This window comes from Culex pipiens, chromosome 1, assembly GCF_016801865.2.
Source record: "Culex pipiens pallens isolate TS chromosome 1, TS_CPP_V2, whole genome shotgun sequence".
NCBI lineage: Eukaryota > Metazoa > Arthropoda > Insecta > Diptera > Culicidae > Culex > Culex pipiens.
This window is the reverse complement of record NC_068937.1, coordinates 46,271,656-46,331,481: the sequence shown is the minus strand read 5'-3', so window position 1 is coordinate 46,331,481 and position 59,826 is coordinate 46,271,656. Positions and strand designations below refer to the sequence as shown.

At 39.5% G+C, this 59,826-nt stretch overlaps 1 protein-coding gene across 2 annotated transcripts; it reads left to right on the top strand.

The window, feature by feature from the left end:
* The first annotated feature begins 35,761 nt into the window (after nt 1-35,761).
* LOC120417034 (proton channel OtopLc-like) lies at nt 35,762-59,558 on the top strand. Of its 2 annotated transcripts, none has more exons than XM_039578978.2 (6): nt 35,762-36,054; nt 49,301-49,654; nt 49,718-49,938; nt 57,395-57,538; nt 57,695-57,970; nt 58,439-59,558. In XM_039578978.2, the coding sequence occupies exons 1-6, from the start codon at nt 35,810-35,812 to the stop codon at nt 59,419-59,421; spliced, it is 2,223 nt and encodes a 740-aa protein (XP_039434912.1). In that variant the 5' UTR covers nt 35,762-35,809; the 3' UTR covers nt 59,422-59,558. The 2 variants fall into 2 exon arrangements, with proteins under 2 accessions (XP_039434912.1, XP_039434913.1); XM_039578979.2 differs by lacking the exon at nt 35,762-36,054 and adding an exon at nt 48,872-49,080.
* Nucleotides 59,559-59,826: the final 268 nt, after the last annotated feature.

Sequence of the window (59,826 nt, the reverse complement as noted above, 5' to 3'; positions counted from 1 at the left end):
GGAACATCCTCTACCACCTGGTGCTAATATCTCGTTTTTGCCAAAAGTGGATATTAGCCTTTTTTTCAATGGTGGGCAGATTATTTGTCATGAATAAAGCAAAATATAACACTGAATATCAAACTATTTATTATTAAAAATCTCAAAATAAATACATAAGAAATAGCAATATTTAGTGTGTATTATTAATTGTTAAATAACACTGTGCAGTATGAGTCCCAACAGGACCTAGAAATGAACTTGCATTTGATTTGAAGGAGGGGGGCAAAAAAAATCTTAAAGTTGAAATAACAAGCCATCATTTTAACATTTCAATGCAAAAAAAAAAAGGAATTTTACAGTTCAGTAGTGCTACAGTATGTAAAAAAAGGTATTTACACCCCTTGGGCACTATGCACATTTTGTGATGAAACATTTAAAAAATTTAAAGTTTGACAGGAACCTAGTACTACGTTTTGTTCAGAAACTCATGCCAAACATTTTGCTACAAAAAGCTCATGAAAAGATGATTTCTATAAAAAAGTTATATAACAAATACTATTACGAAAATAAAAAAGGTGCAAAAAAAGTTTGTACACCCACAGAGTAACCCAGAGGGAGCACTGGCATTTAATTTATGGTTGCGTTACGCGGTACATCGCGGTACATCCCCCCTTTAGCAACACTTTTGATTGTCGTGAGCCTCTGAGTAAACTGACGTTTAAAGCGTTACTTTTTTTTCGCAGCAACCAGGTGCAATCTTCAGTTGTCAAAAAATTTCCAAATGCTCTAAATCAACAATGTGAATTTACTGACGGCTATCGCGGATAGTGTCCCCATGTCCGGTACGTCCGAAGTTTGCTGAAAAAGGATAAACTTGGAGCAGAACCACCGCCTTTTACCGGGTGGGTCAAGTTCCGCCAAAGAATTTAACTGTTTTGGATGCTGGCAACGCTGGGTTTTCTGTACCAGCTGTGGCTCGTACAGAAGTTCTCACTAGAGATGTGGCTTCGCGTAATTAGTTCCAAATTCCAATTCCAACAGAATTCCACTGAAATTTTCAGAAAACTAAACTTTTTTCAATTAAATTTTTGTGCGAAATTGTTTGGGACATTTTCCGTGGCTTTAACATTTGTGACCGAAGTAAAAAGTAAATCTTTCCCAGTTCCTGAGGGGAACACCCTTGAAGAGTATCGGGGCCGGCATTTACAAAGCGGATTCAGTGGCAATTTCATTCTCAACTTAATGTTAACATGTTAAGGTTAATGTTAACATTCCATAGGTCGCCTCCCTAAGGTGTCATGATAAGGTCCAGTTTGTGACGATACACTACCTTCCCTTTACGGAGCAATCGATTCCAGAAGGGAAAAGATCACCAGTTGTGTTGGTCCGAGCCGGGATTTGAACCCCGATCTACCGCTTACAAGGCGGAAGCGTTACCACTGGGCTACGTGGCTCGGTCTCCGAAGGTACAAGTACAATTTCTCTGGTCAGTTTTTGGGGGAACGACGAAACATATCATTAGGAAAATATGTTAAGCAGATGGAATCTTTTTGTTTATATGTTTAATTTTCATTTATAATCCTAATGCTGGTCTGATTTGATGAACAGACTTTTCGACTTTTTGGGACCCTATCTTTCATTGTTGACAATAGCTCACACAGACATCTATTTGTATGGAGCGTGGATAATCGCCAATTACTCATAAAATCGCCAATTACTCATAAAACAAACTGCCTTGGTAAGACAATAAGATCTTGCCTAATCCACGAGCAGCAATTTTGACACGGCAGCATATTTATTATCCATTTGAGAGCGAAATAAAAACCTGGAAGGAAACAAACCCCAACGAATGCTTTTGTCCCACCGCCAAATCTATGTATTCGGGTGGTCCTGATGGACACTGCAGGCTTAGATTGGATTTTAACTGCTTCCCAAGGTCTTTTAAATTACAAAAAAATCATAGAACTTGAACTGAAAGAAATACAAATCAAATCCATCAAAACATGACACTTGTCAAACCAAACAAATCTGAAAAATCCTGAGTTTACTATGATGAAAAATGTTCTTCATCAAAATCGTAACGCTCAAAACATAACGTCGAGAGCCGCTACCTTTCCAAAGGGTATACTCGTAACGGAGCCACAAAATTTTCTGACAACTGTTCGGACTGTTCTCTCTGGATTACTCTGTGGTACACCTTTCGAAAAATTAACATAAATAATGTTATTTGTTGACAAATCACCATAAATCCAGTCTCTCAACTCCAAATAGGCATCCTTGACTGATTAAAAAAATAATTTGGATTGAATATAAAGTTTACTAACTACTTAGTATAAAAGTTTATATAACTCTGGAAATTCTATATAAAACTTATCTAAACTTAATTTTGCAAAATTTTAATTCAACTAAATGTCAATATATTACCATAGAATTGCTAAATAAACATTTTGGAGTGGGTATAACACCATTTTGGGGGTATTTGTATCGATAGAATAGATTTTTCGTTGGAATTTCGTACCAACCCGGAATTACGTCGTAGGAAAATCCGCCGGCATCCGAACCGGTCCACGATTCACAAGTCAACCTATGTGGAATCGGAAAGGGCATAAAATTTCCGATCTTTTGATACCCATACATCTAGGTTTTCTTTAAAACCTACGTTTTTAAATACCTGGGCAAAAAGTAAGTTTGATCCACGAGAACAAAAATTACGAAATTCCATACATTTTTGGCAGGTTGCTCAAACGAAACCATAACAACGTTTTTGCTTAAGTATTTAAAAACGTGGGTTTTATAGAAAACCTGGATGTATGGGTATCAAAAGATCGGAAATTTTATGCCCTTTCCGATTCCACATAGGTTGACTTGTGAATCGTGGACCGGTTCGGATGCCGGCGGATTTTCCTACGACGTAATTCCGGGTTGGTACGAAATTCCAACGAAAAATCTATTCTATCGATACAAATACCCCCAAAACGGTGTTATACCCACTCCAAAATGTTTATTTAGCAATTCTTTAGTAATATATTGACATTTATTTGAATTAAAAGTTTGCAAAATTAAGTTTAGATAAGTTTTATATATAATTTCCAGAGTTATATAAACTTTTATACTAAGTAGTTAGTAAACTTTATATTCAATCCAAATTATTTTTTTAATCAGTCAAGGATGCCTATTTGGAGTTGGGAGACTGGATTTATGGTGATTTGTCAACAAATAACATTATTTATGTTAATTTTTCGAAAGATGTACAAACTTTTTTTGCATCTTTTTTATTTTCGTAATAGTATTTGTTATATAACTTTTTATAGAAATCATCTTTTCATGAGCTTTTTGTAGCAAAATGTTTGGCATGAGTTTCTGAACAAAACGTAGTACTAGGTTCCTGTCAAACTTTAATTTTTTTAAATGTTTCATCACAAAATGTGCATAGTGCCCAAGGGGTGTAAATTCATTTTTTTACATACTGTACAGTCGGTTGGCAATCATTATTTTTAAAGTAATCTAAGTATTGAAGAAAGCATTTTTTTTTTTGCTGAATGAAGCTTTTTGCGTTCTTGTACAACGAAAAATCACGAAAACTCAAAATAGTTTTGAATTTAGTCAAACATGTTAAACATGATTATAGATTCAGGGGAATACACTTTAAATCGCTTCAGAAATTTAGATTTTTTTAAGAAAAAACATTTCTTGCCAAAGGGGGGGGGGGAAGGAAAAAAAATCCTTGATAAATATTTACAACAGCCAAACCTCTAAATTTCCAGCACCCGAAAATTTCCTGGAAATAGCAAAACTCAAATTTCGATTACCAGTCAAACTTCATTGGACACTAGTAGTAGGCGACTCTGTTGAAATCACGACGTTTGAAATGCAACATGCCAAAATTACTGGACATCCTGGTCAATCTTCCACCGGGGTCCCGGAACATGGTTCCTGTGGCCAATTCTGTTCTGTCTTATATTGGGGGATCTTCATACGTAAGCGACATTTTTCGTTGATATTTGGCCAAAGGGGATTTATTAAAATCGCCGAAATAAAAGTTCCGGTGAAAATCCGGCTATATCACGGTTCCCCGTGGTCCACCCAGGATGAAACCCCCTTCAATCGATTCCCAAGACTTTTTAAATAAGAAAAGTCTTGGCAGGACTTGGGGCCACGTTCCGAGATGTGGACGTAATCGTCCTTTTCCCAATTTTATCCCACTGTGCATCGCTATACAGCAATTCCCCACGAAAACAGCATCATTCGAAAAAAAAAGTTCTCCGATCGGGCTCAAAATTTTTCTGGGGTTCCTTGGCCGAAATAATTAGACCCGTATTTTTTGGTTTGGCCATTAGGGTGACCTACGCCGTGTTAGGGTGGTCCGAAAATGGTAATTTTCGTCGATTTTTGCAAAAACCACATTGAGCGCAAACGAAAGGGTATAGACTTTTATGGAAAAATAGTTAAAAGTTTCAAATATCTAGCCTAACCTTTGAAAAGGTCAAATGAAAACTTAAAATGCTCTTTTGAAGATACATGTTAGGGTACCAAAAGTTGCGTATTTCAATTATGAAAATTTTGATACCCTAACATGTATAGGTCATCGCTGAAATTTTTAAGTTATCGCAGTTTTAGTGAAAAAAGTCGACTTTTTGCCGTTTTCAACATTTTCTAGTTTTTGCGCGCGGCGCGTCGAAAAACCCAGTTTTTATTTTCAAAAAATCGTATCTCGGAATATTGAAAACATAACTTCACCATTTTTTGATATGTTATGTAAAATTTTCCGAGGAATCTTATAAAAATATTTTCAGACATAGGCTCTTTGGTCCCGAGACCTTCAAAAGAGCATTTTAAGTTTTCATTTGACCTTTTCAAATGTTAGGCTAGATATTTGAAACTTTTAACTATTTTCCTTAAAAGCCTGTCTAATACCCTTTCGTTTGCGCTCAAGACAGCTAAAATCGGTTGAAATGGTGCGGAGTTATGATTTTTTTTAAAAATGTGGTTTTTGCAAAAATCGACGAAAATTTCCCTTTTTCAGACCACCCTAACATGGCGTAGGTCACCCTAACACGGCGTAGGTCTCCGTAATGGCCAAAAAAAATACGAGTCTAATTATTTCGACCAAGGAAACCCCCAGACAAATTTTGAGCCAGATCGGAAAACTTTTTTTTCGAATCATGCTGTTTTCGTGGGGAATTGCTGTATAAAGGTACCTATTCGACAAACCTTTAAAACATTGTTATGCTTAAAACCCGATTTAATATCACCAGAGGTGAAATATAGCCTTTCTTACAAAATGATGAAACTTCGACAAATATATTGGTGCAATTATTTTTCAGAAACATAATGATACCACCCAGTGAAAATTTGACCTAAAGCTTCGAATCTTTTTAGACTAAACCTCGAATGCCATTTTTTTTAAAATTCAAAGGTACATTATGGGTCACAAGATAATTATATTTAACAAGAAAAACATATTGGAGTGACATTATTAGCAAAAAATAAGGGGTACTCAGTCTTTAATGTTAGTCTATGATTAACTTCAAAAAATATGTATCGATATTACACTTTGTCGATCTATTATTAGAAGCAAGAAAGAAAACTTTCACGCGCAAGCGTAAATGTACTGGCGTTTATGCTTCGACTTGACGACTTGTAGATCTTTCGAGCGAGAACGAGCCGGGACTTCGTATTTGATGTTCAGTATATGATTCTGTATAAATAGGGTAAAAAAATAGGGTAAAAATAAGACGGAAAACACTAATATGGCTATATCTCTGGAAATAAATTTTAGAAAAGCTTCAAATTTTGGGCCCAAGTAGTTTATGGCGCATGTTTTTGAATGGCTTTTTGTTTGAAACTGAATTCTTTTAATTTGATAGTGTTATCTGTAAAATAGTCCAAAAAATACCTCTAAAAATGGCTTTGACCACATTTACTGGTCGAAAATTGTGAATCGAAAAATAAAATGTTCGTCTCCGACCCCACGGCTACAAATCTGAAATATAAAAATTGTGGGTTTTACGAGCGGTTTTCCAATGATGGAAGATACAAATTTTTAAGAGCGGATGCAGACATCGCTCAGGTATTTCAGAAAAAGAACTCTCAAAAATCAGACTTTGAGTTCCGGGTTTCGAGCCAAAATTCAATCGAAAGAGCGCATCTAAACCTTCAATTTAGTAATAGGATTTTTTCCTGGGACGATTCCTCGCTATGCACGAATTTTTTAAGAGTTCTGAGAAAAGCGTTTTTTCCAAAAGCAAACCTTAAACCTCTTTTGTAAGAAAGGCAAAAAATACAAAAATATCAGACTTGATCGGCTGCGGCAAAGCTAAGTAAATGGAAACTATTTAATTACGGACTATATTTATTCATATACTATTGTAAGTACAATCCAGACTCGATTTTCTGATGCCTCGATCGCCATATTGGCCGCCATCTTGGATTGCGATTTTGCTACTGCAGAAATGATTATGGTAGTATTACAAATTCTGTAACATTCTTAATAGTTGACGAATCTTTTCACACTCGGCAAAGTTGTTCCCTAGAACACGACAATGAGTTCTTGAGATTTTTCATAAATGTAAAAATCGTTAAGATGCTCAATACAGTCAAAAACCAAAACGCACCGATTTTAAGGGTTAGATCTGTCACGTTTTTAAGCTTTTCTTTGATACTTATGAACTTATGATAAACAATTGATGAGATTTTAATGATAAAAAAACGACTTGCACTCTCAACATTTCAGCACCGCTAGCTTCTGTAGACTTGTAATTCTGCAAAGATTATCGTTGCATTCTAAAAGATTACAACTCAACACTGATTTCAAGCGAAATTGCATGCAAATGTTTCGCTCGCAACACCCGACACTCACCGAACTTAACTAGCTACCGCGCGCGTTGACGTCCACATGGCATCGCAGGTCCTCCCACGCTCAGCTGAAAAGTGCCTCGGCTAACCAGCGCACTCTTTCGCGTGGTCAAGGCACCGTGATGGCCACTTCCGAAACTCCATCCAACTCGCCTCACCACCACTGTTTATAATTATTTGATATAATTATCATAAATTTATTAGCAATTTATTCAATTTACTACCACTCCCCCCTTTGCTCCAGCGTGGTCCAGCATTCCACGGATCGCGAGTAGCATAATGTCCGTCAAAACCGTAATTGGGTTCGGTCAAAACTCCCCCGGACTCGGGGGGTTCTTTTTTTGTTGCGTTCCTGACATGGCAGTTACGATGCTGATGATGATGATGAAGGATGGACCTAACCGCACAAACTGGCCAGTTCTGTTGAAAGTGCCGAGCGCCGCCATCTGATTACTGTCTGTTTTGTGTGTGTGTGTTTGGACTCCCGACTGATGTGGTCGCACACGGACCGGTCCACGTGTATGTTTCGTGGCCAGTTCTGCATTTTCCCTTACCCCCGCCAAAGTGCATTTCAATTATGGCGATTTTCGAGATGGGATTTTGCTGGGAAATTTGAGCATTACTTGAATTGATGTTTTATAGCAATAAATGAGCAACTTTACCCAAGAATTTCCCCCAATTTGACCTATTTCACTTTTTTATAAACGGAGACTTTTAGTAACTGTCAAAACAAGCTATTTTGCTTTATTGGTTTGTTTATACAAGTCCTCCTAGTTGTGCTATAGAAACTCCCGGGCAGACGGTAATAACAAAATTCATGCCATTTAAATAACAAATTTTGTTAAAATAACAGAAAGTGTTATGGGATCTTCTTGAAAAATTCATTTTTGCATAAGGATTTAATAACAGTTTATGTTATCATAACAAAATTTGTTATTGGTCTGACATTGGTTGAAAGCCAAAACAACTTTGGAATAACATTTTTTGTTATGGAAGAATACCTCCAACTGTTATTGGGATGATCGGATTAGTTGTTAAAATAACGAAAAATAACAACAAAGAATTGTTCGAAGAATAACTAAAATTGTTATAAGTCTGTCATTACAATAACAATCCAATAACAAAAATGTCATAACGACGAATAACAAATCTTGTTATAAATAACATAAAATGTTATTGGCCTAGTTATTGGCCTCGGGTTACAAAAAAAACTGAAAAGATAAGAGTGGTAAAAAAGTAGTTCAAATGAAATTTCAATTGGACAGCAGAAAGTTACATTTTTTTTGTTTTTGATTGGTAAATGAAATGAAATTGCTTTACTAAAAGCCTATAAAATTGATGACGTAAACAAAATCCTCCACTAAACTAGCAATAGCGGTTCTAACTGCCAAGTCAATTTCATACCAAGTAAACTTTGTACTTCTCAGCTCATAAATTGATTCAATTTCAATCGAATCTTGCGCTACGTCCTCTTCAAATGGCTGAATGCTCTTGCTTCCTCATTACGTCCATAAAGTTGCCCGATGAAAGCATCCATCACCAGACGCAACGGAAACGGAAGTTTAGTATGACGACAAGGACTGTGAGATGCTGCTTCACAGTGCAATTTAACGCTGTGTAGTCTACTGGTAGGCGTAGCATGTTGCTCCTGTGAGTCGTTTGAAGTGAATACCGGAGCAGACGGAAATAACTTTGGAATAACATTTTTTGATATCTGAAAATACTAGGCCAATAACAATTTATGTTATTTATAACAATTTTTTTTAATCCCGGTTATGATTTTTTTGTTATTGGATTGTTATTGTAATAACAGACTAATAACATTTTAAGTTATTCTTCGAATAAATCTTTGTTATTTTAACAACTAATCCGATCATCCCAACAACATTTGGAGGTATTCTTCCATCACGAAAAATGTTATTCCAAAGTTGTTTTTGCTTTCAATCAATATCAGACCAATAACAAATTTTGTTATGATAACATAAACTGTTATTAAACTCTAATGCAAAAATAGATTTTTCAAGAAAAATCCATAACACTTTTTGTTATTTTAACAGTATTTGTTATTGAAATTACATGAATTTTGTTATTACCGTCTGCCCGGGTACTATTAAAGTTTAACTGTTTAAAAAACATTGAATCATGATTTCAAAGCAAATCTCATTCAACCCTTGATAAATTCTCATACGAAAGGTTTGTTTCGGATGAGTAATCTTCTTTTTTAAGAGGTGACGTCCATCTTCACATCCTGCCATTTTTTTCACGGAGCAGCAGGTTGGGTGCCAATGAACCATGAGGCATGAAGCATCCGAGCATCCTGAACCGTACTGTTGCTAAAAGTGATTATGAAAGAGTGAAACGATGTCGACGAGCAGCATAAAATAACTCGCCGTTTGATAATCATTTACCTGTAGCAAATTCGATCATCGTCACTCAACCCCACCGCTTGGGTCGGAGTTCTGCTGCTGCCGTCGTGGTACCGTTTTGTGAAATGCTGGATGTTCAATCGGTGACTCCGGATGATAGTGTTGGGGTGTTTTGCATAAAATTGAATCATTTTATCAATTTAGTTACTAATAAATTGCTAATTATTCCTAAAATTAGTATGTTTAAAACAAATACTATAGTTGAAAAAATATTTGGAAATAAAAAAAACAACACATAGTTTTGAATGCTGCTACAAAATAGTAAGAAGAGAATCTAACTTTTACCCAATTCACAGCTAAAAAAGTAGTAATCCAGCTGCGTGTAAAAGGCCTGGGTGTAAAATAAATATTGTATTATTTTATGCAATTTTATGTGATTTTACACCCTGAAATATGTAGCCCATCAGTATGGGAAACCTACTTGACCGAAATGTCAAGCTCATATTTGCGTTTATCCTTTCAGCTTTACATCGGTCTGATGGCCGAGTGGGCTAAGGCGCCAGCCCTTACTGTTCGTGCTGGGTTTGAATCCCGTCGGTTGCAACTTTTTTTTTGGGTTTGCAAAAAATGTACATGCAGTGTGTAATATTAAGTGTTTATTTTGACGAAGGTGATGTGCATGCTTTTGCATGCGATTTTACCATCGAATTTTTTGCTGTGTTGAGAATAGATTTTCATAAAATCTTTTATTGCCGGGACCCATGATGTAGGGGTAAGCGTGGTTGCCTCTAACCCAGTCGGCCTAGGTTCGATCCCAGACGGTCCAGGTGGCATTTTCTGAGACGAGATTTGTCTGATCACGCCTTCCGTCGGACGGGGTATAACCTAGAGGTTAGCTCAGTACAGGTGTAGGAGTCGTCTCCCAGGGTCCTGCCTCGGTGGAGTCGCTGGTGTAGGCAGTTGGACTCACAATCCAAAGGTCGTCAATTCGAATCCCGGGGTGGATGGAAGTTTGGATGTAAAAAGAGGTTTGCAATTGCCTCAACAATCAAGCCTTCAGACACCTCGTTTCGAGTAGGAATCTCGCAATCGAGAACGCCAAGGCAATGCTGTACACAGCAAAAAATCCGATGGTAAAATCGCATACAAAAACATGCACATCACCTTCGTCAAAAAAGACACTTAATATTACACACTGCATGTACATTTTTTGTAAACACAAAAAAAAGTTGCAACTGACGGGATTCAAACCCAGCACCAACAGTAAGGACTGGCGCCTTAGCCAGCTCGGCCGATGAACAAATATGAGTTTGACATTTCACTCAAGTAGATTTCCCATACAGATGGGTTACATATTTCAGGGTGTAATATAACATAGAATTTCATAAAATAATGCAAAATTTATTTTACACCCAGGCCTTTTACACGCAGCTGGATTACTACTTTATTTGCTGTGTAATTTGAACAATTTGTGTAATTTGAACAATTTTTTTTTCAATCTATTGTTATCTTAAAAATTATTTAAAGTGAAGAACGCTGTGATGTTTGTTTAATTAAATATTACCAATCAAACAAAACAATGCAAAAGGGCCAATGTCAAAGTGTAAACAAGGAATCTATCCTGTTCATGTCAGTTGATTAATACATTAGTAACGCGCAAGATTGACTATTCAATAACTCTTCGGCATTGAACCAATTACGTTGTTTTTGAAGAAATGAAATAATTAATTCAAATAACATTTTTTCGAAAGTTTAATTTTTAACCATTCAAGTATCCATCCTCGTCCACCTCTGAAATAAAAATGGGTAAATAGCTGAAAATATTCTCCACATTTTTTAACATTCTTGATCCGATCTTTGTTTGCTGAGATAAAAATAAAATTAAGAAAGATCCAGATGCTACCCAATTAGCCCTCATTTTTCAATAGTCGATATCTTGGAACCACGTCTAACAATTCAAAAGCGCCTAAAACTTATTACATTTTTTTCTGTATACTTTTTTTGTTAGCATATTTTAGCGTGACACAGTAATGCACAGTAAAAAGTCAAAGTAGTTATGTCACAGACATAACCGGAATGGCGTGGACTACGTAAAGTTTTGATATGTGAACACAGAATTTTCCATTTCTTAATTTTGATGAATTAGCTAGACGCTTGAAATACATTAACGGAATAAGATTGTGAATGCGATCGGTAAATTCAATCGGACCGTGTACGTACCGGTTGTTGAAACGGAATTTATATACGATTCAAATTGACTTTTACTAGAAAGAGATGGCAAATCTAATGCGAACAAAACCGCAGCTACCATGTAAACATACTTTGAATGTGTTGATAAATCTTTGTCTAGACAACATCGAATGGAGGAAGGAAAGAGAAGAACGAAAAAAGATTTTTTCGCGAACCGAATGAATGTTTGGTAGCAGAATGAGGGGGAGGGAGAAGGGTTGGGGGCGAGAACAGCCTCAGAAAGCTGTGCAGTCCGTCGCCCCCGAAAACCAAAATTTGTTCCTGAAATTGAAACTGTAATTATTCATTGCGCTGCCTCGCCCCGGGTGGGACGAGGGACGGGAAGTGAGGCAACTCCGAAGAGTTGGGAAGTTTAACAACTAGAATTTGGAAGTTTCACAACCACGGCTTGACCCACGAGAGGCAACTTTTCGGCGAGAAGGCAGCAGGCGCGCGCCTCATCTTGTTGCTGCCTCGTCCCGGGTGGGACGATCCCAACGGTCCGGCCATCGAGAGGCAACTGGCTGACTGTGACGACGAGAAGGCGATGCGCGCTTCTTTTCCAGTTCTGGTCCCTCTCTCTCCTGCTGCTGCTGCTGCTCTGGTCTCTCTCCTGCTGCTGCTGCTCTGGGCTGAGCTTTCCTGCTGCTGCTGCCGGTCCGACGTCTGAGACGTGAATGATAGAATGGGCTGAGCGCGCGTTCTTATAAATGATTTCGGCCCGCTACTTCCCCTTCTTTTTCGCGACCGACACTCGGTTGCGTTGCTCGGATGATTTTCCCCTCAAAATAGGTACTTGACATTCCCGTCCGTGAGTGGGAAGCGCTCATTTTGCTTGCAAAATCTCTGCATTTTGAAAACATTTTAAAACATTTAATTGTTTCAATAGTTAAACTATTTCGCCAACAATGAAAGTTTTATAGCAAATTGCTGAATAATTTTCGAATCGAATGGAACCAAAATCGTGCTGATTCGATTTGAGGGAAGGAAGATATAAGCGATTGACGGATGACGCAATATTCCAGGGCCTTCGGCCCGGTTTTTTTGGAATGACACCCCAGTACCTTCGACAAAGACGTAAGTCTACGTCAAAAAATGGAATTTGTTATTTGGAAGGTCGAATATTATCGCTTTTATGATGTTATTTTACTTCAATTCAGACTGAAAAAGTGACCGTACCCCAGAAAAGTTGTAAAAATACATATTGCCAGAGGAGCAAATCACACATTTTTCTGAAATAAAAGATGTACCCATTCCCAGGTGCAATATTACCATGATTTTTTTAACTGTGTGGATGACGCCTTAATTAATTGCAAATTTTCTTGAAAGGCTTTTTTCGTGTTTTGTTCACCTTACTGAGGAAAGGCTATAAAATCACTCAGAAAACGAACTTCTTAGTTTTACCTCCTAGACCCACCTTCATGTAAACATATCGACTCAAAATCAAATTCTGAGCAAATGTCTGTGTGTGTGGTGGGATGTTGATCAACAAAATTTGCACTGGATTATCTCGGCACTGGCTGAACCGATTTGGATCGTTTTGGTCTCATTCGATCCGTCTTGGGGTCCCATAAGTCACTATTGAAAATTATAAAGTTTAGTTAAGTACTTCAAAAGTTATGCTAAAAAAACGATTTTAACAAAAGTCCGGAAGATTGTAAAAAGGGTGGTTTTTGTAAGAAAACCTGTCATGCTATACATTTTTAGAAAGGTAATAAAAAAACCTTTCCAATGCCTCAAAAACATTTAAGATCTGACAACCCTATCAAAAGTTATAAGCATTTAAGTGTTATTTATGAAACTTTTAGAGGCCGGATCTGATATATTTCGATGAAAACGTTGTCCGGATCTTTCATGCGACCGGTCGTTTAATAGGTAATCGAAAGACCTTTCCAACGAGTTCAATAGATTGCAGATCTGACAATCCTATCATAAGTTATGTGTTATTTATGAACTTTTTAGAGGCCGGATCTCAGATATTTTGATGAAAACGTTGTCCGGATCTATCATGCGACTTGTCGTTGGATAGGTAATCAAAAGACCTTTTTAATGAGTTCATTGCAGATCTGACAACCCAATCAAAAGTTATAAGCACATAAGAGCCCTGAATTATGAAGATCTGACTACCCAATCTGACGGTATGAATCAAGGTATGAATAATGATTCAAGTTGATAGAACACTGAAAGGTCCGCCCTTTTGTATCTATTTTGGATAGCATTACCCTCTAAATGTGAGGAAGGCACCAACCACCTAAGGGTGGATTAAGTAACGTTTTTTTTATTCAAAAATGTTCCAATGCATGCAAAAAAAGTTTTTGCTTTTCTAGTCATATTGAAAAATAAACAAATACATTATAAGAAACTTACTTTTTGTAAATTGTATAAAGAATTGTGGTTGATTTTAATCCAAAGTATAGCAAAGTAGGGTAGGGTACGCTGTAAAAAATAAAGTTAATTTGTAATTTTACCTCAATTCGCAGATGTAATATTACCATGATTTTTTGTACTGTGTAGTCATCTATGAAACACGTTTTACATGTTTTAATGAGCTTTTTGTTGCATTTTCTTTCTTTTAATGTGTTCTAACATTGACCAAAATTTGAGATCGATCTGACGTCTACAGTCAGAGTTATTCAACTGTCTCATTGTAGACGCACTTGGCAGGTACAATGAGACAGCTGGGGAACAATGAGACACTCTACGAAAATCAATGCTTTTCTAGTGAAACATCATGTTTTTATATTGTTCCATTGCAGGTGATTTACTATGTACATTTTCAAGCAATTTTGTCATCTTGAAACTTCAATTAACGAAAGTTATACTAAAAATAATTGAAATTTTGTAAAATCCATACATTTATAACAAATATCTTCATATTTTTGGTTAAATGAAGTTAAAACTAAATAAATATGCCAAAAATCACTTCCAATTCATGTTTTGAAAGATTTCCATAGATTATGAAAAGTTTAACGAACAAAAATCACAGTGTCTTATTGTTACCTATGGGCTGAACATAGTGGGGGACAATGAGACAGTCTTGGGTTCTGGGTATATTCTTGGTCAAACCTAATAAAAGGACATTGTAGCTCGACCGATGTCCTATGAAATGACGAAAGAAATTTGGAGAATTATTAGTTTTTGTGTTATTGGCAGCCTATGAGCGAAAGTATAATTTTTAGTCATAGTTTACTTTTAAACCCCAGGATCAAACATGTATGAATAACTTGGCAAGGGAGCGTCCATAACCAAAGCCACTATTGTGGCAGAAGCGTATCTAGTAAACACACCTTTCCTTAAAATATGAGCCCAGTTGGTTGAAACTACGACTTGTGAGAGCCATTTTATCATTGTTCCCCGTGTCTCATTGATGACTACTCTACCCTACCTTAAAATTTAAACCCATCTATTCGTTAAGCTATCTATCTTACTTACTTTACTTACTTTTACTGCTCAGACAACCCCCGGGTCATGAGCTGTCTCCAGATGCGCTGCCACTGAACTCGGTCTTGGGCTGCTACTCTCCAATTCCGACTCGGAACTCCCACACTTCGAAGATCTTCCTCCACTTGGTCTAACCACCTTGCACGTTGCGCCCCCCTCCGCCGCGTTCCAGACGGCTCCGAATTGAACACCAACTTCACCGGATTGATAGTCTGGTTCGGTTGGCGCGCATCCAGCGCGTCCGGCATTCTCGCGACGTGTCCGGCCCACCTGATCCGGCCAGCCTTGGCGACTTTCCGAATGCTTGGCTTGCCGTAGAGTTGCGCCAGCTCGTGGTTCATCCTTCTCCGCCACACAGTGTTCTCACGCACGCCGCCAAAGATCGTCCTAAGCACTCGCCGTTCGAAAACTTCAAGTGCTTGCAGGTCCTCCTCGAGCATCGTCCACGTCTCGTGCCCGTAGAGAACGACCGGTCTTATCAGCGTTTCGTACATGGTGCACTTTGTACGCCGGGAAAGATGACCAGACCGTAGGGTCTTGTGGAGTCCATAGTAGGCACGACTACCGGTGATGATGCGCCTCCGAATTTCTCTGCTGCAGTTGTTGTCAGACGTTACCAACGAACCGAGGTACACAAACTCCTCCACGACCTCGAACTCGTCGCCGTCGATCGTCACGCTCGGTCCTATGCGAGCCCTAAGGGACTCGGTTCCTCCTGCCAGCAGATATTTCGTCTTCGCCACATTCACCTTCAATCCAACCTTTTCTGCTTCCCGCTTCAATTCGGTGTACCGCCTGGCCACCTCCTCGAACGTCCTGCCGACAATGTCCATGTCGTCGGCATAGCAGATGAATTGGCTGGATCGGTTGATAATCGTGCCCCGCATGTTGAAGCCCGCCCGCCTCATTACACCTTCAAGCCCAATGTTGAAACAGAGGCCGGAGATACCGTCGCCTTGTCGCAGTCCCTTGCGCGATTCGATCGGGTCGGACATCGCCCCCGAAATCTTCACGCTGCACCGTGCCCCGTCCATCGTCGATTTCACCAGTCTGATCAGCTTCCCGGGAAAGCCGTTCTCGTACATGATCTTCCATAGCTCTTCGCGATCGACCGAGTCGTACGCGGCTTTGAAATCGATGAACAGGTGGTGCGTCGGGATCTGGTACTCGCGACATTTTTGGAGGATTTGGCGTAGCAAAAAGATTTGGTCCGTCGTCGATTTCCCCTCCACAAAACCGGTTTGGTACGGCCCTACGAAATCCTTTGCTCGCTCCGACAGACGACAGAAGATGATCTGAGACAGCACTTTGTAGGCCGCGTTGAGAATAGTGATGGCTCGATAGTTCTCACATTCCAACTTGTCCCCCTTCTTGTAGATCGGGCATATTACTCCCTCTTTCCACTCCTCCGGTAGCTGTTCTGTGTCCCAGACCTTGACAATCAGCCGGTGTAGACAGGCCGCCAGCTTGTCCGGGCCCATCTTGATGAGTTCAGCACCGATGCCATCCTTACCCGCTGCTTTGTTGTTCTTCAGCTTCTTGATGGCATCCTTAACCTCCCTCATCGTGGGTGCTGGCTCGTCCTCGCCGTCCACCATACCGCTGACGTCGTTTCCCCCGTCGTCCTGGTACTCCACCTCTGGGCCGTTCAGGTGCTCGTCGAAGTGCTGCTTCCACCTTTCGATCACCTCACGCTCGTCCGTCAAGATTCCTCCGTCTTTATCCCGGCACATTTCGGCTCGCGGCATGAAGCCAGTCCGGGATTGACTGAGTTTCTTGTAGAACTTACGCGTTTCATTGGAGCGATACAGCTGCTCCATATCCTGGAACTCCAACTCTTCCAGGCGGCGCTTCTTATCCCGGAAGAGATGGGTTTGCTGTCTTCGCAACTGTTTGTACGACTCCTTGTTCCCACGGGTGTTGCGCAGCAGCCACTTGTCCCGCGCTGCTTTCTTCTCGTCCCAAATCGCCTGACATTCCTCGTCGAACCAGCCGTTCCGTCGAACTCGGTCCACGTACCCGATGGCGCTCGATGCCGCTGCGTTGATGGCTGCTTCCATATGGCTCCAGCAGGCCTCCAGAGGGGCTTCGGCAAGCTCACCCTCGTCAGGCAACGCAGCTTCGAGTTCCCGCGCGTACTGGATAGCGACCTCATGGTCCTTGAGCCGCTCCAGATTATACCGCTGCGGGCGACGGTACCGGATCTTGTTGACCTCAGACAGGCGTTGGCGCAGCTTAGCCACCACCAGGTAGTGGTCCGAGTCGATGTCCGCGCCACGGTAGGTTCTGACGTCGATTATGTCCGAGAAGTGCCGACCATCGATGAGAACATGGTCGATTTGAGTCTCCGTGTCGTTTGGTGATCTCCAGGTGTACTTGTATAGGGAGGTGTGCTGGAAGAAGGTACTACGTATGGCCATGTTTCGGGAGGTAGCGAAATCGATGAGTCGTAGGCCGTTCTCGTTCGTCTGCTGGTGAGCGCTGAACCTCCCAATAACCGGTCTAAACTCCTCCTCCTGGCCAACTTGAGCGTTCAAGTCGCCGATGACAATCTTGACGTCGTGTTTTGGACACTTCCTGTACTCGCGGTCAAGAAGCTCGTAGAAAGCGTCCTTGTCATCGGCGTCGCTTCCCATGTGCGGGCTGTGCACGTTGATGATGCTCAGGTTGAAGAATCGGCCCTTGATTCTCAACCGGCACATTCTGTCGTTGACTGGCCACCACCCAATCACGCGCTTCGCCATTTCACCCAGCACGATAAAAGCTGTCCCCAGCTCGTGTGTATCGCCGCCGCTCCAATACATAGTATACCCACCGAGTTCTCGGTGGTCCTTCCCCGTCCAGCACACCTCCTGCAGCGCCACGACTTCGAGACCGCGGACCCGCAATTCGTTGTGAAGAATGCGGTCGCTCCCATCGAAGTTGAGAGACCTGCAGTTCCACGTCCCGAGTTTCCAATCCCTGGATCCCCGAAAATCGGGTCGGCGATTGGATCGGCTCGCATCTGGAGCTCTCTGCACTTGATTTTTACGGCGGGTGCGTGTAGCCATCACCAACCCCCTGTCTCGCCGGAGGACCGTCGTACCAGGACTGTTTAGAGTCCCACCCTGGCACTGGGACTGTTAATCAGCCGCCCCTAACCTGGGGAACAGACGCTGTTTCGAGCCGCCCCTGACCTGGAAAACAGACGCTCGAGGGGAGGGGGGGGGGGGTCTGAACTCTATCCGCTGTAAGCCGCCCCTAACATGGAGAACAGACGCTTACCTCGACTATGGAGCAGGACACCAGTTACCTTGAGCCGCCCCTAACCTGGGGAACAGACGCTCGAAGGGGGGGGGGGGGGGTGGATCCAACACCCGCTGTTGTCAGCCGCCCCTGACCTGGGATACAGACGCTTACAACGCACAAGTACTCGAACGCCACCCGATTTGAGCCGCCCCTTACCTGGGGAACAGACGCTCTTGCGGGAGGAGGGGGGGGGCTTTGTGTGTGGTGGGGCAGTAAAACACTTCACTTTTTTTTTTTTTTTTTTCATAAAATTATTTTTATTAGGTCCTTTTCGGTACTGGGACCTGGTTAGGACCGAGTCGGCTTTTGTAATTACATTTGGCTTAATAATTACAGAGGATCTTGTGTGTAAATGTTAGTGGGAGGGGAGCCGATTACCCGCGGCCTACTCGGGGTTAGTAGGGAAGGGATTGATGTTAAAGACAAGGCGTGGGAAGGGAAGGGGGATTGTGTAGGGGTCTTGGTTGGCTCTGCTGGCCTTTGCGTTTTGTCCTCAGCCGCAACTCGGTGTCCAGCTGCTGGGGCGTTCTTGCTTTGCTTCCGGTGCAATCCAGAAACGACGGCTTTGTGCGAAGGCGAGTTATACTAACTGAAGGAAAACTAACTGAAGGAAAACTAACTGGAAGAAAACTAAATGGATATTTTGGAATCTGAGAGGAACTGATAGATCGGATAGAGAACATCAAGGTCAAGTTGAGATAACGCGTCTCGCATCGGGATTTCTGGTGGTCTTCCTCGGGCCCTGAGGGTATCTTTCAACTTAATTCTGTGAGCCTGGTGATCTGGACACGCCCATACGAGATGGTCGATGTCCTGATAACCCTGCCCACAGTCGCAAAGGTTCGTATCACTCATGTTGATACGGTACAGATGAGCCTTGGACGAGTAATGGTTCGACATAAGGCGGGACATCGTTCTGATGAATCCACGCGTCAAGTCCATTCCCTTGAACCAGGCTTTTCTTTGCACCTTAGGTCGTATGGAATACATCCAACGTCCTTTGGTGTCGTCGTCCCATTGATTTTGCCAATCCAGAAGCGCACGCTGCCTCGGAAAACCGTAGCATTCTTGTAGGCTAATTGGCCTTTCAAAAATGTTTCCACTCTCAGCACCCTTCTTGGCGAGCAAGTCCGCTTTCTCATTACCCGGAATCGAGCAATGAGCGCGGACCCATACCACCGTGATGCTGAAGGACTGAGCCGCCAGGTTGTTTAAAGTCTTACGTATTTCCGTGAGGAAAAACGTAGACTCCCTGGTCGGCTTCAGAGACCGGATAGCCTCAACAGAGCTAAAGCTATCGGTGAAGATGAAGTAGTGGTCAGGTGGCATGGTCTCGATGATTCGCAGTGCGCAGTAAACCGCGGCTAACTCTGCGACATAAACCGAACTCGGGTCCTTCAGCTTAAAGAACAGCTGATGAGATTCATGATGAACACCGAAGCCCGTACAGCCGTCAAGCTTGGAGCCATCGGTGAAGAATCTGTTGTTTGGAGGAACATGGTTGTACTTTGATGCGAAGATCGACGGTACAACTCCCCGCAGAAGATGGTTTGGGATACCGCGAGTATCGGCTTTCATGGACGTGTCGAAGCCAATCAGGGTGCTGCTGGTTAACGGAGGCGTGCGCTGTACCGCTGTGCTCGGGCTCCACTCCCACGATGACATAAAGTCATAATATAGAAGCATTCGCCGAGACTCAACGTGAAGGTTCAGCAACGTTTCAAAGTTGTCAATTACCAGTTTATTCCTGTAATCACACCGGATCAGGAACCGGTAAGACAGTTCGTAGTAACGAGTTCGCAGAGGCAATACTCCCGCCAAGACCTCGAGGGTCATGTTGTGAGTTGAGTGCATGCATCCCAAGACAATGCGAAGACTTCGGTACTGTATCCGTTGGAGAACCAACAAGCGTGATTTCGCAGCTGACTGGAAGCAGAAACTGCCATATTCCAGCACCGAGAGTATCGTTGTCTTGTACAGTCGAAGCAGGTCAGAAGGATGAGCACCCCACCGGTTGCCAGAGACGCTGCGCAGAAAATTAGTTCTTTGCAGGCACTTTTGCTTCAGGTAGTTAATGTGCTTCCCCCATGTTCCCTTTTGATCGAAGATGGTACCCATGTACATGAAGTGGTCCGACTGCTCGATAGTCTTTCCCGACAGAGAAAGATTGAGCTGCGGCGGTTCATGCTTCCCCGTAAAAACGACCAGTTCCGTCTTCTCCGGAGAGAATTCAATACCCTTTCCAACTGCCCAATGGGCCAAGTTGTTCAGGGTATCTTGCAAGGGTTCTAGCAGATCGATTTCCTTCTTGGCAGCGATTGAAACCACTGCGTCATCTGCGTACTGTATAAGGGTGCAGTCTCCGGTCAAGCAATCATCGATATCGCTGACGTAGAAGTTATACATGGATGGGCTAAGGCGTGAGCCTTGTGCCAAACCCATGTAACTTATCCGGGTGATTGCCAGATCACCTTGCACAAAGTGCATGTGTTTTTCTGACAACAGGTTGATGAGGAAGTTGCACATCGTCGGATTGAGACCGCTCCGCCGCAGCTTTACTCCCAACACATCGATGGAGACTGAATCGAATGCACCCTTGATGTCTAGAAAAACAGAAGCCATTTGCTGTTTCTTACCACGGGCTATGTCGATCCCTGTGGCCAGCAACGCTAGACAGTCGCTTGTTCCCTTGCCTCTCCGGAAGCCATACTGCGTGTCTGACAGCAAGTGCTCTCGTTCCATCCATGGTTCGAGGCGGTCGAGGATCATCTTCTCCAGCAGCTTGCGTAGACACGACAGCAAGCTGATTGGACGATACGAGTTGTGGTCGGACGCTGGCTTACCGGGCTTTTGAATGGCAACCACCCGGACCTGTCGCCATTCGTGTGGAATTATGTTCTGCTCCACGAACTTGTTGAACAGATTCAACAGACGCTGCTTGGCGACGTCCGGAAGATTTTTCAGCAAGCTGAACTTGATCTTGTCCGGACCAGGAGCAGTGTTGTTGCCCGTCAATAGTGCTATGGAGAGCTCTACCATCGAGAAGGGAGGATTAGAATCGCTCCCATCAACAACGTCGAATGATGGTTGTGTCGGCACCGAGTCCGGGCACACCTTCTTGGCGAAATCCAATATCCACTTGTCCGATTTTTCCACACTCTCGTTCGGAACGGAACCTCTACGCATGGCCCTCGCAACGCGCCACAGAGTGCTCATGGACGTATCTGCTGGTAATCCTTCAACGAACTCCCGCCAGTACATTCGCTTCTTCCGCTTCAGAGTATTACTGTACCTGCGATCAAGAGCTCTGTACTTTTGGAAGTTCGCTCGGATTCCACACTTGCAGAAGTCCACATAAGCTTCAGACCTGGCCGCCGAGAGATCCGTACACTCCTTGTCCCACCAGGGAAGTGGAGGGCGCGTTCGGATGTACGGTCCCGGGACGGGTTTCGTCTGAGCTTGTATAGCACTGTCATAGATCAAATTAGCCAGAAACGCATATTCTTCAAGCGGTGCCAACCCTGCTCTCAACTCAACTCCAATGGAGACTGCCTCCGCGTACTGTTTCCAGTCGATATTTCGCGTCAGATCGTAAGGCATCTCCACCGTTGTCGATTGCTGTGGGCCATGGCTAACCAGAATAGCGATCGGCAAATGATCACTGCCACGAGGATCTTGAAGCACGTTCCAGTCACAGAGAACTGCCAGACTGTTGGAACAGAGCGACAAGTCGATGGCACTCGCCTTCGTACCGGACGTAGTTGGCGTTGGTGGTGTTGCAATCCGCGTAACTTGCTTGTCCCTGTTTAGGAGGGTCATCTGGAAGTCGTCGCACAGTTCGTGAATCAGATATGCTTGAGGGTCTGTCTTGTGACTTCCCCACTCGGTGCTGTGAAGATTAAAGTCACCCAGAACCAGTCGCGGTGCCTGCAACAGCTCAAGCATACCCCACAACTTTTGTCGAGTTAACGACACCTGTGGGGGAACATAGACGGACACAATGCAAATGTCCAGTCCTCTGATCCTGGCCTGTACTGCGACTGCTTCGATTCCTCCTAGCTTCGGGAGCGTGACCTTTCTAAAAGTGTGGCATTTCCTGACCCCAATCAGTACGCCTCCACCTCTATTTGGCCCTGCCCTGCTCTCTGTGATGATGTTGTACCCCCGGAAAGCTGGCGTCTCATCTCCGATAAGAAACGTTTCGCTCAGCGCAAACACATCACAGTCTCGTTCGAATGCGAATTGTTGAAAATCGTTTAACTTGGGGGTTAAACTTCTGCAATTCCATTGTAGAAAGGAGATGCCGTTTTTCGTTTTTGGTGTATTACCCATCAAAGGAAATGAACGACAAGAGGGGCGTCGTGCTAGCAAGCTGTTTCCCGATGTGTCTAGCGAGAGGCTCAAACCGCTTTATGATTAAACGCGTCGGTTCACTCACAAAAGAGCACAGCCATTCCACGATTGTGGAAAAAGGAAGGACTCCTTTGAAGGCATCGGTGATCGGATTCGGTTGAGGAACCGTTTTAAGGGGGATCTTTGGCAGCTTGGGAACGGGCTTCAGCGGCTTGAGAGGAATCGGTGCCGGCTTCGGTGTCGGCTTCGGTGCCGGCTTCGGAGCGGGCTTACCCGACGGACCGAAAGGAAAATCCTCCTCGAAGTTCAACGAGTCACTTTCCTTACCCTTGCCGCCAGCGGCTTTCCTGGACTTGGAAGCCTTGTTGCGCTTCGGGTTTGGTCCGGAAGAGTCACTTTCCTCGTCTCTCTGGAAGAGGACCTCCACATCGGAATCTTCGTCCCCCGAATCTTCGTCCGCCAAAGGAGCGAAGCGATTGGGGTGGGTCACCTGACTAAGGATTTCCGCGAAGGACTTCTTGGAGCGTTCCCTCAAGGATCGCTTCATCTTGTCCTCGCGCTCCTTGTACTTTGGGCACTGTCGAGTTTTGTGCGGTTCCCCGCCACAAAGCAGGCATTTTTCAGCCTGCTTTTGGCAATCCACGTCCTTGTGGGGGCCGGCGCACTTTGAGCACTTGCTCTTGTTGCTGCAGTAGGTCTTGGTGTGTCCCAACTGCTGGCAGTTTTCGCAGCTCATCACTCGCGGAACGTATAATCGAACTGGAAGCCGAAGCTTGTACAGCTCAATGTAGTCCGGCAGAGCTGACCCTGCAAAAGTCACCCGGAACGAGGCAGAAGGAATGAACTTCTTCTGGCCACCCTCGGTGGTGACGTTGCCCAGTTGCCGGCACTCGAGTACCTCCACAGCTGGAAGTTTAGGGTTCTTGAAGCGTCCCACCGCCCTTGAGAGGTCGACAAGCGACAGACTGTCATCGGTCACCACGCCGTCGATCTCGACTTTGTGGGCCGGAATCCAAACACGATACTCAATGCTGAACCGCAGATCAGTTACGATCTGATTAGCTTGCACCGCGGAGTTCACGATCACGCGGAGCTTGCTCTTGTTCAGCTTGGTACATTCGACCACCCCAGGATAGTGCTTCTGCAAATCCTTGGTGATCTGTACAAAGTTTAGCGGCTTCTGTTTGGGCCGGAAGAAGACCACCCATTCCGTTTGCGATCCCTCTTGATACTGACGAGGACGAGAAATCGGTTTTTGAGAATGAGGATTCAGGGGCGGGGGAGGATTTGGATCCGGATTCGGCACCGGTGTTTTAGGAGGAATTGGATCTGGATTGGGAGGAATCGGTTCTGGAGTCAAGGGAGGAATCGGGTCTGGAGTCAAGGGAGGAATCGGGTCTGGAGTCAAGGGAGGAATCGGTGGTTGAGGGAGAACCGGATTCGGATCTGATTTAGGACGCTTTCGCTTCGTCCTCTTAGACCCGTCCGTGGATCCCCCTTTACCGCCATCATTCTTATCCTTCAGGAAGAGGTCCCTGTTGGTGGTGTTTGAAGGAACTCCCAAAACGGAGTCCTCCATTTCCACGTCCTCGTCACCCTCAAGGGTTGAATCGAAATCGGATTCCTCATGGTCCGACTTGGTCGGATCCATGTTTGCGAAGAAACGCGATAAACTAAACGAAAATGAAAATTATGAAACTAAACGCAAAAGTAAAAAAGGAGAAAAGGAAAAAAAAAAAAACTAACCGAGAAAAAAACTATGAGAAAAAAAAAAAAAACTAAACGCTAACAAAAAACTCGCCTTTCGCACTCACCGCCGAACTGGCCGCACTGGCTGCCGCCCGCAGCGGGATGCGCGGGAAGCTCGTTTGCGCGCGCTTGTTGTTGTTGTTGTGCTGCCTGCTGCCAGCCACGTAAACAACGGGGGTTGTCTCCGACCTGGCCTGGCCGAAAACTGGTCCGCCGACCGCAGTCGACTCTCCGGGGCCGATTCCACCGGCCAACGACCGTCTCTCGTCTCAGCTGCCTCCGCAGCCGCTGCTGCTCACTCCTCCTGCTGCTGCTGCTCGGATTCGGGAACTCGTTCCTTCTACGCCTCTGCACCGCCGCCGTGTCCACGACGACCAGATTGTGGCTCCTCTGACCACCGGAACGGGCTTGTCCGCTCGCACACGCCTCGGAATCGCCGTGAAAAACGCGCCAAACACAACTCGATAGAGCACGAAAAAACACGACTACGCGCTGAGACTTCTGCCGGAGCAATGAACACTTCACTTTGCTCTAATTAATTTTCTTTAAAAATTCTTAAAACTTTTCACTGCTTTTAAAAACTTTTTTCCCACACTCCGTGCTTTCCGTGTCGCAAAGTTGTATTTGCTTCTTCCACACTACACTATCAGCCGTACACAAAGGACAGCGTGGTCGAGGGACGACGACGACGACGACTGTTCAAAGGGGCCCGGCTAGGTGTATTGTTTTTTTTTTTCCTGCTGCTGCTGCTGCTGCTTTGACCCGTGGCCGAACGAAATTTCGCGCACTAAATTCACCGAAATTAACGACCGGCGGGTTCGGATTTCACCGGTAGCGGATTCACTGCGCGTTCCTGCGACGAATCCGGTCACTTTACGCCGCGAATCACCACTTTACCGCGAGTTTTGGGCGAATACCGGCGGAACGGTCCGGAGAACGACTTTACTCCCGTATACACGCACACACCGCTATCTATCATTAAAGCTATCTTAAAACTGCTGTCCTTGTTCAGATTGTAATCTAGATCATCATCAGATTATCTGATTCTATGATTTCAAGCATTAAAAACATACCAAATGTTTTGAAAAATCTATTTTTATTAATATTTCAAAAAATCCTTGGATCCAGGGAATTTCTGGGATTTTAAAAATATGACTTATCTCAAAACATTTGTTTATTTCTTATTTAATAAGCTATTTTCATAAAAAAATCGAAAAAAAATGGATTTTGTTGCACAAAAGTCGGTTGATCTAAAATACATTTCTTTTTCATGGCGCATACGTCACATAGTCAAATCAATGAGAACCAGAAGTGTAGCCAGAATGTTGGTTCGGGGGGGGGGGGTGGGGGGGGGGGGGGGGGCCCTGATGAGAACTATACACGGAGAGACCGGCCGGGGCAAATCCAAAAAAATCTTGGTTAATTTAACTAAAAGTATGGGTTAATTTTTTACACAGCTTTTTTTCAACAATCGATTGTTGATTTTGTTAACCCGAAATTGCTGATCACCAGTAACTAAAATTAACTAAAAAAAATAGTTGGAATTGCCATTTTTGTTGGTTTAATGTCCGAAAAAAATTCTAGCAGTCGACTGCCAGAATATTTTTTTCAGAAAATTAACTAAAAATTTCTTGTTTTCAGCTGAAATATTTTGGAATATTCTGTTAAAAACTGGCTGTGAAATATTTTTCAACTATTTTTCAACAATTTTTTTCATTGTATCAACCGAAATATTTTTGCATGCAGCAAATTATTAGTGGTATATAACAAAACATTTCTTAATTAGACATAATTTATGCAAGTGTTGATATATATTTTCTTTATTTATCCAACGATACAGGCTGGGCCGAATTTCTAGCTATATTTTAACTAATGTCTTACTTGAATACAGAAAAATATTTGTACATGTAGTCAATAACTAGCAGTTGTTAGCAATATTTTTATTAGATTTGCAGTAAATTTTGTAATAATGACTCACAAATTAATGCTGAGTGTTTTTATATTCGCATTTATTCTGCCCAAAAATTTAACGTTTTGTACAAATTTGTTTTTTTTTTTGCATGAAGTTGTTAAATTACTGTTAAAAAGCATCAAAACTAAACTTTTTTAACTGTTGTTATAAAACATGTTACGTTGCATTAAACTAAAAAATAATAAAAAAGCAAATTACTTATTTTGGTAAACATATTTAAAAAAAATGTTTAAGTTCTCGTTATTTCCTTCAAAATAGAAACCGAGCAAAATTTTCACCAAGTTTTAAGCTTATATTTTTATTATGTTGTATACAATTTCACTTACCATCACTGTGCAATCATCCAATAAGTCATCATCATCTACAATGGTCTCAGGTTTAGTTATTTTTCTTGAGGTTGGACACAGAATTTTCACTAAAGTGAACCTTTTGCTGCAAATAGACATGTGAAATATATTAGTAATTTAATACACTATTCTTAATTTCGGCTATAAACTGAAAAAAGGAACGTAAATAAATGTAATTATATTGAGGAAAGAAGAAATATCAATAATGCTAATTACCAAGCTTGCATTAATTTAACAATTACTTTTGGCAACAAACTTTCATTGCATTTGATTCAATTTATTCAACGTATTCCGATTCCTGAAAAAAATATTTAGAGTTTTACTTACCAGTTTATTGAGCAGACGTATTGCAACAAAAATTTCAAGATAATAATTATCTTCTTTTATTTATTTTATATATTTTGATTTTTTTATATTTTACTTAATCTCTTTTTTATGTTGTCATGTGTTTTTATGTATTTTATAATTGATGATTCTGAAAAAAGAATGGTTCATTAAGATTTTATCCGTCGTAAGCACGAAGCTTTTTAATGATTCAGTTTTCTAATAAGAATCACATTACATAAATTATTGTGCAAAAATAAACCCATACTTACTTGGATTAACCAACATTTTGTTAAATTTGCCCGGGCTGCTCTAGCCGTGAAGAGTCGGCCCGCCTTTCCCTTCTATTGCCCTCTCTTTCCATCAAACATTCTTATAACGTGTTAAACTCACTCGCATTAGAGGTCCTCATGGCGAAGGTCGACCTCTTGCTTTTCATAGTTTATCACCTGCAAAGAAATCATCAACAAACCTACTCACCAATTCCACCTCCCCAGTTGCAACAGTTTGATTTGCCACTTCAACACTAATCAAATAGTGTAATTTTCACCTTTCACATCCTCTCACTTCATAATTAACAACATAAACTCAACAAATCGACCGCTCTCCTTCGAATCCTGACTTCAAATGACAGACGTAAACAAACCAGGGATCTGACAGGCATGCACTTTCCCGAAGTCACCGCCAGAGGCGCTGTCAATGTTGTTTACGTGGGGTTTTTGAAAAAGTTGTATGAAACAAATTAATAAACTTTTATCTTCAAATTAATAAATTTTTAGTTTTCATCATCTTTTGCTTATATATTTACTCAAATGACAAGTATTACGTACAGATTTCCTCATTTATTATTTATAAGACCGATAAACAAAGTTGTACTAGAACAACACGTAACATTAAACTAAAAATTAAATATATTCAGTTTCCTTGAAACAAAATTAGCAAGGTAAGATTCTACCGGACTCACCTGACTGTTGGTTTAAATTCAATTACATTTTTAGAATACTCAGTTAATTTAACATTTAAACATAATTCAACCACGAGTTTGATCAACATATTTCGATGATTATTCATTGCATCCTGTTCTAAAATGTGATTTGCTAGGCCTTCAAACCAGGTTGTTTCATTTAAAATTTTGGTTAGAATCGAATTTAACAAACGCTGATAAAATTTTGGAACATTGAATTTAGCATTTTCCCCTACTAAAATTTAGAATTCCAATTTTACCAGTTTGCTACAAGTTATTTGAATATTAATTAAAGTTTAAATCTAGAGTTTTTTTTTATTAGGTCCTATAAACATATGAAAGACAATAGTTTATTGGTTCTTTCAATAAAAAACTCTGGAAATCTGAAATTAAATGTAAATCGCTTGAAAAAAAACTTGGTGATTAAAAAAAAGTTTTTATTTTTGCAATTCATGTGCATACAACATTTTCAAAAACCTCGCTGCAAATCTTGGTTCGATCTTGGTTCGATTTTGACTTCACTCGCTTTGTATGTGGATGACAGTCGTGACGTATCCGTGAAACAAACCCAAGTTCATCTTTTAAATATTCAACCAAATGTAAATTATATTCAACCAACAAAATGTTTGATTTTCCTAAAACCAAAGCTAACAGTCGAGCACGTTCATTCGAGTTCGGGAAATCTGTTAGCTTTTTGCCTTTAGCATTTTCAACAAACGGGTTATAAAATTAATATTGAATTTTGGTTATTTTAACTGAAAATTGGCAGTAACAAGTACGTTTTTATTAAAATTTACGAAAGTAAAATCAACAATTTTAATTATTAAAATTTCTGGGCACGGTCTCTCCGTGTAGATTTTGCTTGTAAATTGGCTTGTAAAACAATGCAAAAGGTTTAGAAACATATAAAATGCTAGCGGCTGAAACAGCGGTGTAAGTGATAAAATAAAGTTTTCATAGTGAATTTTGGAAATTCGCCGATTTTCAAAAAAGTTTCCACGTGGTTTATGGATGGTCTCTATTGGAAAATACGTCTTTATTCGAAAGTTCAAAAATTTAAGGGATCGTACCGCCCATCCGTAACAAAATATCGAAAAATGGAGCTCGGATTCGTAATCAAGGACAAAAACTACCCCTAAGGATAAAGCTTCACGCAAATCGAAGAGGGGTTTGGGCAACCGCTGTGTGAGTTGGCGGAGAATTAACCATTTCTAATTCCATAAAAATATGTTTATACTAATATTTGAAGGGTGAGGCAAATAAACATTGAAAAATGTTTGCAGCTGCCTAAATTTTGTTTTCTTTTTTTTTATTGGATCATCCCTTCAACCAAAAGCAAACCATCCCGACCGGGAGGCCACCGTGTCAACCGGGGCCAGGCCAATCCGCACTGCAAGGACTGCTTTCCAGCATCCATTGGCATCGTCACTGCCGGAATGAAAAAACACCCCCCTCTGTCCTACCCTGTGGCTCGGTTTCTGGGCTGCAGATTTATGTATATGACTGGTGCGCGATATGGTTATAGAAAATTTTCCGCTCAATAAAATTAGTTCAAAGTCAAATCAAGCGCGAATCGTTTCAACGTTTCGCGACAAATTCAGCAACGGCGAACGAACCGATTCAAACGACAAACACAGGTGCTTTGATGATCCGCTGGACTCAACGAAATGGATATAAAAAACGGTTTTGTTTTTTTGGTTAGTAAACTTTACGGTTGGGAATTTTTAGCTTGGTCGCGTCAATTGTAACGATGATGGAATATTTTTAGGCCTGCTAAAAATGCAGAACTTTAAATAGTGCTAAACGTTTCGAAACAAATATAAGCAGTGCAAAAATAGACCAAAATCTGCAAATTGATAATCACCATAAAATCAAACAAACCTTCCAGAAAAAAATTCCCCCCAACGAATTTGTCAAATTAATCAAGCACTCACACTCGGGCACTAATTTTCACCTCAAGAGCTAAATTTGCAAATTATCGTCAAAAAACGTCACGAGTGCTAAAAAATTTGAACGCAGCAAAGTAGTTTACACTGGATTGGTCAAAAGTCAGTTGATTTTTGCTGTTGTCACTTGCAGTCCCATGGCGAAGCCATAGTCCATGCTGAGTGTGTGTACCAAAACGATGGAAAATTTTCACGTAATTTGCACCAACGCAATAAAAATTCGAGTACTGCTAAATTGATGCAAATTGCATAGAAAATAGGGTAAATCTCCGCCAACTCACACAGCAGTTAGTTTAAAATAGTTTAAAAAAGTTTAAAATAGTTTAAAATAGTTTAAAATAGTTTAAAATAGTTTAAAATAGTTTAAAATAGTTTAAAATAGTTTAAAATAGTTTAACATAGTTTAAAATAGTTTAAAATAGTTTAAAATAGTTTAAAATAGTTTAAAATAGTTTAAAATAGTTTTGAATAGTTTAAAATAGTTTAAAATAATTTAAAATAGTTTAAAATAGTTTAAAATAGTTTAAAATAGTTTAAAATAGTTTAAAATAGTTTAAAATAGTTTAAAATAGTTTAAAATAGTTTAAAATAGTTTAAAATAGTTTAACATAGTTTAAAATAGTTTAAAATAGTTTAAAATAGTTTAAAATAGTTTTGAATAGTTTAAAATAATTTAAAATTGTTTAAAATAGTTTAAAATAGTTTAAAATAGTTTAAAATAGTTTAAAATAGTTTAAAATAGTTTAAAATAGTTTAAAATAGTTTAAAATAGTTTAAAATAGTTTAAAATAGTTTAAAATAGTTTAAAATAGTTTAAAATAGTTTAAAATAGTTTAAAATAGTTTAAAATAGTTTAAAATAGTTTAAAATAGTTTAAAATAGTTTAAAATAGTTTAAAATAGTTTAAAATAGTTTAAAATAGTTTAAAATAGTTTAAAATAGTTTAAAATAGTTTAAAATAGTTTAAAATAGTTTAAAATAGTTTAAAATAGTTTAAAATAGTTTAAAATAGTTTAAAATAGTTTAAAATAGTTTAAAATAGTTTAAAATAGTTTAAAATAGTTTAAAATAGTTTAAAATAGTTTAAAATAGTTTAAAATAGTTTAAAATAGTTTAAAATAGTTTAAAATAGTTAAAAATAGTTAAAAATAGTTTAAAATAGTTTAAAATAGTTTAAAATAGTTTAAAATAGTTAAGAATAGTTTAAAATAGTTTAAAATAGTTTAAAATAGTTTAAAATAGTTTAAAATAGTTTAAAATAGTTTAAAATAGTTAAAAATAGTTTACAATAGTTTAAAATAGTTTAAAATAGTTTAAAAGAGTTTAAAATAGTTTAAAATAGTTTAAAATAGTTTAAAATAGTTTAAAATAGTTTAAAATAGTTTAAAATAGTTTAAAATAGTTTAAAATAGTTTAAAATAGTTTAAAATAGTTTAAAATAGTTTAAAATAGTTTAAAATAGTTTAAAATAGTTTAAAATAGTTTAAAATAGTTTAAAATAGTTTAAAATAGTTTAAAATAGTTTAAAATAGTTTAAAATAGTTTAAAATAGTTTAAAATAGTTTAAAATAGTTTAAAAATAGTTTGAAATAGTTTAAAATAGTTTAAAATAGTTAAAAATAGTTAAAAATAGTTTAAAATAGTTTAAAATAGTTTAAAATAGTTTAAAATAGTTTAAAATAGTTTAAAATAGTTTAAAATAGTTTAAAATAGTTTAAAATAGTTTAAAATAGTTTAAAATAGTTTAAAATAGTTTAAAATAGTTTAAAATAGTTTAAAATAGTTTAAAATAGTTTAAAATAGTTTAAAATAGTTTAAAATAGTTTAAAATAGTTTAAAATAGTTTAAAATAGTTTAAAATAGTTAAAAATAGTTAAAAATAGTTAAAAATAGTTAAAAATAGTTTAAAATAGTTAAAAATAGTTAAAAATAGTTTAAAATAGTTTAAAATAGTTAAAAATAGTTAAAAATAGTTTAAAATAGTTTAAAATAGTTTCAAATAATTTAAAATAGTTTAAAATAGTTAAAAATTGTTAAAAATAGTTTAAAATAGTTTAAAATAGTTTAAAATAGTTTAAAATAGTTTAAAATAGTTTAAAATAGTTTAAAATAGTTTAAAATAGTTTAAAATAGTTTAAAATAGTTTAAAATAGTTTAAAATAGTTTCAAATAGTTTAAAATAGTTTAAAATAGTTTAAAATAGTTTAAAATAGTTTAAAATAGTTTAAAATAGTTTAAAATAGTTAAAAATAGTTTAAAATAGTTTAAAATAGTTTAAAATAGTTAAAATTGGTTAAAAATAGTTAAAAATAGTTTAAAATAGTTAAAAATAGTTTAAAAATAGTTAAAAATAGTAAAAAATAGTTAAAAATAGTTATAAATTGTTTAAAATAGTTAAAAATAGTTAAAAATAGTTAAAAATAATTAAAAATAGTTGAAAATAGTTGAAAATAGTTAAAAATAGTTTAAAATAGTTTAAAATAGTTAAAAATAGTTTAAAATAGTTTAACCCTTCAGGCCTGAATTTTTCTGAGCTGTGTTAATCTACGATTTTCGTACCAGTAGTTAAATTTTTTCATGAGTAAACAGAAACAGGCAAAAAAAGTTAAATTTCATTATTGGACGATTCTACCAAGTTTCCGATTATGGTTCATATACAGTGATGTCTCTGGAACCTTTTGGCAACACTCTGAGCTATGTGGATTACTTTTGGGATGTTCTAGGTCCTCCAAAGTGTCCTGGAATTCCAACCTCTGCTTCGCGTCGTGTGAACCAATCGAAGCTGTTCAATGTGCGAATGCATTCGGTAGAGTGGAACCTCGTTAGCTTCCCAAATAATGAGCAGATTCTTCAGATTTCTTTTTGTTTTTTGTTTTTTGTTTTTTGTTTTTTGTTTTTTGTTTTTTGTTTTTTGTTTTTTGTTTTTTGTTTTTTGTTTTTTGTTTTTTGTTTTTTGTTTTTTGTTTTTTGTTTTTTGTTTTTTGTTTTTTGTTTTTTGTTTTTTGTTTTTTGTTTTTTGTTTTTTGTTTTTTGTTTTTTGTTTTTTGTTTTTTGTTTTTTGTTTTTTGTTTTTTGTTTTTTGTTTTTTGTTTTTTGTTTTTTGTTTTTTGTTTTTTGTTTTTTGTTTTTTGTTTTTTGTTTTTTGTTTTTTGTTTTTTGTTTTTTGTTTTTTGTTTTTTGTTTTTTGTTTTTTGTTTTTTGTTTTTTGTTTTTTGTTTTTGTTTTTTGTTTTTTGTTTTTTGTTTTTTGTTTTTTGTTTTTTGTTTTTTGTTTTTTGTTTTTTGTTTTTTGTTTTTTGTTTTTTGTTTTTAGTTTTTAGTTTTTTGTTTTTTGTTTTTTGTTTTTTGTTTTTTGTTTTTTGTTTTTTGTTTTTTGTTTTTTGTTTTTTGTTTTTTGTTTTTTGTTTTTTGTTTTTTGTTTTTTGTTTTTTGTTTTTTGTTTTTTGTTTTTTGTTTTTTGTTTTTTGTTTTTTGTTTTTTGTTTTTTGTTTTTTGTTTTTTGTTTTTTGTTTTTTGTTTTTTGTTTTTTGTTTTTTGTTTTTTGTTTTTTGTTTTTTGTTTTTTGTTTTTTGTTTTTTGTTTTTTGTTTTTTGTTTTTTGTTTTTTGTTTTTTGTTTTTTGTTTTTTGTTTTTTGTTTTTTGTTTTTTGTTTTTTGTTTTTTGTTTTTTGTTTTTTGTTTTTTGTTTTTTGTTTTTTGTTTTTTGTTTTTTGTTTTTTGTTTTTTGTTTTTTGTTTTTTGTTTTTTGTTTTTTGTTTTTTGTTTTTTGTTTTTTGTTTTTGTTTTTTGTTTTTTGTTTTTTGTTTTTTGTTTTTTGTTTTTTGTTTTTTGTTTTTTGTTTTTTGTTTTTTGTTTTTTGTTTTTTGTTTTTTGTTTTTTGTTTTTTGTTTTTTGTTTTTTGTTTTTTGTTTTTTGTTTTTTGTTTTTTGTTTTTTGTTTTTTGTTTTTTGTTTTTTGTTTTTTGTTTTTTGTTTTTTGTTTTTTGTTTTTTGTTTTTTGTTTTTTTTTTTTTTTTTTTTGTTTTTTGTTTTTTGTTTTTTGTTTTTTGTTTTTTGTTTTTTGTTTTTTGTTTTTTGTTTTTTGTTTTTTGTTTTTTGTTTTTTGTTTTTTGTTTTTTGTTTTTTGTTTTTTGTTTTTTGTTTTTTGTTTTTTGTTTTTTGTTTTTTGTTTTTTGTTTTTTGTTTTTTGTTTTTTGTTTTTTGTTTTTTGTTTTTTGTTTTTTGTTTTTTGTTTTTTGTTTTTTGTTTTTTGTTTTTTGTTTTTTGTTTTTTGTTTTTTGTTTTTGTTTTTTGTTTTTTGTTTTTTGTTTTTTGTTTTTTGTTTTTTGTTTTTTGTTTTTTGTTTTTTGTTTTTTGTTTTTTGTTTTTTGTTTTTTGTTTTTTGTTTTTTGTTTTTTGTTTTTTGTTTTTTGTTTTTTGTTTTTTGTTTTTTGTTTTTTGTTTTTTGTTTTTTGTTTTTTGTTTTTTGTTTTTTGTTTTTTGTTTTTTGTTTTTTGTTTTTTGTTTTTTGTTTTTTGTTTTTTGTTTTTTGTTTTTTGTTTTTTGTTTTTTGTTTTTTGAAATTAAAATAGAGCTTTATTCCAATTATTTTAATAGCATAAAACAAAACAAAGCAAATGTTGTAGAAAAATAATTTAAACATTTTTGTTACGCTGTACAAAATAACTAGTGATTTTTTATCGCAAAACAATTGTACTCTAAGACACTAGACTATGACTATAACAACCCTTTTGAAAGGTTATTTAAAAAATGCCGTTGATTAATCATATAAAATGAAACTTTTAAAATATTTTCATCCAAATAATAAACATTGATTAAAAGTTCAAAACATACCAAAATAAAATGACCATGTTAAAAAAACTAACTACACATTTCTTAAAACTCATCATACTGAGCCCGTTCAAGCTGCATTTTGAAGCATGTTGAGCCAAGAGAGTGCGAGCAAGGTTGTTTATTGTCGGTAAGTCAATTATCAGTTTATTGAGTTAAACATCGACGTTGACGCTGCTTCCCAGAAAGAGAAGATACATTTAAAATTTTGCAAACAAAATTAACCTTCCCCAAGAGGGGGACATTTTGTAGGCCTCACATTGCAACACACTTCATGTGTCATAGAAAGCACAGTCATGAATAAGACGACAATTCACAGCACCCACAAAGAGAAGAAGGCTCATGTAAATACTTCAATTAACCCAATTCACGATGTAGGAAAAATCGTCAACACATGTTGCTAAATGCTTCAACGAATCAACAACAAGCCCTAAAACGTCCAAATGCTTCTTCTTGGGTGTAGGAAAAAAAAACGCTGAAATTTGATTTTCTCCGCCAGTCTAATGTCATTTCCCCACCGTTTTGTCGCTATGCACGACTTTGCCGGGGGGATGTTCAGGGAAATTGTGCTGCGTTGGAAGAAAAGCTACTGAAGAGACAGTAAATTGGCTACCTTTTTTTATGGAGAATATAGGACTCTGGTTTGTTTGGAGATGCCGAAATAGACGTACGATTTGAGGTAATGTACGTTTATGCTGAACGTGATTTGATTTTGTCATTAGGGGAATGTAAAGGTTCGCAGCATAAAATGTACTGAAGAAACTGTTCAGTTCACCCAAAGTTAAAGTTGGCATGCCTCACGATGGAACGCTGAAACTTCCCCAATGTGAATATGAAAAGTAATGAAAATCTGCATTGATTTCGTTTACGCTTATCAATTTCCCTCATTTCCAGCCTTATCATATTTCCCCTTTTCAAACAAGAAACACACACAGAAAAAAGAGTGAAGTCATCACTTCCGAAGCCGATCACCGAGACTCGGAGCGCTCTTCTGTTTATCATTTTCATTATCAGTGCTGTTAAAACTGCCACTCTGGTTTTTATGACATGTATCGATACTATGGACCGTCGGTGGTGATGGTGTCAGTCAATCCAAACCTCAACACTCAACTGAGTCTGTCCAACGATGGAAGGCAGCCAGCAGTCGGTGTGAATTGGCGACGCCAATGTTTGACCAACATTTTTGCAAATTCCTGCCAAGAAGACGACGACGACCTGGGTGTCTCGGGACGCGAAGTTCAGTTTACGCGAAAATCGCCAACGGGTCGGATCGTTGGCACAAGTTACGTGCTATGGGTGGTGACTTTGAGTGGATTATTGGTGATCAGGAAGATGCTACTGCGACGGCAGCCTCGAGTTGTCCGAGAAGGAAGCCGGAAAGGCTTAATACACTTGTCGAGGAATCAGTGAGGTGTGAAGGAAATTTATTTTTTATGAAATTTATCATACAGTAAATATTGAACATATGTTATCATACTGAAAAAGTGTCAAATGTATTGGATTACCCAAATAATGAAGTTTAAACAACTAATTATTGTTTTATACTAACAAGTAAAACTTTATGAACAGTGTGTGATTGTGTAAAAAATGATACACATATCAGAGAAACGAGTGCGAAAACAATAACCTGTTGGAACTAGAAAATACAGGTTCTTTGATATAGTGGTCTGTCATCATAAGCTCATCAAAATATGTAGCCTATCAGTATGGGAAACCTACTTGACCTACTTACAAAAGAAAGGAATAGATTTATCATCACAATTTCTCTATCAATGCATTGTACTGGATTTAGTGTATCATAGATTTACACATAGACCTCTCCCACCTCTTACCCCTACAAAGGTTTGAGCTGGACGAGTTGGCGTTTTGATAATACACGGAACAAAAACCGGCATGCGAATTTGAAAAAAAAAAAATGCGATGAATCCGCAAACATCGATTGTTTTTAAATTCATCGAGAATGTTTCCAAAATCGGAAAAAAAATCTTCCGATATCGCAAAAAAAAAGTCTCCGGTTTTGGAAACACCCTGTTTCGACCTTTCTGAGCTCGAGTTTGCCGCAGCCACTACGCAGCCACGGCGTTACGTTCTGTCAGTTTCTGTCTTAGGCAAACGCGGGTACAGTGTTTCAAATTGAAAAGGTATAGCGAATTTTCACACCATTTAAAACACGTTCAAGGAAAAACTATGCCAAAGTGTACCAACATAAAAAATAGAATGTAATAAAACCGTTTCTTTTAAAAATACTAAGAAATTTCACAAAAAATGCTGCCTTCCTACGATTTTTACTCATAAAAATGGCATCATTCAAGTGCAAATAAAATCCGTGTTACCTTATCTTGTTTACATACTACGGCCCACGCGAAAAGAAAGGAGAAAATTCAAAGTGTCAAATTTGTTACAAGTGAAAATGAGGTAAGTATTTGTTTGATAAGAAAAAGGCGTTTTGAGTGATTATTTTACGGTTCTTCGAGTATATTATAGCTTTAAATTAGTTGATATATAGTGTAAAACTTGAATCTGCGTTGCTCAGCATTCAGAACCACTCAAACTACCCCGTCCGTCTCTTATTCCAGACTCCCACAAGGCCAGTGATCTACGCAGCTTCCAGCTTTCCTTTATCAGCAATTTTCGACCTACTTAGTAGATATACTAATAACTTCCCTTTCCGTAAGTATAAGATTAGCCGGAACCGCTTTTCCTAAAATCCTCCCTCTCCGTCACTCATAACCTCAAATTCTAACCCCTTCTAAAAACGACTGTTTGATTTCAGGCTCACCCACCACTTCGGCTGCCTTCTTGATTAGGGGAACCCACTTATTTATATTATCTTTCTTTTCGATTTACCGTTTCAGGTAAGTACAAAAACATAAGGTACAACGGGTCCCAAAATCATCCCTCTCCGGAACTCTTAACCTCAAATTCTAACCCTTATCCGATACTTAATATTTGGACAGTTGGATTGCTTGCTGCATGATTTAATGTTTATGTTATGATATGTTGTTTTGTTTCGTGTTTAAGGAAAATTCATGCAAACGGTCCTAAATTAATCTGCCCTTCAGAACCAGTCCTTCGAAAACTTGAACAAATAGGTGTTTTAGCGATTCAAACTCTACCCTACCTAATCTTCTAAGAACTTGAGTCACGAACTTAAACTTTTGAGACAGCAAAACTCGAACCTTTTATTTAGTTATTCAGACTGTAGTCTCGATACACCCAAAGTGACGGTACATAAGAGTGACAACAATAAAGTTGGACATTAGGCTAGATTTCTAAGGCAAAAATAAGTATCTGTGTCAACTTTGAGCCAAATCGGTTATGTTAAGCTGTTAATTTTAGTATAGGAAAAATGCGAAAATGTATGGAGGAAAATGTCGCTGGTTTGTGGCTTAGTTAGAAAAACTTGTAACGTAGGATTTTTTTATATAGTTCGCCAACATTTTCCCAAAAAATTGTGGAAATTGATGAACTCTACCTAAAAAGGTCAATCGTTTGAAATTTGACCAAACCTCATCCTATAGAATACAAAGATAAGGTCAAAACAAGTCATTCAACCATTAATAAGCCATGAGTAAATGCTGAGTTTCCATTCACAGAATAGTTTCTCACTTGACTGTTGCATCGTGAGCAAGAAGATCGTCAGGCGGTTGCTGACGGGGCTGCAATTGATTTGTTCTACGCTGGGAGTGTAATTGACATGAAGACACTTGATGACGAGTCAGCGAGACCGGAATTTACGAATTGCATCCTTTTATCACGTGCACATCCTAGCAATTGGGACTTGGTCTGTTCCAACGAGACATGAGCGACATGGTCATGCCAGCAAATCGATGATGTTTGCCATAGTTAACTATTATATCTTGACTTTTTTTTGATAAGGTCCTATAAACAAATGTAAACATTGAGTGTATCCCTTTCACACCTTATGTCAAAGTCCATCGGAGTAAGCGGGATACACTCAATGTTTACATTTGTTTATAGGACCTTATCAAAAAAAAGTCAAGATATGTAGTTTAAAGAAGCTAATTTTATCAATCTTTCATCACAAGGCGAATAACGATAAGTTGCAATAGAAGATCTTGAAAGCAGTTGTTATTTAGACATTCTTAACACCTAAACTCCTCATGCGCGAGAAAAAGGGGTAATTTGTATGGAAATTCCTCCTTTTTCTCGAGCTTGGGAGTTTAAGTGTTAAATACTCGCTTATCAGTCGATTCTTGTTGTGTCCATATTTAAAAAAAAACTGTCGACGAAAGAAGGCGTACGGATGTTGAACGAAATAGGAGAGAGGTGGGGCAAATGTTTCTCGTCAGGCTAAAAAACAAAATAGGAGAAGGTGGGGCAATTGTAACAAGTTCAGGTAATACTAGTTAGATCCCAACAAACGTAAAATAAACATTCAGATTATTTTTAATCGCTGATTCTGGTCTTGATTACGCACGTCAGGAGCATTAACGTTCAACACGTTCTTCAGCTAGGTGAATAAAGACGAACAACCTGTTGAGGAAAAAGGACCAATGCATGAAAAATAATGTTTATTTTCTAACAATCAAATAGTTTTTATTTTGGAACACATGATTTAGTGCAACTCACTCAGTCTGATGAAAATAGTGATAGGTTGATTACAGAATTTTTAAATGCAGCATATTTCTAGCATAAAAATGCCAAAAGGCCGTAATAGGTTTGTAAACGATCAGTGTAAATATAAGCCAAGCAAAACAATGTAAACGGCCCAAAGCCGAAGTGTAAACAAACAGTCTGCCCTGCTTTGTTTAGACTTCGGCATTGGCCCATTTACATTGTTTTGCTTGAAACATTATCTAGCAAAATCAAGCAAAACAATGTAAACGGCCCAAAGCCGAAGTTTAAACAAACAGTCTGTCATTGTTTTGCTTGAAACATTATCTAGCAAAATCAAGCAAAACAATGTAAACGGCCCAAAGCCGAAGTTTAAACAAACAGTCTGTCCTGCTTTGTTTAGACTTCGGCTTTGGCCCATTTACATTGTTTTGCTTGAAACATTCTTTAGCGTGAGCAAGAAACACTCTTTGTTAACAAACCCACTACGGCCCTTTTGCATTATTTTGCTAGATTTGGTCTTATTCAAAAACTCAAGTAAAACAATGTAAATGGGGCATCGTCAAAGTGTAAACTCTTTGTTTACACTTTACACATTGGCCCATTTACATTGTTTGGCTAAAACTGTGTTAAAATTTGTCAGCATAGAATTTTAATCCACTTGCTGGAGTTCACATTTCTGGCAAAAACAAACCGAGTAACAGCATTTACCTTGTAAGGTTAATAAAAATAACTGTAATATTTCTGATGCATTCAATAAAACTAACATCATTTATTTATTGCAAATGTCTTCTTCTTATTATTTTCATCCGGAATTGCTTAATATAACGGTCATTTTGAAAGGAAAAATATATTGGCTGCGTACTGCGTGCTTTGACAGGTCAGGCGTTACCAAATCAAGGGAGCGTTACGTTTGCGATATCGCAACCGATCGATTTCAGATCTGGAAGCAATGCTTCCTGCTGACGAGTGCAAACCGAGATTTGCGATCTCTAGAACGAATCGGAAGCAAAGTTTGCGATTCCGCAAACCGGATTTTGTTCCGTGTATGGTTTAACATTAAAATCAGTTATGAAGAAAAACGAGCTGATTTTCAAAGCAAACATAAATTAGCCTTTCAATCAACTCCGTCACTTTCGTAGTTGATAGAACTGTAACTGTATTAGCTTCAAGGCATCGCATTTGGTACTAACTACTCTTCGGAACACATATAGTTTTACTTGTATCTGTCTGAACTGGGTTGCTACTAAGTGCCAAGCTAACAATGACATTGCCCGATATCGATTCGATTATTCGAAGGCCTCAAGAAAATATCTCTTCGGATAATCGAATCACAGAATAATAGATTTTTTCGTTGTCTTATTTTTTATTGTTGAGCTAAAGTAAGACTTCAAAACTATTCAAGAAATATTTTGAATTTTAAAATTGAAGAAGGCTGTCAAAATGGTGGTTAAAAAAGGCATTTTTTAATTTAATAGGCAATCAACTATTCAAATTTGAATAAAATGGGGTCGCAGAACTCGAATTTTATGTTAAAATGTAGAACATTAAAAAAAACGATCTTTTTATTGTTCGTGATTCGATTACCCGAAGTCTCATTCGAATCTTCAGATAGTCGAACTTCGGATAATCGAGGCTTGACTGTATTATTTTATTTCTTCTGAAATAGATTTCTATACTGTTTGTACAGTTTTTTTGAACCAACACAGAAGTTGTCGAAGAATGATCTGAAAACTGCCAGCACTCTGTCTGGATCTATCCACCATGTGACAAAAGGTATAATTGACTTCTGTATAATTCTGTATTCCACCTCCGTGTACGCACGAGAGCAAGCAGCAGTCAAGTGCTCAGTGCTCCATCGTTTTTTCGATTTTTTTCGCCGTAGTTTACCGTGATTAGCCGCGAGTTTGCTCCACCAGCATGCCAAGGGCCGGCCGTGGCCGTGGCAGTTCGAGTGCGGCCTCGAAAAACCCGCGAAGTTCGTCTACCGGCCGTGTGCAAAAAGGTAAACAAACCAACGCCGGAGCGTGAGCGCAGAAGGCATCGACAAAAAGATACTACATCCCGGATACGTTCCAAGATCACCAGTGCGAACCCGTTCAGGTACTTCCGGTGCCACGACCAGTGGCACATCGACATCCGCCAACATTCCCATCAGGAACGAGTTCCAGATGCTGAGCGACGACGAAGAAAACAACAACAACAACACCGACGGTAGCAGCACTACCGACGACGACGACGACGATGATGGTCGTGCACGGAAAAAAGTGCCGACGTCAAAAAAGAACAATTCTCCAACGGAACGAAGACCACCTCCAATTTTTGTTTTGGACACGTTGGCGGACGATGTTGACGAGTTGCTGGAAGGCCTCGGATATTGTCTTAAAATCGGTAAGTCGGCAGTTCAAGTGATCACACTGAACAGAAAAGATTTCGACCTGGTGCTTGAAGAACTGAAGCGTAGCAACTTCAACTTCTACACATACGATCCAGAGAAGCCCCCTGTTAAGGTCGTCTTGCAGGGTTACCAAGACCGTCCGATTGCCGACCTGAAGCGACACCTCTCGAACGCCGGAATAAAGCCACGGGAGATAAAAGTGCTCTCGCGAAAGACAACAGTCACGGGTACGCATACCCTGTACCTGTTGTACTTCGACCGCGGCACCGTCAAGATCCAAGATCTGCGGCGGACTAAGACGTTGGACGGTTTTTGGGTAAACTGGCGGTTTTACACCAAGAACCCGACGGACGTAGCGCAATGCCACCGTTGCCAGAAATTCGGCCACGGCTCGCGGAACTGCAACCTCCGGCCCCGCTGCGTGAAGTGTGGTGAGTCACACCTCTCGGAGGCGTGCGCACTGCCACGAAAGGCGGACTTGGGGGAAAACGCAGAACAAACTAAGCCGCGCGTAAAGTGCGCGAACTGTACCTCGAGGAGCAGGAAAAGAGGAAGAAGAAAGCAGCAGCGTCCCACTCTCCTCAGCGGAGTACGAGCGCAGCCGTTCCTGCATTTGGGCAGCGTACGGTTCCAGCGGACAACCCAGCGATCCCTCTTGGATGGGGGCGTTCGTTTGCCAGCGTGGTCGCTGCTGGTAGCGGCGATGCGGCCCACCAAGGAGTCACCGGGGAAGATCTCTTTACCCTGCCGGAGTTCTTTGCTCTCGCGGGGGAGATGATGACGCGGTTTCGGAGCTGCCGTAACAAGGCGGAGCAATTTCTGGCCCTCGGGGAGCTGATGATCAAGCACATCTATAATTGATTATTTTTGTCTGTGATCTAGTTTTAAGCTTTCTCTCTATCTATCCTTTTCCCATTGCACTTTCTGTAAGTTTTTTGAAAACTTTTTCTTACTCTTGTCTATTCCATAGTTATAAGTAATAATTTTTCGATTGAATTACGATGTAAAACACAGCTGAAAGGAACACCAAAACTCTGTTGTGCACCTAAATGAACTCATTGTAACTTGATTATTCACAAATAAAACCGAATTGAATTGAAAAAAATAATTCTGTATTCTGTATAATTGTATAATTGACTTCTGGTCAACGAAACTGTTTATAAATGTATTCAACTCTCATTCTTGAGAAAACATTTACTGATCTATTTGGTGTCTTCCGCAAAGTTGAAGGTTATGATTAGAACTTCTGAAAAAAGTACAAAGGAAAAAATTAACCATTATCAATTTTTTTATCATTACGTTGAATTTCCCAAATATGTTTTCTTTTAATTTCGTTTTTTATTTGTTAAGGGGACTTAAAAAGACATCTATTAATCTAAGTGCATAATGGTGCAAATTCTGGTTCCAGTGATATCTCGGATTAGTTTTCAAAAAGCCGTAAGAGCCATTGGTAAACAAAGTTCTTTTTGCATCGGTATTCGACCTACTCACGAAAAACCAATATCAAAAATGCTCGAGATTGATTATCTACACGTCCTTGAAGTGCCCCATACTTAATATAAATGAAATTTTGTTTCATTTTCGGCTCTTACGGCTTTTTGAAAACTCACCCGAGATATGAACTATTGAAACCAAAAATGTCGATAAGGCCAATGCAAATCATATTACACTAGTTCTGTTGTTTTGTAATCATTAGTTTTAAAAAAATATAAGATTTGACGAAAACAAAAAAAAAATGCGGAAATAGTAGTTTATGCAACAAGTTGCAAAAAGAGGATTTTTTCAGCACGAGTCGTACATTTATCCAACGAGGTTCACCGAGTTGGATAAATACGACGAGTGCTGAAAAAATTAAGTTTTGCAACGAGTTCCATACAACATTTTTTGCAATTCCGAAAACCCCATTGAGTGAAATTTCAAGTCAAATTTTCAAGTATTTTGTCGATAAATCAAAAAAATGTTGAAAAGTGTTACTTTTCGAAACAAGTGCTGAAAAATTCAACTTTTCAGCACCCATTTCAGTGCTGAAAAGTAGAACTTTTCAGCATTTATTTTGAAAAGTGTTGCTATTCGATTCTGTTATTTTTGGTACAGAAAAGTAGGCTATTTCGTCGTTTAAGAATGACAGGAAAAGTAAGTTGTTTCGCGACGGAATTGCAAAAAATATTTTTTTGCGGTAATGTACATCGATAATTTTCAAAATCTCAAATCTAGATTAAATTTTCAAAACAACCTATCCCTCATGGGTTTCCTATGCAGATAGAGCCTTTTGAAAATTTAATCGAGAAATGATTTTTGAATAAACCCATACATGCTAAAACTGATTCTAAACACAAGGGAATGCATTTTGCATTGATTTCAGCTGATTGCACTTGATTTTCCATTGAATTTTTGAAAGTTTTTTGAAAAAATATTTTTTTTGCCCCTGGATTTTGAAGGGAGGGGGGGGGGGGGCTACAAAAACTTTTAAAAATATTTGTATCAGCCTTAAGGATGAAAAAATTCAATGACTTTACAATGATTTTGATAAAATGTATCGTTCCAAGTTGTACCCACTTTTAGATATTTATTTTTGATTTCTTTTCGTTTTTGCCTTCCTCACTTACTGAGGAAAGGCTATAAAATCACTCGAAAAATGAACTTTTCAATTAGACCTCCTAGACCTACCTTCATTTGTACATATCGACTCAGAATCACCAGCTGAGCAAATTTCTGTGTGTTTGGCTGTATGTAGACATGTGTACCGAATCAATGTCACCGGAATATCTCATCACTGGCTGAGCCGATTTTGACCGTATTGGCCACATTCGATCCGTCTTGGGGTCCCATAAGTCCCTTTTGAAATTTATAAGATTTAGTAAAGCACATCACAAGTTATGCTTAAAAAACTGCTGCATACAAATTTCACAATATTGCAAAAAAGGGTGGTTTTTGCATGGAAACCTGCCCTATTATATATATTTTTAGAAAGGTTCTGAAATGACCTTTCTTGTGGATTAAGAATTTTTAAGATCTGACTTACCTATCTAAAATTACAAGTTTAAAAAATCGTCTGAATTTACATAACCTCAATCTATTTCCCCTAAGGCCACGAAAAAGCCTTGTAGAGGGATGCCATTTTCCTCAAAGGCGGTGTCTGTATAATCTTGGCAAAAAGTCTGTAGGTAGTCTGTCTTTATTTACTCATCACTTATTTTTATTATGACCTCGTAGGTGCTGCGATCACGTTAGGGGAGATCCATATACCATGTAGACACTTTATGGGGGTTGGAATCACTCTATAAATGAGAGGAAGGCACCAACCACCTAAAGGTGGATTAAGTAACGTTTTTGTACATTGAAAATACTTCATATATATGTACGTATTCGAAAAGAACTTCATATATATGTACGTATTCGTTTTGTATGACCAGCCCGCAAAATTGTATAAGACTTGTATCGAAAAACTAATAATGCCAAATTGCTTCTTTTGACATAGGAAATGTATTGAAAAAGTTCAACACAAATCGAAAAATAAATATTGGTCATTCCTTCCCAAGTTACCACGCGTCCAACATCGACCTTCACCAAATCTGCTCATATTTGGCATGGGGGTTGTTTTTGCCCCAAAAGCAAAGAATCCCAAGTTTGGTGACATTTGGTCCACCCCCGCGCCCGTGGCACCCCCCTCTTTTTCTGAGATTTTTGAAAAACCTCATTTTTAAAATGCATTTTGCTAAGAGAAATGTTTACAAAAAGTGAACTTTTGGGTATGCATATTTGAAGATTTTTTGATGTAGAATCGAATGGCGTACTCAAAATTTACGTACAGTGTTGCCAGATATGAAAATTTTGCGCTTTAAATTTTAAAATGCATTTTTAACCCTTTGGACGAGCACTTACGGGAAAACTGACAATTGCATTCGATTGCTGAGAGTTTTTTACATTAAATTCAATCAAAACCTCAGGGTAAAATGAATATTTCTTGAGATATCACATTTTTAAGTTGGAAAGCTCTGTATTGCTCAGCAAATGTTTTACTTAACCATCAATTTTCAACAGTACATTGCGTGAGAGCATAGTAGGCCTTGAAATTTGAATATTCTTTTTTTCAATTTCTAAACGGAAGCAAGTGAATGTCCCAAAATTGAATTTATGTATGTATGTATTTCTGTATGTATGTAAGGAGCGGCCGTGGCTGACTGGTTACGGTGTTCGCTTTGTAAGCGAATAGTTCTGGGTTCGATTCCCATCTGCTCCCAACGAGAAAGTTAAGTACACAGAATTTGAAATGATGAATATGAACGAAAAATCAAAGTCGCTCGAGGCGGGGTTCGATCCCCCGTCCTTTGGGTTGGTAAGCAAAAATGCTAACCACTAGGCCATGACGACTTGGTAAGCTTGGACTGGAATTAGGAATACTATTACAGAGAGCGAGTTGTGGCGCTATAACCACGGCAAATAGTGTCCAGGGCATTCGTGGAAATACATTGTCCCATCCCAGAGGGTCCCGGAGTACCAAACCTTCTTAGCATGGTGCTCCCAACGAATACAAACAAATCTCGGAGCGTATGGTGGTGTGTCCCCACGCTTCTTCCTCCCCTGTCGATTCAGAATTGTGTTGTTGTTCGAACACTCAGTGCTCAAACTCAACCCAATTACGAGTCATCTCTGCGATACGGCTTTACGCAGTAGGCCTGGCCGCTTTAACACTTGTGATGCTTTTCAATGCAATGGCGCACTACAAGTGTTAATAAATGACAAGAAGAGTGCTAGGCGTCATCTAACCTAAGGCACTCTCCAGGATCCCTTCGAAAGATTGGCTGCGCTAGGGTCTGATTAGATTAGATTAGATTAGTATGTATTTCTGTATGTATGTATGTATTTGTGTCCATTTTGGTAATGCACCTTTGATGTATTGTATGTATGCATTTGAACCCCCGTCTTGGCAGGACTTGGCGTGGTTCACGGATATAAAAAAATGACAAAATGTTTAATTTCGAGCGCATCAACCGGAATTTTCTAGTTTTATGGCCCCAGAAGCTGGCCTGATAATATGAGCCCATTTGGTTAATGTTTAGTGGGTCCAGTTTTGATCAAAAAATCTTCAAATATGCATACCCAAAAGTTCACTTTTTGTAAACATTTCTCTTAGCAAAATACATTTTAAAAATGAGGTTTTTCAAAAATCTCAGAAAAAGAGGGGGGGGCCACGGGCGCGGGGGTGGATTTGGATTCTTTGTATTTGGGGCAAAAACAACCCCCATGCCAAATATGAGCAGATTTGGTGAAGGTCGATGTTGGACGCGTGGTCATTTGGGAAGGAATGACCCATATATTTAAAAACCATGGTTAACGTTCCGTCCAATTTGCAGTTTCTCATAATTGAAAAATCGTTTTGAAAGAAATTTGCTTGCCTCTTTCCCATTAAGCTATTTAGGGGCAGGGGGGGCAGAATGGACCATGGGGGCAGAATGGGCCACCCTTGGTTTTGGGCTTTAGAATGGATTTAGACCAACTATAAGGCAAGGGTCTAATAAAGGACGTCAAATAACTTCACCATACCGAAAACGACGTTTGAATTGATTGTATTTTTCGAATTATGAGCTAAAATGTAAATTTATTAGAAAAAACCACGCAAATGTTGTTTATTTCGAGGTTTTTAAATAAGCTTTCTGAAAAGTTGGATTGTGTGAAAAAGTTTGCTCAATGCTCATAACGTTACTAGATGTTACTACCAAGGTATACAAACAACAACGGAACCTTAAAATCATTTAGAGGCTTGGTGGTGGAAGTGTTAAATTAAAATCCACTTGGGGGCAGAATGGACCACCCTTATCCTGCCTTATAAAAACAATCAAAAGTTATAAAATAGCTTCACAAATAACGTTAAATACAACATTAGTTGATTTTTTAGTTGTTTTGATGATTATTTGTAAAAATAGCGTCCTTTTTCAAAATATTAACACTATTTTCAAAAATGTTTGTTTTGGTAAGTGACTATTTTTATTAAAGTGGTCTATCTTCATGGAAACTATGTTATAAAGGTACCTTAAGTCATTTCTTATCTCCCTTCAACGTTGTATTAGACGAAATGGCTTATTTTCTAAGGTGGCCCATTCTGCCCCGCAGGGTGGCCCATTCTGCCCCGCACCCTGGAAAAGTAGTCGAAAAAACTTTTTTTTTAAAGTGGCACAAAAATAGTTTTAAGCTAAAAAATTTCATCAACCAAGTATACAACATTGAAGGGAACATCCCAAAGCATAAGCCTAATACACTGAATTCGTAAGTTTTCATGTTTTTCTATGGTTTTTGGTGCATTTTATTTAGGCGGGCCATTCTGCCCCCCAGCCCCTATTGCTTGATATGAGTCAAAAATTTCTACTGAAACGCCAATATGCTGATATGCCAACGTTAGGTGCACAATGGAAACACATGACGTTTCCTTACCCAGAAATATTATTGTTTCTGAGTAAGGGAACTTCATTATTTTGACAGAAAAAAGAAACACACAGAAATATTTCAAAGACAAGAAAAACATTCTATGAATTATGTTAAGACTTTTCTTATAAAACTTTTAAAGACATCTAAATGTTTAAAAGAATAGAAAACAAAACTCTCATAAGTACAAATGATACGTGTTTGCTCATATTTACGGACAGTGCACAAGATTGCCTTCTTGATATTCATGATATTTTTATATCGTAGAAGACTTGAACATTTTCTTATCTATTTTCATTCAAATAAAATGAATACAAAAAGATTCAAATCCCCTCTTGAATGAGCTCATTCATGACTTCCTTTCTACGCCGTACCATCGGTACATCCGTACAAATGTATTTGATCTATATTCTTGAGATTTATTTGATTTTCACAAGAAACCATTCTCTTTAGTCCGCGTCAGTGTCAGTATGTCAATATCGCGTTTTAAGATCGTGGCGCACGTTCCAATTGAATGTCCACGATCTTAGCGTCCATCACCCGTCCGGCAAGGTGTGAAGCAAATTGCGCACAATTTGTCGGATTTGCGATCCTGGCTTTAATGAGCTGTAAAATTTGAATGTGTTCTGAATTGATTATTTTTATTTGCGAAATTGGGAAATCATCAAATAATGAGATATCAAATTATATGCACCACAAATTCGATCAAATTTTGATTGTCACGTTTCATCCCGAGTGGTCAATTTGACGGGATGTTGATATTGGCAAGGGGTTCAGTTTTGCCAACTGATTAGCACCACCGATTTTGCACCTTTGCTGAATTAGCATTTTCACTACCCGCTACCGGATCGGGCGGAATTTGGACGGCCAGCCAGCTCAGTCCCAAGTGAAACGTTGATCGACGCTGAAGGTTTTGCCTCTTTCTTTGGAAAGGTGTAGCGAAATGATTTTAAGATCCGTGGAAGATCTCAATTATCACAGTTCGTGTTCGTTCTCCTCGATGGACAGTGATATTGCGCGGATTAGACACTTTGATAAGCAGTAATAAGTCTAAGAAGTTTAAGAAGTTGAGGTTATGTTTTCAATTCATGAACATTTGACAGGTTCGTTTGACCCTGAAGAAGACCACAAAACTAGAACGTGTTTTCTTCTTCGGGGTTGAATTGTTGATGTTGAAGTACGTAACCTCATTTTGCTATATAAAAAATACTCAATTTGCAAGAATGCTTATTTACAATGTTTACTAAATTTGATCCTCCAGCAATGCCAACTCCACCCAGTCGGACATTCAAATTGTGGTCACGCAACCCCCAAGACCGGACGCATCACCCCAGAAGCTTACCCCGAACGCAAGCTTTGCGTACCGTCCCGAAAGTCGACGCCACACCGGAAACAGCCTGCTCAGCACGGACGAACAGTACGATGGCACGTCGCGGCGACCTTCCTTGTTTGCGGGACTCCGACGACCTTCGTTCAACGTCCAGAAGAAACACCTGATGGAGTTCCTGCAACGCCACGGCAGTAAGCTGTCTCTTAACAAGATGAAGGATGACCTTAAGGTGCCAGAACCACCGATAGTGACTGAGTTGAGGAATAAAAATCGAGCCATTGCAGAGTAAGTGGACCGTTAAGTTGTTCACTTCTCCCAATTCTAACCTCAAAAAATGCACCTCCACAGGGATCACTTCAGTACCGCCATCTCGGCACTGTACGCAAAACTGTTGATCGTGCTCGGGCTGGCCTTCCCCATCACGGACGTGGTGTCGGACAAGTCGCCGCACCACTTCTACCACGGCTTCTACCTGTACCTGTACGTCGTGAGTGTGCTGTTCGTGTGCTTCATGTACGCGGACAGGTTCCGGCACCGGGCCCGGCTGAGCTACGTGCTGCAGCAGTACGGTAAGCGCTGGCACATTTATTTGTTGAGTTAGCGAACATTTTAGTTAGATTTCAGATTTTTCCGTCAGATTAACTGTTCATAATCTACCTTCTTCAAAATTTGTTTTAGTGCTTAACTCCGTCACAGAGCAATGCAATTCTTTGTTTACTGTCCGAGCTTATTACGTCACTCGTGATCCTTATCAGCAAACCCCCTTCAACTGTGTTATTGGGATACAATTGCAGTCTATAAACTTTCCGTAGATTAGATAACAAAAGTTTAAACACGTTTTGGAGATCAGACAACTCGACCAGACAGGATCAGCCGTCATCAGCAAGATTTGTCACACTGTAGTTTTATTTACCAAACTTTATGACTACGTTTTACTGTCTCTCTCGGTGGCTTATCTGAGTTTTTTTTTTGTTTACGTACGTCGCTTATCTTACGAAGTTATGATGATATTAGCTATTTTTAGCTCATGCTTCGTTATAAATTGCTTTAAAAATATTCCGTTTAGGGCAATTCTTCCTGAGGGACCATCCACAAACCACGTTGACACTTTTTTTGATATCTAAATTACTGTAACTCAAAGTCGTTGCATCGTATCAAAAAGTGGTCGACGACAAACTTGTAGGAAATTGGACGGGCTTTATGAAAAAAATACACTGAAAGAAAAATACACGCCACTTCTGAGTTCTTTCAGATTTCGGTCATTCGTTTTTTGACGAAGAACTTCGTCTTAGGGCTCTATACAGGGTAGCAATCCAAAATTTCGCGGAGCGAAATGTAACGAAAGAAAATTTAATGCGACTGCAAGATTTGTAACATTAATATCTCAGCTCCTGTTCAACACACGTAAAAGTGGTACCCACCAAACGAAAGGAGAGATTTCAAGCATTCCCACTTTCCTTTTGTGCTGCTGCTTCGCAAGAGTAGCTAAACGCCATCACGGTTTGATATAAAAGGAGGTCCCGATCCAAAATCAAGTCAAATCAATTTTGGACGCCGACCTGGAAGGAGCTCCTGCTGTTGCTGATGCGGGACCGAGAAGGAAACCAGCCACGAGGAAATCCACGATCGGACGACGTTGCCATGGAGATTTCGGGACGGAACCAAGGAAGGACGCGCGGGGTGACGGATTTCACAGTTCGGCGAGCTGCCTTCACCCCGCTCCCCCAAACCGGTGACGGATTTCTCAGCTCGAGGTAGCTGCTCTCACCCGGCAATTTCTTCCACACGGATTAGTGATCCTTTATCAAACCTGTCCTTCCCATCCTGGTTGAGGAAGCGGCCAGATTCCGTGCATCGTGTTGTCATGGAGATTTTGCGGGACGGAACCAAGGAAGGACGCGAGGGGTGACGGAATCCACAGCTACACAGAAAGCTGCTCTCACCCCTCCCTTCGCTCTCTCTTTGACAAATTTGACATTTCGGCAGTAGTGGCCACCACCTGGAGTGGCCGGAGGCCCCTGGGGTGTTCCGATAGGGGGACATTTGCGGAACCATAAGAGTTGGGGGAATATAGGTAGCAAACTTTAGGGTTTTTGATACTGGACATGAAATTTGACATTTCGGCAGTAGTGGCTACCACCTGGAGTGGCCGGAGGCCCCTGGGGTGTTCCGATAGGGGGACATTTGCGGAACCATAAGAGTTGGGGGAATATGGGTATCAAACTTTAGGGTTTTTGAAACTGGACATGAAATTTGACATTTTGGCAGTAGTGGCCACCACCTGGAGTGGCCGGAGGCCCCTGGGGTGTTCCGATAGGGGGACATTTGCGGAACCATAAGAGTTGGGGGAATATAGGTAGCAAACTTTAGGGGTTTTGATACTGGACATGAAATTTGACATTTCGGCAGTAGTGGCTACCACCTGGAGTGGCCGGAGGCCCCTGGGGTGTTCCGATAGGGGGACATTTGCGGAACCATAAGAGTTGGGAGAATATGGGTATCAAACTTTAGGGTTTTTGATACTGGTCATGAAATTTGACATTTTGGCAGTAGTGGCCACCACCTGGAGTGGCCGGAGGCCCCTGGGGTGTTCCGCTGGGGGACATTTGCGGAACCATAAGAGTTGGGGTAATATAGGTAGCAAACTTTAGGGTTTTTGATACTGGACATGAAATTTGACATTTCGGCAGTAGTGGCTACCACCTGGAGTGGCCGGAGGCCCCTGGGGTGTTCCGATAGGGGGACATTTGCGGAACCATAAGAGTTGGGGGAATATGGGTATCAAACTCTAGGGTTTGTGTGTTGTGCATTTAACACATTGTTCAGAATGACTCTTTGTGATAAATTGTAGTCCTGATAACGCCTTTTTATTGTTTGCAAAATATTTCTCAAAAATTGTTTAATGCCGAAAGTTTAACAGAGATATGATGAATGGTTTCATATCAACTGGCCCGAAAATCTTGCCATTACGATTAGCTGAAGAAGCGTTTGAAATTGTTAAACGTTATCCAACGTCGAAATACCATGAGACCATCTTTGAGCAAAAATAAATAGATCTTACGAAATTACTCTTTCGTGATTGATTTTGTGGCCAAGAAACGCAAATATAAAAAACTATAAAAATTTCATTTACTTTTGTGTCCGAAGTTCTTCGTCATGATGGTTATGCCTGCAGCATTACCACTGCACCTTTTTTTGTATTTTTTAATCCGACTGAAACTTTTTTGGTGCCTTCGGTATGCCCAAAGAAGCCATTTTGCATCATTAGTTTGTCCATATAATTTTCCATACAAATTTGGCAGCTGTCCATACAAAAATGATGTATAAAAATTCAAAACTCTGCATCTTTTAAAGGATTTTTTCGATCGATTTGGTGTCTTTGGCAAAGTTGTAGGTATGGATACGGACTACACTAAAAAAAATGATACCCGGTAAAAATTTTTTAGTGTTTTTTTATTTAACTTTTAGGCACTAAAACTAGATTTGCAAAAAAAAACACTATTTTTATTTTTATTTTTTATTTTTTGATATGTTTTAGGGGACATCAAATGCCAACTTTTCAGACATTTCCAGGTTGTGCAAAAAATCTTTGAATCTTTTAATCTTTTTATTTTTTTAAGCCTACTGAAACTGTTTTTGGTGCCTTCGGTATGCACAAAGAAGAAATTTTGCATCATGAGTTTGTCCATATTATTTTCCATACAAATTGGGCAACAAAAATAATATCTGATAATTCAAAAATCTGTATCTTTTGAAGGTATTTTTTGATCGATTTGGTGTCTTTGGCAAAGTTGTAGGTATGGATAAGGACTACACTGAAAAAAAATGATACACGGTAATTTTTTTTTGTTATTTTTAATTTCAGCTAAACACAATTTATTATGCATTTTCCTGCGTTGATAACCATTTGAAGAGTTTGTTTAAAAATATCTAGTTTTTTTTGTGAAAATGTACAGTATTGCACAAAAAAAATTCACTGTGAATAAAAAAAAAATCAACAATACATAGATATTTTGAAAACTAATTATTGCAATACAACTGGACAGTAGGGTGCCCAGAAAAAATGACCCCCTGCTCCACAAGCGAATTAAGTTGTTGAAAAAAGGTGCAGGTGGTTATGTTACACATGACCAGTATGACAAAGAACTTTGCAAGATGATTGTTGAAATTTTCGATTAGAATGTCCGGTCCAAATTTCCCCATGATTCCCTTATAATTAACGTCCTATCGAACTAAGGGGACGGAAATTGCAAGTGGAGCTAAAATAGAAATCGAGGTAAAATAAATTGACTTTCCTTCACCACTCGAAAGTTACCAAGATGCGGGAATGTTTTTGCAAGCAATCGGCGGCAGTAAAGGAAATTTGAACAGCAGACATTAAAACTGCCCTTTACAGGGCTCTAATTGATTACGAGAAAGTTATTCTAAATTTCCAGAAACAGATTTTCGCAGTTGCACAAAAAAATGTGCATCGCAGTAATCTATTTATTACTTCCTGCCAAATAAGCAATATATTTTAACTGCTTAACTTCAGATAATGGCCAAATGCAACTTTTTATGTCCAGTATCAAAAACCATAAAGTTTGATACCCATATTGCCCCAACTCTTACGGTTCGGCAAATGTCCCCCCATCGGAACATCCGCGGGGCCTCCGGCCACTCCGGATTGTGGCCACTATTGCCGAAATGTCAAATTTCATGTCCAGTATCAAAAACCATAAAGTTTGATACCCATATTGCCCCAACTCTTACGGTTCGGCAAATGTCCCCCCTTTGGAACATCCGCGGGGCTACGGCCATTCCGGATTGTGGCCACTATTGCCGAAATGTCAAATTTCATGTCCAGTATCAAAAACCATAAAGTTTGATACCCATATTGCCCCAACTCTTACGGTTCGGCAAATGTCCCCCCATCGGAACATCCGTGGGGCCTCCGGCCATTCCGGATTGTGGCCACTATTGCCGAAATGTCAAATTTCATGTCCAGTATCAAAAACCATAAAGTTTGATACCCATATTGCCCCAACTCTTACGGTCCGGCAAATGTCCCCCCTTTGGAACATCCGCGGGGCCTCCGGCCATTCCGGATTGTGGCCACTATTGCCGAAATGTCAAATTTCATGTCCAGTATCAAAAACCATAAAGTTTGATACTCATATTGCCCCAACTCTTACAGTTCGGCAAATGTCCCCCCATCGGAACATCCGTGGGGCCTCCGGCCATTCCGGATTGTGGCCACTATTGCCGAAATGTCAAATTTCATGTCCAGTATCAAAATCCCAAAAGTTTGATACTAATATTGCCCCAACTCTTACGGTTCGGCAAATGTCCCCCCATCGGAACATCCGTGGGGATTCCGGCCATTCCGGATTGTGGCCACTATTGCCGAAATGTCAAATTTCATGTCCAGTATCAAAAACCATAAAGTTTGATACCCATATTGCCCCAACTCTTACGGTTCGGCAAATGTCCCCCCTTTGGAACATCCGCGGGGCTACGGCCATTCCGGATTGTGGCCACTATTGCCGAAATATCAAATTTCATGTCCAGTATCAAAAACCATAAAGTTTGATACCCATTTTGCCCCAACTCTTACGGTCCGGCAAATGTCCCCCCTTTGGAACATCCGCGGGGCCTCCGGCCATTCCGGATTGTGGCCACTATTGCCGAAATGTCAAATTTCATGTCCAGTATCAAAAACCATAAAGTTTGATACCCATATTGCCCCAACTCTTACGGTTCGGCAAATGTCCCCCCATCGGAACATCCGTGGGGCCTCCGGCCATTCCGGATTGTGGCCACTATTGCCGAAATGTCAAATTTCATGTCCAGTATCAAAAACCATAAAGTTTGATACCCATATTGCCCCAACTCTTACGGTTCGGCAAATGTCCCCCCATCGGAACATCCGTGGGGCCTCCGGCCATTCCGGATTGTGGCCACCAGAGTTCCCAAATGAACCGGTTAGGCTAGGTTCACCTATAAACTTGGTTCGGCTTAAGCCTCCCTTTGTGGTTCAATCCTGGTTCAGTGAACCATGAACCATGGCTTAAGCCAGGCTAACCAGGCTAATAAAAACCATAGAAATAATGCACTGTGTAACAAATCTTATAGTGTAGCAATGTTACAATGTAACATTCATTACACCGTAACATTCGTTACACCGCATCATTCGATACACCGTAACATTGTTACACCGTAACATTGTTACACCGCAACATTCATTACACCGTAACATTGTTACACCGCAACATTCATTACACCGTAACATTGTTACACCGTAATATGGTTACACCGTAACATTGTTACACCGCAACATTCATTACACCGTAACATTGTTACACCGCAACATTCATTACACCGTAACATTGTTACACCGTGATATGGTTACACCGTAACATTCTTACACCGTAACATTGTTACACCGCAACATTCGTTACACTGTAGTATGATTACACCACAACATTCGTTACACCGTTACATTGTTACATCGTAACATTGTTATACCACAACATTCGTTACACCGTAACATTGTTACACCGTAACATTGTTAAACCGCAACATTCATTACACTGTAGTTTGGTTACACCGTAACATGGTTACACCACAACATTCGTTGCATCGTAGCTATCATTACACCGTGACATTACTTACACCGTAATAATGTTACGGTGTAATACTGTTACGGTGTAACAATGTTACGGTGTAACAATTTTACGATGTAACAATGTTACGGTTTGAGCATACTACGGCGTAACAAAGCTTGCCGCTCAGCCTAACATTCTTTGATCAAGTTCAAGCCAGGTTCAAGCCTGGTTCAAGCCAATGGTTCATTTTGGCTAGCCTCGCCTGGTTTGAACCAAATGAACCATGGCTCACGGCACTCAGTGAGCCTGAGCCGACGATGCTTGCCGACGTGTGGTGTGAACCTGAACCATAAAAATTAACCTAGCCTAGCCGATGGCTTAGGCTCGTGGGAACACTGGTGGCCACTATTGCCGAAATGTCAAATTTCATGTCCAGTATCAAAAACCATAAAGTTTGATACCCATATTGCCCCAACTCTTACGGTCCGGCAAATGTCCCCCCATCGGAACATCCGCGGGGCCTCCGGCCACTCTAGTTCAGGTGGTGGCCAGTTCCAATGATCGACTCCCGCGACTGGCACGTCTTAGTTGGTCCTTGCCTCTAAGCCATCTGCTCCCGGACCTCCAGGCCGTCTGCTACCGGGCCACCAGGCCATCTGCTTCTGATGTGTTCTCGTCGACGTCCAGCAATTGAATGAATTTCCGGGACCGACCGAGCCGCGTTTTGTTGCCTCGTCGACGATCCGAAAATTATGAGGTGGAGTGGGGGTGATTTTAGATACATCAACCTCACGTCTCTCGATTGACTGATTGGGAAACGTTCGTTCAACCAACCAGCGTGCACCAAAAAGAGGGGAAATTTGCCGAGAGGGGAATTCGTCACGTAACGTTTTCGCGAAAATTTTGGATTGACACCACGTATAGAAACCTTAGGACAAAGTTCTTTTTCAAAAAATATTTTTATACAAAAATTACATTTTTAAATCGCTAATAACTTTTAAGGATCGAGTTTTACAGCTTTGATATGTTCTACAAAGTTGTAGAGCATTAAATTTTCAATAAGAATCTCACTTTTGGGAATATAGATGGAATTTACCGAAAAATGAAGATGCCCAATAATTTTCAGCCAAATTAAAAAAGCAAAAAAAAATCGAATGGCTGAAATCTTAGAGAATTGTTCTATGGTAGTCGTCGTGATATTGACGAAATTTCCTACTTATCATCACCAAAAATAACAGAGCTGACATTTTCTTATTGGAAATTTTAAAATTTTCAGCTCTTTTATCGAAAAGTAATACTTTTCGACACTGTTTTGATGTTGCATATTTCGACATGAGTTGTACATTTATTCAAGATGCTCTGCCGAGTCAAACTACTTCTTTAGTTGTGACCAATTTCAACGAATCAACTAATAAATTATTAATAACTTAAATTCCAGAGGGTCAAACCGGCCTCCCGGACATGCTCAAGCCCAAGCCCGTTCATTTCGGGTCGTTCTACCTGCGCGTCGGAGCGATTGCCTTCGGCATCGGCAGCATGGTCTACTCGGGCCTGGAGTTTGGCCAGTACTTTGAGCTGAAACGTAAGTTGAAACGATGCTTAAATGCACAACTGCCAGTCCAATCCCGAATCCCCCGAGAGGGAGAGACACTGTCAGAATTGGCTGACAACACTTTCAAATTGACGCACCATTTTCTAACCGATTTCCATTCCTAATGTGGCCGACATTGTTCAACAGTCGACGAAAGGTGTCACGACGTTCTAATTGCGTTAGTTCCGACGGCCCGGATGGCCCTCTGCATCGTCCAGATGCAGTTCATCTTCTTCAGCAACGGCAAGTTCCACATGGACCGGCACCGGTACGTGGCCCGGTTCGGCCTGATGCACATGCTGGCCACCAACGTCTGCGAGTGGCTGTACGTGATTATCGAGGAGGCCAAGCACGAGATTGTCCACATTGCCCATGCGGCGGCGCACCAATCAACCCCGGCCATCGTCCCCCCGATGGCAACAGGTAAGAATAATCCTGGCAGATTGTTGACTGTGACGGGACACGGTGAGAAATCTTTTTTCTTCTGATTGTTGCCTTCCGTAGTTTACGGTTGAAAGACTACGAAATCACTCGAAAAATGAACTTCTAAATTAGACCTCATAGTCACACCTTCACGAATACGTTTCGACTGAACCGATTTTGACCGTGTTGGACTTTGGTCCCATAATTCCTTATTGACTACCTTCAAAATAATAATAGATAAAGCAGTGGATAAAGTAACGTTTTTGCTAACATAAATTGCGATAAAATGATAGTACTCCATACAAATCCTGTTTATTTCTGTGCAATTCCCAAAAGCCTACCAATTCGCGCCAAATCACCCTTTAATTGTCCCCGTCACATCACGCATCACGTGCCACGTCTCGTCCGCGTCTAATTGATTGAAAATTATTGCTCAACTGTCTGCCTTGCACACCGTTTCAATTGCAGCTCTATCGAACGGCCCTGGCCATCATCACGACGACCATCATCTGGTTCGCCGATCCATCTCGGACCTGTCCGTGTCCGTCGAGTGCCATCGGAGCAACATAATGGGGTCATTGGTTCAGAACGCGGCCCCCTTCCTGTTTCCCTGCACCATCGAGTACTCGCTCATCTGCGCCGTCATTCTGTTCGAGATGTGGAAAAAGCTGCGCGGTTCGGGGCCCGGAAATGGTTCGCGAAAGTGCTCCCGGAAGAGTCTCACCGGCAAGAGTGCCCACCTGCTGTCGATTGACTGCTCCAATACGCAGCGAGGGATGTTCAGCGGGATTCTGATCATCGTGCTGACGATTATCGTGCTCATCATGTACTTTGTGCTAAACAAGGAGGTACCGTATCGACGAATCGCAACCATGGAGGTGACGATCAGCGAGATCATCCTGTACTTGCTCACCGGTGCAGCGGTCGTTTGGGCAATCCACCGAATGCGCGATCTCAAGTTCTCCCAGAAGAAGGGTGACGCCGGCATCAGCCTCGACTGCACCCTGCTAGTTCTCGCCCAAGTCGGCATCTACATCTACAGCATGTTCTCCATCATCGGGACGTTCTTCTCGATCGGATCCACCGCTTCCGCCACCGTCTACTCGGTCTACGCCGAGATCTTCTCGCTCATCCAAACCTCCCTCCAAACCCTCTTCATCATGAACGCCTGGTGGCGTCGCTGCAAGGGAGCCCAGCAAAACCGAACGAAGCCTGGACGCGAGATCATAACCTTCCTGCTGATCGCCAACATGGCCATGTGGTTCATCAACACGCTGATCAAGACGAACGCCAGCTTCCGGCCCACGTTGATTGACTTTTACGGGCCGTGGGCGTGGACCATCATCACGCACGTCTCGATGCCGATGGCCATCTTCTATCGGTTCCATTCGACGATCTGCCTGTTTGAGATCTGGAAGAATACGTACAAAGTGAGGTATGAATCCAATTAGACGGGGATAAGGTGCTGTGGGTACCAAAGCAGAACTTGTACATTATGTGTAGAATTTGTGTGATATAGTTATTAAATAGGGTTGTGCTACTAGGTAGTGTCCAAATAATCTAAAGGAAAATAAACCATTTTAATTAATACTGACTGATCTTATTCATATATCACGTGTATCCCTTCAAGGCTGTCTAGCAAGTTGTCCACCTCGAAATTTCGGCAGTGGCAGAGGTTAAAAATCCAATAAATCCCATGAAACTATTTGAAGAACCTTTCTGCCCGCCCTGTTTTTTTTTTTGCATTGAAAAGACATATTAGCCGATTAGTTTTTTTCGCATCGGCAGCCAAAACTAAGGGACCATCCATAAACCACGTGGGCACCAAAGGGGGGAAGGGGGTGGAGGGTTCAGCG

Coding starts and splice junctions, on each gene's coding strand:
- LOC120417034 (XM_039578978.2), top strand. CDS start 35,810: ATGTTTGACCAACATTTTTGCAAATTCCTGCCAAGAAGACGACGACGA. Junction 36,055..49,300: donor CTTGTCGAGGAATCAGTGAG/GTGTGAAGGAAA, acceptor TTGATCCTCCAG/CAATGCCAACTCCACCCAGT. Junction 57,539..57,694: donor CCAGTACTTTGAGCTGAAAC/GTAAGTTGAAAC, acceptor ATTGTTCAACAG/TCGACGAAAGGTGTCACGAC.